At 44.7% G+C, this 72,089-nt stretch overlaps 1 protein-coding gene and 1 pseudogene across 2 annotated transcripts; both read right to left on the reverse strand.

Annotated features, from left to right (window-relative positions):
• Positions 1-9,744: 9,744 nt before the first annotated feature.
• On the reverse strand, positions 9,745-46,072 carry B3GNT7 (UDP-GlcNAc:betaGal beta-1,3-N-acetylglucosaminyltransferase 7). 2 transcript variants are annotated; one of them, XM_088460928.1, is made up of 3 exons: positions 46,001-46,072; positions 41,718-41,796; positions 9,745-12,285 (listed from the first exon to the last, which is right to left on the reverse strand). In XM_088460928.1, coding segments are annotated over exons 2-3 (1,179 nt in total). In that variant the 5' UTR covers positions 41,720-41,796; positions 46,001-46,072; the 3' UTR covers positions 9,745-11,108. The 2 variants fall into 2 exon arrangements, with proteins under 2 accessions (XP_088317054.1, XP_088317053.1); XM_088460927.1 differs by lacking the exon at positions 41,718-41,796 and having other exon boundaries at positions 46,001-46,071.
• A 10,633-nt stretch (positions 46,073-56,705) lies between these two features.
• Positions 56,706-56,860, reverse strand: LOC148454391 (5.8S ribosomal RNA; annotated as a pseudogene).
• Between the last annotated feature and the right edge of the window lie 15,229 nt (positions 56,861-72,089).

A 72,089-nucleotide genomic window follows, 5' to 3' on the forward strand; every position in this document is an offset into this window, starting at 1 on the left:
GCCTAAAGATATTCTTTAAGGAATAAATGTGCTGTCTGTGGAGCAGTGGGCAATTTAGTCAGTGGTACAAAATGGGTCATTTTAGAGAATATATCCATGAACACTAAAATAATGGTAAATCCTTCAGAACATGGAAGATCTGTAATGAAATATTTGTATGAGATGAGAACCAGAACTGGAAAGGGGTGGAGCAGACCACAGGACTTTATGAGAAACTGTATTTTGTGCACAAACTGATCAATTCTTAGCGAACTGTGGCCACCAATTTCTTAGTCTTGTTACTGCCATAATGCCTGAAGGGCACTTTTTTGCAGTTGAGCAATAGGAACATATAAATTATAAACAAGAATGAATTCCCGGATAACTATGTTCCAAGATCCGATATCCTTTTAATATAAAATTCTATTTGGCAGACAATTTTCTAACAAATTGTGGAACATGAACAGCCACTAACTTAATTTTTGGCAAAAAGGGTAACAAACTCTGGAAGCGGTTGCAACCTCTTTCATATTGTCTGGACAATGCATCTCCATTTACATTTTTAGAATCTGGTCTGTAACTTACTACAAATTTAAACAAGTAAATAAAATGTACCATTTACCGTGTTTAGCATTTAGCTGACTTAATATACTCCAAGTTACAGTGATCAGTAAAGATGGTCACAGACTGAATTGTCCCCTCGAGTAAATGTCTCCATTCATTAAGGACAAATGGTAATTGAGAGGCAGGAAAAACCTTATAAATTGTAGCAATTTGAAAATCCAAAAAATCTTTAAACTGCCTTTATTGTACATCTTGAATGTCGGTTCAACTTTGTATTGCCTGCATCTTTGCATTATCCACCTTTATTCCTCTAGAACAGTGGTTCCCAAACTATCTTGAATCACAATGCCCTAGTGTATCAGCATTTATTTCACAGCACCCATAGGCCAAAAGTTTCTTATTGAAAAATTCTGAGCAAATTATTAAATTAATTACATTTGCTTATCTGTTATCCTGAAGTTCAGTTATGTGGTGATGGATAGGGTGGCACTTCTGTTTGTCCACAAATTTTATAATTGGTTGCAACCAGCACTGGTTTTGCCTGTCACATGGACAATTTGATGTAGTCCTGGACCACAAACCCGTGGCACCCATGCAAGTGCCACGGGTTTGTGGCACTTGCGGGTTTGTGGCACTATAATCCATGGGCTCTAAATAGTTTAAGGACTCTACAAACATGCACTTGACATTGTTCTGGATTCTGGATAATAAATGAGAATGTCATCTAAATAGATTACAATAAATTGATCTAAAATGTCTCTAAATACATCATGCTGAAAAGTCACTGGTACATTAACCAATCCAAAAGGCATTGTTAAATATTAAAAGTGGCCTTATCTTATAATTTGGCTCCATGTAGACATTCAAAATCTGCAGGGATATGTGACACTGGATATTTATTACTAATGGTTACTCATTGAGAGCTCTATAACCTAAGCAAAGCCTTAAACCACCATCTATTTTACACACAAAAAAATATTGGAGCTCTAGCAGAAGAAGTGGATGAACAAATGAAGCACCAGCCAAATTATCTTCAATGTAACTTTCAGGGTTTTATCATTTAGGTTCTGCCAAGGAGTAAATTTGCCTGAAAAGAATTTAAGTACCAGGAAGGCTATCAATAGGGCATTCGTAAATTTTATGTAAGGTGGAAGTGCAGGGCCGGTGCATGGTTTCCGGGCGCCCTAGGCAACATTTCACCTACCGCCTCTGCTCCCTCCAATTCATAATATCCCATGCATCAGTCTCCCCAGTTAAATAACATGCCATACAGCAGTGTCCCAAATTCACAATATACTATATAGATTATTACACACAGCAGAGCGCCAAAATCATAATGTACCTCATAACACTGGCGCAAATTCATTATATGCCACTCAGCCATGAATTATGCTATTCATTTTTAATTTTTTTGTGGACTCAGCGACGCCCTCCAGTGACCGGCGCCCTTAGGCGGCTGCCTAAGGTTGCCTAATGGTAGCACCGGCCCTGTGGAAGTGCCTCAGCTGATTTTTTTTTTTTAAAAATATTTTTTTTGAAGCATCATATGAAATGCGCAATCAGAACATAACATAATAAAACAAGCCTTGTACAGGAAAATGAAATGAAATATCCATCCAACTGATTTACAGACATCATAACGTAAGACGGTAACATAGCCAAACACTGAGCGGTGTAACTAACAACCAGAATCATGCACTATATATTTTTTTTTTATTTATCAAAGACATCTTTTTAACATTGAGACCAAAGAGCTTGAACAGCACATCTTGAAACCTCAGTCTACTTTGAAATCTTTGCCTGGAAGAGACCTTGCTGAATGCAGTATAACTACCTTGTGTCTTGTTGCTGTGCTCAGTCTTCCCATGGTGTATGACCTGTTACATGAAACTGTCTTCCACAACCTCACTTTTGTAGCAGAGTTTGGCTGTTCCTCACCCAGTTTAAAGCCTTCTACACAGCCTCCTAAACATCTGTTTCAGTTAAAGACTGTGGACCTCATTCAAAGCCACTCGCAAAAAGCGAGCGCTCGCTCTGAATGAGGGCGGACGCTTTTCTTTTGAAAGGCGGCCTCCTGGCCGCTCGCTAAGCTGTGGGTTACCACCCACAGCTTTAGCGAGTGACTAGGTGATGGTCGAGACCATCGCGACCATCGGGGCTTGCAACGAGACCCTTGCGGTAGGGTCTCATCTACCGCAAGCCCCAGGTAGCTCCCTGCTCTAACAGAGCAGGAAGCTCCCTACTGACATCACTGGTGATGTCAGTAGGGCCGCCTGCACATGGCAGGCATTCCTTCAGGAACGCCTTTCGTTTGTCCGGCAACCCCCCCACCCCGCCTACAAAACGGGGCGAGCTGTCGATCAATATCGACAGCCGCCCCTTTTGTAGCGAGCCACGGAGCGAGTGCATTTGTCACTCGCTCCGGGGCTTACGCATGCGCAGTGCGAGCGCTGCACATGCGCAGGCCCCCACCATCGACCCGCTTGCAAGCGCATAGCGCTTGCGAGCGGGTCTGAATGAGGACCTGTGTTTCAACCTACATATGAGAATGATGATCATTATCGCCTGTTTGGTATGATTGGTTAATCATACACCTGACTATAATTCCCTGACTTTGTGCAATTGTACCTAGAAGAATTGATGCTGTTTTGAAGGCATAGGGTGGTCACACCAAATATTTATTTGATTTAGATGTCTCTTCTGTTCATTCACTTTGCATTTTGTTAATTGATAAAAAATAAACTATTAACAGTTTTATTTTTTAAAGCAATCTTACTTTGCAGCATTTTTTCCACACCTGCCTAAAACTTTTGCACAGTACTGTACTGTATATCTCACAAAACATGAATCTGGACAGTGCCACAAAGATTCCTATCATAGGGCCTGATTCAGAGATGTACACTGTTCTGATTTTTACGCAGTTGGCGATCACTGGTGAACTGTGCATGCATAGCAATGCGCATGCGCCAAGCCCCCTCTGCGATCCCACGTGCATATCTTCAGGGATCGCAGAGTAATTGACAGGAAGGCACCATTTGGGGGAGGAACTGGAGGAGTAGTTTGCAAAACACAAGTGCTTCAGTACCATCTTGGGGGGGGGGGTCGCAGCAGGCGTCTGCGATCCCCTATGCACATAAATGGCACCAGCATCTCAGGTGTCCATGCTGCATGACCATAGGGTTACTCACATGGTTGATTATTGGAGAACCTGCATATGGTCTGTGAATATGATCGTGTAACTCTGTTGGGTATCTCAGTAGTTAGGGATAGGTGCAATTTTACAAACAATTGTACCTCCGCAGCTGTGATTGTAACACCATACATCTCTGAATCAGTCCCAAATTCCATTATGCAATTTACAGTACTAACAATAAATTCTATCTGTTATGATATCCAATGCTTACTCCATGCAAAAAATCTAGAACCAGGCTAGCGAGATCTTCTGCCAATAACAACCGCCTGTTGTTCCCTTAGAACTGGGATACGTTCACCGATACTTAGGCGGCCGCCTGGACTTATAGCTTGAGGTAGCAGCAATTCACATGGAGTAGCAAAAGGATTCGATGGTGAGAGCAACAGTAAGAATGTAGTACGGTTATAAAAGTAGAAAAGGTGGCCTGAGGCCCGTGCTGAAGAGTTAGATAATTGATTTGGCCTTGGAGCCTGTACTGAGGAGAAGTAAATATTTGAGTTGGTGTGGTTTGGAGCCGATGCTGAAGAGTTTGACAATTGATTTGGCTTTGACAGCCGATGTTGTGGCTTGAGCAGTGAACCAGATACAATGTCCTGATAATTATTATACAGATTTGAGTACTGGTTTGTGTACAAGTTGTGTACAATTTTAGCATCCAAAATCCTGACAGTCAGTACATAAATTTGAGTGCAAGTTTGTGTACAAGTTGTGCAAGTTTGTGTACAGGTTAGTGTACAAAGTAGCATCCACAGTTCTGATGGAATTTCCATAGATTGGAGTACAAGTTTGTGTACAGGTTGGTACAACTTAGCATCCAAAGTCGTGATGGACAATGCATAAGTTAGAGTACCGGTTTGTGTACAAGTTGAGCAAGTTTGTGTACAAATTAGCGTCTACGGAACTGCCGAGACTGCTGATTTGGCTTGGAGATCCGTTACTGCAGCTAGGAAGCCACAGGTGGTATTAGAAATCCGGAGCACAGTACGGGAGTTGATGGTGTGGCTAGGAAGCCGTAGGAGAGGCCACAGGAGCCGGAGGCAGCTGGGAGATAGAACCGGAGAGACGGAGATTCTTCCAGCAGAGTCGACAGGATACTGCTCGTGCCGCTGAGCCAAGTGAACCCACAGGAACACTATAGTCAGCGAGGTGGCAAAAGTCCAGTGTGTACAAATAGGAGGACTGACCAACCATGCTGCACTGAGGATGATACATCACTTCCTGAGGCGCGCCGATCGCCTAGCAACAGAAGAAACCGGAGTAACCCCGTCCTGACTGGGTAATGTTGAATTGTTTGATTTTTACCAAATGTTAAGATTTACTTTACTTTACTATGTTAAATAAGAAAGCGGCATTGAGTGTCCAGGTCAGGACATGTGACATAACTTACATATCATGTCCCCAACTTAATGGTTTGGGTATTGTTTGACTTACCCCACCCATATGCATTGAGAGCTGTTATGCTGGCCATATACTAGTGAGATTTCGGGACGATTGCCCGATTTTCGACATGTTGTACGATGAATCGTTTGGAAATCGTGTATTTTTTAGGTAGGATACGATCCGATGTGCGCACCCGCTGCTCTTAAAATGTATCGTCTGACCGGCATTATGTCAGTGACATTCAGAAGAAGTGTGTGTTCTTTCAATGACCTTCCCTCCTAAACTGCAGATCGATCGTATGTACATCGTGTGTCAATCATGTGGCCGGGACTACCAGGGAGCTGCCAGGGAGTTCAAAGAAAATCGTAAGATGAATATTATCTTACGTTGGTCATACTAGTGTATGGCAAGTATAAGATTTTACCCTAGAAGATGGATACACCCAATCCAAACTAAGAACCTTGGGGTCGATTCAGACCCGGACGCTAAACTGTGCGCTCTCGCAGCTAAAAGGGGCCGGGTATGCAAATTCCGCGATCGCACTGTCTGGTGTAAGGACACTCTCTATGTCTTAGAGAGCAACGGCAGAGTGAACGCACGCCGCTCTAAAGACGCCCACTTTTCTTTCTTAACACACGTCATCTCCAGGAGGTGTATGATTAATCAGAACCATCGAGAGCCATCGGAACAGCGCTTGAGGTAGACCCTACCCCGCCGCAAGCACTGCGATCAATGCAGACTAAAATACAACCAAGTGACATGTTCAATGACGCATCATTGCTAATTATGCACACCCATAAAATGCCGTTTAGACGCCCAGACATGCCAGCAGCACCACTCCCCCGTTCACAAGCACCTTCCCGTTACCACCCACAAACGGCACATTCTGTCACTCAAAGTAGAGTCCAGTCTGTGTACTAAGAGTGCACAATTCCCGAGCGCAGTGACTGACTCGCACATGCGCATATTGATGCAAACGCATACGCAAACTGGCGATTATTGGCCATAGCGTGCGTCCGCCGCTTAGCGTCCGGGTCTGAATCGGGCCCCTAGAGTCTAGGATCAGGAGTAATGTGAAATAAGGCTACACATGTAGGTGGCCAAATGAGAAAAGATCCAGCTGATCAACTTCTCCAGTTGCATTGCATGTTTCATAGTATTTAACACTTTCAGGGACTTGTATTAGTATCTGCAATCCTTTGATTCTGGATTTTTCATAAAAATTTACATTGATTATGTTCCATATGTTATACCGGTCTGTTTATATACCAGTCAACCTAAAGGATCTTGTGGACCTGATGGTACAGTCCTTAGTTTTCTCAATGGATCCCATGCTACTTCTGGGTGAATTAATAAAACATCACTGCATGAATTACTGCTATGCAGATGATACTCAATTGTACTTATTGATTGCTCCAGGTACTAGGAACTCTGTATAAGTCCTCAATGGTTTTCTAACTGAGCTCTACGATTGTCACTTAACTGTGGTTGAATCCTGATAAAAAGGAGGATCTTATTATGGGAGCTCATCATCAAATGACAAGAATAAGTCAACCAAGTGAGATTAAGCTGTCGACAAAATCTTATTATGCATGGAATCTTGGTGTTATCCTTAAGTATTGTGCATGGAATATTGGTGTTATCCTTAATTATTGTGCATGGAATATTGGTGTTATCCTTTATTATTGTGCATGGAATCTTGGTGTTATCCTTAATTATTGTGCATGGAATATTGGTGTTATCCTTTATTATTGTGTATGGAGTCTTGGTGTTATCCTTAATTATTGTGCATGGAATATTGGTGTTATCCTTAATTATTGTGCATTGAATATTGGTGTTATCCTTTATTATTGTGCATTGAATATTGGTGTTATCCTTTATTATTGTGTATGGAGTCTTGGTGTTATCCTTAATTATTGTGCATGGAATATTGGTGTTATCCTTAATTATTGTGCATGGAATATTGGTGTTATTCTTTATTATTGTGCATGGAATATTGGTGTTATCTTTTATTATTGTGCATGGAATCTTGGTGTTATCCTTAAGTATTGTGCATGGAATACTGGTGTTATCCTTAATTATTGTGCATGGAATATTGGTGTTATCCTTTATTATTGTGTATTGAATCTTGGTGTTATCCTTTATTATTGTGCATGGAATATTGGTGTTATCCTTTATTATTGTGTATGGAATCTTGGTGTTATCCTTTATTATTGTGCATGGAATATTGGTGTTATCCTTAATTATTGTGCATGGAATATTGGTGTTATCCTTTATTATTGTGCATGGAATCTTGGTGTTATCCTTAGTTATTGTGCATTGAATATTGGTGTTATCCTTTATTATTGTGTATGGAGTCTTGGTGTTATCCTTAATTATTGTGCATGGAATATTGGTGTTATCCTTAATTACTGTGCATGGAATATTGGTGTTATTCTTTATTATTGTGCATGGAATATTGGTGTTATCCTTTATTATTGTGTATGGAATCTTGGTGTTATCCTTAAGTATTGTGCATGGAATATTGGTGTTATCCTTAATTATTGTGCAAGGAATATTGGTGTTATCCTTTATTATTGTGTATTGAATATTGGTGTTATCCTTTATTATTGTGTATTGAATCTTGGTGTTATCCTTAATTATTGTGCATTGAATATTGGTGTTATCCTTTATTATTGTGTATGGAATCTTGGTGTTATCCTTAATTATTGTGCATGGAATATTGGTGTTATCCTTTTTTATTGTGTATGGAATCGTGGTGTTATTCTTAATTATTGTGCATTGAATATTGGTGTTATCCTTTATTATTGTGTATGGAATCTTGGTGTTATCCTTAATTATTGTGCATGGAATATTGGTGTTATCCTTTATTATTGTATATGGAATCTTGGTGTTATCCTTTATTATTGTGCATTGAATATTGGTGTTATCCTTTATTATTGTGTATGGAATCTTGGTGTTATCCTTTATTATTGTGCATGGAATATTGGTGTTATCCTTTATTGTTGTGTATGGAATCTTGGTGTTATCCTTAATTATTGTGCATGGAATATTGGTGTTATCCTTTTTTATTGTGTATGGAATCTTGGTGTTATTCTTAATTATTGTGCATTGAATATTGGTGTTATCCTTTATTATTGTGTATGGAATCTTGGTGTTATCCTTAATTATTGTGCATGGAATATTGGTGTTATCCTTAATTATTGTGCATGGAATCTTGGTGTTATCCTTAATTATTGTGCATGGAATATTGGTGTTATCCTTAATTATTGTGCATGGAATCTTGGTGTTATCCTTAATTATTGTGCATGGAATATTGGTGTTATCCTTAATTATTGTGCATGGAATCTTGGGTGTTATCTTAAGTGTTGTGCATGGAATATTGGTGTTATCCTTTATTATTGTGCATGGAATCTTGGTGTTATCCTTAATTATTGTGCATGGAATATTGGTGTTATCCTTTACTAATGTGCAAGGAATCTTGGTGTTATCCTTAATTATTGACACTTAAACATCAGATGTCAGCCATAATAAAGGGGTTTATGTATCAAGCAATGAAAAGCGTGGAGAAGTGAACCAGTGAAGTTGCCCATAGCAGCCAATCAGCTTTGAAGTAGGGATGTGCAGGCTCGGATAGGTTCGAGTTTGCACGTGGAGTTCGGATTTTTCCCTCCAAAAAAATGGAACTCAGAAAGAGGCATCTTGCATGGACGAACATCATCATTCCTGGACAAAAGGCCACCAGACTAGAAGTTTCAAGACTTACCTGTTTACTCAAGCTTTCATGATACCAAATGCTTCCTTCCTTTTTCAGTATTATGTTAATCTTTAATAAGAGGGTAATTCAGTAAGTAAGGTAACAAGTCCTCTCACGTGTGTAATGTTCTCTATGTCATTCTAATTTTCCTCCAGGCCAGAGCATGTAGACCACTGCTTCCCTCACGGCTATTAAACTGCGCCTCATATCAGTCATACTGAACCAACATCAGCTGTAAGATGACGGGGCTGGCGGAAAAATGGTCAAACTTTGAGGTGCGTAGTGTGATCAGATTGCTGCACCTTAAGGGCACATCAGCAGCTGATATTCATCTCCAGTTTGTTGATGTTTACAGTGATAACATCATGTCACGGAAACAGGTTTGATGCACTGCCTTTGATGAGTTGTTACGGCGTTACCATTGAGAGGTACTGGACCATCCTCCCTATAGCCTTGGCTTGGCACCGAGTGATTTCCATGTCTTTGGACCATCGAAGAAGCACCTAGGTGGAAAACAACTCCCAACTGATGGTGAAGTTCAGCAAGCTGTCATATCCTGGCTTCAGGCGCTTGACACTGATTTTGTCTATGCCGAGATAGATGCCTTGGTGTACCATTGGAAAAAATGCTTAGAAAAGTGTCGGGGGCAAATAATATGTACCAAGGCCATACTATTGATTATACATATATGTACAAGTTGAATATATTTATGCAGTGAGAGGTCTTGTTACCTTACTTATTGAACCACCCTCATATGTTTATTTTGTATCATGTTTTTTCTGCAAATGTAAAGTACTTTCAGTCTTATTGGGAGAAACGCTATAGATACATAAATTTATTGTTATTTTTTTATTATTCTTATTTTATGCATATAATGGGAGGACAAATGTGTGTACAATTTTATCCCCAGATGCAAAACAGTGAGAACAAAATTATATATCACCCTCTCCTTTTGGCCACAAATATATTCTAAATGTGGCACTACTTATTTTTCCTTGATTTTTGCAAAGATGCATACCGGTGCAACATAACAGTGTCATATTACTGCATGTTTGCTCTGGGAACATTCTCATTCATTCACATTGCAACGGTCATTCTGTAGGTGTACATAATGACTGTTATTTCTAATGTGACTCAGTGCTAACACTGCATTTATGTTCAGCAGATAAAGCACACAAAAAGCACACAAAAGAAAAGCAGGCAGACAAAAGTCTGAAGAGAAAAAAACAACCAATAGAGAACTATATTTTCTATATAGAATATAATTAAAAATGAAAACAATTTCTGGCACATACAGTACAACAACATCGGAATGCAGGGCACAAGTAGATACTCTCATTCACAAAGTAGCTTTTAGCACAGGTGTAGCCACCCTGCTATTCTCAAAGTAAATGTTCTCTATTTTTGATTTAGAGTGAAAAAATGTGTGTTTGTGACTGTGTATGCGTGTTTATGCCACTCGCACATGTTTTAAGAATCCATGTGTTACACCATTATTTCAAAATAAAGTACTGTTTCAGATTCATTTGTTTTCAATAAATTTCTAATTTTAAAAGCTTTATGTTGCTGTTCATTAATTTAATTTTTACTTTTATAAATTATAGAAATTTTCAAAAACATCTCAAAACAATCAATCATCAACAAAACAGCTCCACTTGCTTGAATATAAATAGTAAAAAAACAAACTGGTTCCACGATTTAGGAAGTTCTGGAGCTCACAGTTATAAAACATATCTGCACGCAATGTAGAGGGCCACATCCAGCCTCTGGGCCGCCAGCTGGACTGCACCATTGTAGATCACTGTGATCAGGAAAGCTGCATGGCTTGACTCCATGTTACAGATATACCCAGTGTTGAGTTTGTGTTCAAGTTGAAAGCTATAAGAAATGTCCTTTGGGCTGGCAATCTGTTTGTCCCATATAAGGCTCAATTGTAAAAAAAAAAGTCCTTGTCCACATCAGATACAGCACAGCTGAAAGACCCAAATGCTGAACACAAGCTTTCCTTCATGGTCACATAATTTAACATATCGTACCCGGATAGGGTTCCTTAAAACCCTTTCACAAAAAGACACAAGATTATTTTACCCATATATACATAACTTTAAAAAACCAAAATTGTTAGAACATATGTTTTCTCCTGAAACCTGCCAGGGAAACAACCTTAATAAAATACAATATAATAAGTCTGTAATATTTTTATCATAACATTTTACAAGTTCTTAAGTCCAGGCACTAAAGGATTTCAATTTTTCTGGAACAGGTTAAGTTACTATGTACAAGTTCCCACATTTGCTGCAGCTCAGCAGGTAGCAGTTTGTGCACAACAATCACACTCCGAAAAAAGCATGGATCTTTGTTCATCTTGCTTTTCTTGTTCTTTACAATTCCAAAGGTTTTAAACCCATCATGCATTATAGGATTGACATTGATAACTTCGAGGCACATGCCTAGGAAAACATCATCGATAGGATACAGATCTAAGGTCTCTGAAGCTTTGTATAATGCTTTGATCATAGAACCAGCCATAATGAACCCACCACCACCTGCATATGGAGGATACAAAGTTTTGTTATATAAGGAGATTGGGATATAGTACTTATTGTCTTTCTTACGAATGGGTCGAGCTTTGTAGAGCACATCTCCTACAAAGAGGTCAGGTGACTGGTTGCCATCTAAAAAGTCCAAGACATTTTCAGGGTTGACATATACATCATCATCCCCTTTAAAAATGTATTCTACCTTATGGCAATAGATGGTTATCCACTTCAGAAAATTAACTTCCTTAAGAGTCAAGTTAAAAAAGGAATCAAGAAAATCCCACTGAAGAATATCTCCATATATCTGGTTTTCAAAATCCAGTAGTTTTTGATAATTGGCTCGTTCCTCTTCTTTCATAGCTGTTCCCAGAAGAAACAGTGTTTTTACTTTCTTACCATTCAACTTTTTTTCTTTTCCCCATGTTTTACGAATGACATCCCTGCGGTCATACTGAGTGATCATTGACTTCACCACTATCAGTAGATCAATATCTCCGCTGCACTTCTGCGGGTTGTTAATAATCATGGGGAAGTAGCGACAGTGCCGGTACAGCATAAATTGCTGAAAGTTGGGTTCCAGCAACTTGAACCAGTCCAAGTTGGTGAGGTTCCAGTTGGCAGTACAATTGATGGAGTTTACATCCCATTCAGTAGTATTAGGAAAATAATCTATGGTGATCTGTGCCTTTTTGTTGGGTAACCAAAAGCTTTCTGGCGCAGGAAAGGTGTCTTTTTTCACAGTACTCAATAGCTCCTCAGAATCTGTATTTTTTGGAGTGAAAGGAAGAGTGGGGTATGTTCCCCTATGGAAGATGGTTAGTGTGACCACCAGGAAGAAGGAGATGCACACGCTTTTGTAAATTGTCTTCTTCCTGGAAACAGAAGATATAACACCATTAACTTTTTTGTTTAAAAACTGTAGCAAATTAAGAAGTTGTGCATAAAGGAAAGCAGCAGTATATGATGGTGCTTTTATTACTTTAGCAAACAAATTCCCATAAACTTTAATATGCTATAATAAAATTTCTGCATCTGGACAAATATCATTGAGCTCTCTGTGTGCTATATAAGCAAAGCACTAGTATTGTTTACATATAAAACTCTGTATTAAATTGTAACAGTTCCCGTCACGTTATGTGAGGAACTGTAGTGTCCCAAAGTCGCCATAACAGTATCATATTTAACCTGCATAGATGCACAGGCTCAACTATTCCCATGTTCTAAAGAAAGTATAAAATATTTTTAAATACTTCCATATGTCTTTGTAAATGCTATATTTTAATTTAAAAGTAACTCATAACCATAACCATATTTTTGTTTTGTGAATCTCTACAAATCACTAGCTTTAAATAAGGCTAAAAGCAGAAAAAAATAACGCTTCCATTCACGGTTACAGGACTTTTTCGGGACTGCTCCCACTCTGTAGAATGCCCTCCCACTCACAATAAGACTTTCCTCTAGTCTCCAAACCTTCAAGGTTTCCCTGAAATTTCACTATTTCAGCTAAGCTTTTCAAATTCCAGAACATTACCTCCCCTCTACACAGTCCACACATAACTTTACATATGTTCTTTTTCTACACTCACAGATCCCACTCCCCTAGACCACCATTGTTGTGTGACTAGATCAGTGGTGTCAAACTCGGGCCATCCAGCTGTAGTGGAACTACACATCCCAGCATGCACTGCCACAGTTTTGCTCTTAGGGCATACTAAAACTGTGGCAGGGTATGCTGGAATATGTAGTCCGACAGCAGCTAAAGGGCCCAGAGTTTGACACCCCTGGACTAGATCAAACATCCCACCAAACAAAATGTGTAGAATTTACAAAAAAACATGGAAAGCTAGCGTATATCTCTAGATGTATTGTCCTCCTTACCGGCAACATAGGCGCCTGGTTTATGACAGTCATCATCATTAGTGTGGATTTGACCTGTAGCAGGTGTAAAGATGTGCCTGCCAACTGGCATATCTGCGTGTTATTTTTGCATAAACACGACAAAAAGACAGCCCTTCCATTCAGTGTTCTGCCTTTCCAGTTGGAGTTACAAGTGTCAGATGTTTGTAGGTCTGCATTCTCACATACTGTATATACTGTATGCTTTCTGAGCAAAATCATGCAAAATGCACTACGCAAATGGAGTAGTAATGCAGGAAAGCATTCATGTTTTCTTTCTGCGCATTTCCTTACATTTCTAGAAGCAAAACTGGGGGATGGGAGAGTATGTATGATGTTTACTTTTAGGACTGAATAGCACACTTATCAACCAACTCTCCTGCTCCTGTGTGGATAGAGAGGTTAACACGATTCAGATCACCTTCAGGACGCCTTTCACACACCCTGCCCGGCACGTTTACATTACAGAGAAGCCTCTTCAGTTTCCAGGCAATTAAATGGGACTTTGGAATGAAAGGAGTCTTTCTCCTCTGCGAGCAGTTACATTCTGTTTAACGGGAAGGGAATAGGACATAGGAATCAAACTGTGCTTTGTGAGGACTGTCGGGCAAGCAGGGTACATAAGAAACAGTACTGATGACATATGTATATATTTCTATTAAGCAGGATTACATATTTATGAATTCTATATCTAAAAAATGTGTCTGTAAAACTGTTCTGCTCTGTACCGTTTTCTAAACAGGATCATTGACATATGTAATAATAAAGTCATTCATTTTGTACTATTTTTAATAACCAAACCTTGATAATAAGGACCAAATCCAATTTTGATCAAGAATTAATTGCAACTTCTTTTACAGAATAAGGTGGATAAAATGCCATGGGTCTGATTCAGAACTAGGAGCAAATCAAAAGATGTAGTATACAAGGAGTCATTTGTTCTGGAACAAATCATGTGGCAATGCAAGAGCTGCAATTACATGTTTTTCTTTACTTTGCATGTAGCAAGCAAATACTGGGCAGCCTAGTTCTTACACTGAAATGTAGAACTGAGCTGGGACACACCTCAACTCCAAATTGAAATTCCTGTGCACATTTTAAATCGGCCCCACCTGCAGTGCAACATGGTTTTGCCTAGGTGCAAATTGCTCAATTTTTCTTATTTTATTTGCTCTTACGGAATGTTTTCAGAGATGGACGATCTGCGGCTGTTTACGCAGTTAAGTGATTATCTCTGGTCTGCGCATGCGTCTGAGTCGCAGTGCGCATGCACCAACCTTCCTTACCGTCAGTGGTTGCAGCGAGTATTTGCCCGCAGTGTGAATGACATTCAGGGAGCGTTTGAGGGAGGTAAAAGGAAGTGGCAGCTCAAACGCAGGCATGTCGCAACCATTTTCAGGGCATGTCTCTGTCTGTGATCCTGTACTGATTCAGAGATGGACGCACTTAGCATCCCTGCTGCGACTTTGGACACAGCAGCGATGCTAAGTTATGGTAATGCAGTAGGAGGCGTCTGCAGGAAAAAGATGCCTCCTGCCAGCATCTGTGATCCGTGTGCTACATCCAAAGACGCAGCATCGGATCACCGTTGCGGCAGCTGTAGTAATCTCCCATCTGAGTAAGCTTAAGCTTACTCAGAATGGGAGGAACTGCTCAGCCTGGCCACGGCACTCCCAGAAAATGGGGACGGCCCCCCCGTTTCTGGGAACGCAAGAGGGCTCCACCCACTCCCAGCCACCAAACGGCCACAGCCTGTCAATTAAGCTGTGGCTTTGGGTAACTGCGAGAGGTCTCGCAGTACAGATCCTGCGCATATGCAGATCTTCTAACATCGGCGATATACGCAAACCATCGGGTCAAAATGTCAACAACCAAAAGGTCAACATGGACATAAGCTCAACATGGTTCATAAGGTCGACAGTTAAAATGTAGACACAGCCAAAATGTCAACATTAAAAAAAAAATGTCAAAGTGTAGACAGTTATGATGTCAACAACCAAAATCTAGACATTTAAAATGTCAACTGTCATAATGTAGACAACTAGATGGGCAGTGGGTGCTAAAGATATAGTTAAAATGTTTCTTTATATGTGATCTACAAGCATGCCGTAACATTAATGGCCTGCTGGCACCTGTAGTCACCCATAAAAAATGTAAATAAAGACAAGACAGGGACACTGAATGATGTATCATTTTATTTACAAAAAACACTCCCCCACACGGCCCTCGTTCTCCACTTTAATACTCACAAAATACAGGAATAAGGCACTCTTAGTTCAATATAGAATAGATCTTGGCAAAATATCAAAAGGACAGACTGTCCCTGTGAAGGGCTGTAAAGTAACAGGCTACTCCTGGTCACTCTCCATAGAAATGATTGGGGAAGCGCTGATTGGCTGAGAGGGTGGGAGCATTACCCATTCATTTCTATAGAGTGACCGTAAGTGACCCAGTGATTCGCTATGGGGCTCTACAAAGAAACCGTCTGTTGTTGTTTTATTTTGCCAAGACCTTTGGATGCCTACTGTACATGGACCAAAGAGATCCTTATTCCTGTATTTTGTGAGTATTAAATTGCCGAATGAGGGCTGTGTGGAGGAGGTGTTTTTTTTTAATACAATATTCAGTGTGTGTGTTTTGTCTTTATTTTGATATTTTCTTTACAGACTACAGCCCTGAATGTCTGGGCATGCTGGCGCTTGTAGTTCTACCAGTGCCATCATGCCGGTCCTGGTTTTCTGGTACTTGTAGGCTGCCTGCAAAGAACAATATTATTTAACTATTTATTCATTACCCCCGTCCCCAAAGCCCAGGAGGTTTGGGGAAGAGGGGGACCCCTCTTTTCTGTTTTTGGGTCCCAACTGTCCGAGGGATTCCAAGCCTGGGCTGACCAGTAAACCTTATGGCAGGGGGAGCCCATGCTATGTGTCTCTCTGTTATAGCGTCATCCTCCTGTCTGACTAAGCCCGGTGCTGGTTATAGGAGAATAGGGGGAACCCCACTCTGTTTTTTCCAATACCAGCACAAGCAGAGAGGTCCATGGCTGTTTATGGTTTTAGGGGGAAGGGGGGGGGACTTTTTTTTTAAATGTAACTATTTATGGTCATAGGCACGTATATATTGTTAATGTCGACATTTTTACCCTATCAAAATATAGACAATCAAAATGCCAACATTGATAATATAAGCATGTCTATATTTTGCATTTCAAAATTTTTAAGCAATGCTAACCACTGTGCCCTGTGCTGAATAAAGCTCATTACCAACCACAGAACATAGGAACATTGGGCCTAAGTCGGATGCAGTGGCGATGTCGTACACAGTTGCCGGATGTTGCACCATGCATGTGTCGTTCCGATTTTGTACGTACAGAGACGCATTACAGATTTGGACACATAAATGTGAGAGGCGTTCCTGGACGGTGACTGGGAAGTAACAGGAGTGGCTAAAAAGAGGCACAGAGATGAAGTGTCTTATAGGAGTTTCGCAGGCGTGTTGCCGAAACCAGAGATACTGAACCTTACAAACAAGCTCATATTCAGACAGAGAAACTGCACCTGCCATAAGGCACGCGCAAGTTTCAATGGTGCGACCGATGATCTAAAGATGCACCAAGAGTTAGTACAGCATCTGGAGGATAAATGAAAAGGGGCAGGCTAGATGGGCCAAGTGGTTCTTATCTGCCGTCAAATTCTATGTTTCTATGAACACTTGGCGTCTCACTCCATGCACATTTGGACACACGGATATACACCAGAGAAGGCATTTGTCGCGGCATTAGCCTAAAGACGCAGACGCGACTGCATCAAAATACACAGCCACATCTGCGTCCTACTCAGAATCAGCCCTATTATGTTTTTTTCCCTAAAGACTGCAACATTTCTGTATATGCAGCTTAAATGTAGCCCTTTTCTGCAGGCCTATGACATCAATGTTCCAGGGAACTGTAAAAGGGCACAGAAAAAGTAACATGATAGTTAGCAAATATGGTGCAAAGAAGCAAAAACTAAATAGAACGCTTCCTTGCCAAATATATGTTTATAAATCTGCCATATAGTTTTTGACTAACATATTCAATTATCCTGAAACTGGGAACAGGAAGTGTTCCCTGACTCTCCAGCATCATAATACCTAGGACATCTGTACTCATTTCCTGTGCTCCCTCAGCACATTCCTGCCACATTCCCCATATGTAAATGAAAAAAAGTTTTAGTCGGTTTTTTTGAGGCAGTAATAGGATTAAATCATGTTTTCACACGGACTCATAACTTGAAATCTCATAAAATAATGCATTCTGTATTTCACATTACTCTTTTTCAAGATCCTAATACAATGGGACAAGGGAGCAAGTAGCTCTTAAGCTGATCTTTCATCAATGTCAAAATTTACCGCACAGGTTGTAACATAAGCAGTAAATCTAGTTAGACCATAATCATATGTCATACAAAATTCAGCTGCTCTATTCTTTAGTAAATACGCAATAAAACAAAAAAAAGAGCTTGTGAATAGAATATTATGTGTGTTTACTTAAACACATTTTATTTAACTCTATATGCATGTACTTTACGTACTCAGTATTACAGTACATCACAATCTAATACAAATTTAAAGCTGAATATTATATATTACCATAAATAGACTAGTTCAGTAAACTAAATATATCTAGAAATAAAAATGCTGAAGGTTGTACTGAGGTAATTTATATATATGCTCACCAATGAAAGACCATATCCCTAGCACCTCTTACCTACATCCTTTTCTAATTTGTTTTTATTAATACAAAAATACTTCATTTTTATTAATGTGGCATGGATACAACTAATTACAATGGCTGCCGGTAATACAATGTAGTTAGTCTTTTCACAAATGCTATCAATGTTTATCATCAGCGTATATATTATTAGGCAGATGTCACTGGGCATTTTATTAAAGAACATAATGAACGGTTTCGTACTAGTTACAATCAATTCCAGTATGTGCTTGTTACATTATGTTAAATATTGTAATGTGAAGGACATTGTGTAAGAAATCTTAAGCATTAATGAAGCAATTTCATACGACTACTGCCATTGGTATAATAATGTATGTGAGGGTATGTGAGCGAGTGCACCTGTTTGACACAACAATGCATCTTTATGAGACAAGTATTATATCTCGAATTTCTCTTTACCATGGAATGTTATTACTGTTCTATTTTCTATTCTTCAGTCAACTCATTTTCTGTATGCACATGATTACAGAACATGAAAACAATTTAATATGCAACCGAACTAAAGATAATTGTCAAGGTATTGACAGTCGAGGAAGTGTTACTGACTAATTTCAGAGTGATGAAGAGGCAGTAATATAAGCGGATTGAGTAATGTCATCACGTCAAGCTTGTCCTGATAGCTTTATATTGTCCCTGGAGATCTTTTTTGTAATTCTTAAACAGTACTGTAATTCCTGCCTAAAGATATAAATTACCATTATAACTAATATCACCATCATTGCTTACCCACACCAACATTTGTATTCTTGCATGCATGGTATCAGAGATCTGATGCTGCTTCACTAAAATCATCTTCAACAGTCTGCTCAAGAGCAGGCCTGGATTAAGGCTTGTGGGGGCCCCAGGGCAACTAAATTGCGGGGGCTCCCTTCAAGCCACACAGAGCCGAGCCCAGCCGTGCCCCCAGTACCAGTCCCTCCCTCAACAGTAGTCCCCCCAAGAGTACCCCTAGTAGTGATCCCCCCTCTATGCTGTGTCCACCAGTAGTGGTCCCAGCAGTGTGCAATGCCCCCAGTAGTATCCCCAGCCTTGCCCCTAGTAGTCCGTTCCTTCCCCAGCAGTGCCCTTAGGAGTAGTCCGTCCCCCCCCCAGCAGTGCCCTTAGGAGTAGTCCGTTCCCCCCCTCCCCAGCAGTGCCCTTAGGAGTAGTCCTTTCCCTCCCCAGCAGTGCCCCAAGTAGTAGTCCGTTCCCTCCCCAGCAGTGCCCTTAGGAGTAATCCGTTCCCCCCCAGCAGTGCCCTTAGGAGTAGTCCGTTCCCCCCAAGCAGTGCCGCTGACGGCGGCTGTGTGTTTGTGCTGTGTAGTGCGGACGGCACTTATGTGCCATCCGCACTACCGCCCTGCCCCAAGCTGATGCAGCAGCACTGAATGTGCTGCTGCATGTGGTAGTGTGGGGGCCCTCTGTGTGTGGGGGCCCAGGGACGACCGCCCCTGTCGCCCCCCCTTAATCCGGCCCTGCTCAAGAGGCAAGTACAAGTGCCAGGTCGCTGCCCCACGGCCCCTGCATCTGGCTAGCAGGGTGCCAGGAACGGCACCCTACAGCCAGTATCGCTGCTGCAATGCACATCGGGGGGCGGGGCTGGCACAGGGCATACTGCCGTCCTGTTACAGCACTGCAACAGCAATATTTTGTTCACCGCAAACCCTCCTTTCAGATTTATATCACAATAACTTCCACATTTCACTGGTGGGTTTGACTAACAGACATACACATAATTTCACTATGCAGATGAATTTGTTTTGCAGCATATCCTTGGGGGAGATGAGTGGGAGGGTGAAATAACTAGTTACATTTGGGGGTAAAATAAAAGGGGCTGCACTTATTGCAAGCAAAGGATTAATCACGAAATAGTATTTTTATACAGTTAAACCTATTGTTCCCTATATAATACACATAATTTAAAAAAAACCACTTGATCCAGTATATATAATTCAGCAAGCAAATTCTGACCACTATATGCAGAGACTTCATCTCAAGTGTATTTGATTTATAATATTTTGTATTCTATGCATGCTGGTGGATTAACATTAACTCAATGATTGTGCTTTTCTGATATACACTAAGGGACTGGTTCAGAGTTGGGAGCAAAGCAAGGTGTAACTTTGCACCTGGACAAATCATGCTGTAATGCAAGAGGTGTAAATAAATTTATTTTTTCTTTTGAATGCAGGGTAAATACTGTCTGCTCCTCTATATAGCCTGCAAATGCTGGCAGCTTCACTTTTTTGCAGTTTAGAGTTCTGCTAAGATACGCCCCTCCCAACTCAATACTGAATCTGTGCAGCAAAATGGTTCTGCCAAGGTGCAAATTTGCTCCCAATTCAGTAATTGACCATTGGACACTGCAGGGAATCAGCTTCTAAGTATTTGGCCAGCTCCTATACTATACAGCTCCTAAGTATTTACTGTAGACACTGCATAACAAATACACCCAAACTCTGATGTTATCTTCTCCTTTTTCCTACCTCTTTGACCCTTCTTCCTGTACCAGCATACTCTCTTGTTTCTCCTCATTATGTCCCACACTGGCATCTTCCTGTACCAGCATACCCTCCTGTCTCTCCTCATTATGTCCCACATTGGCATCTTCCTGTACCAGCATACCCTCCTGTCTCTCCTCATAATGTCCCACACTGGCATCTTCCTGTAGCAGCATACCTTCCTGTCTCTCCTCATTATGTCCCACACTGGTATCTTCCTGTACCAGCATACCCTCCCCTCTCTCCTCATTATGTCCAACATTGGCATCTTCCTGTACCAGCATACCGTCCAGTCTCTCCTCATTATGTCCCACATTGGAATCTTCCTGTACCAGCATACCCGCTTGTTTCTCCTCATTATGTCCCACACTGGCATCGTCCTGTAGCAGCATACCCTCCTGTCTCTCCTCATTATGTCCCACACTGGCATCTTCCTGTAGCAGCATACCCTCCTGTCTCTCCTCATTATGTCCCACACTGGCATCTTCCGTTAGCAGCATACCCTCCTGTCTCTCCTCATTATGTCCCACACTGGCATCTTCCTGTAGCAGCATACCCTCCTGTCTCTCCTCATAATGTCCCACACTGGCATCTTCCTGTAGCAGCATACCCTCCTGTCTCTCCTCATTATGTCCCACACTGGAATCTTCCTGTACCAGCATACCCTCCTGTCTCTCCTCATTATGTCCCACATTGGAATCTTCCTGTACCAGCATACCCGCTTGTTTCTCCTCATTATGTCCCACACTGGCATTGTCCTGAAGCAGCACACCCTCCTGTCTCTCCTCATTATGTCCCACACTGGCATCTTCCTGTAGCAGCATACCCTCCTGTCTCTCCTCATAATGTCCCACACTGGAATCTTCCTGTACCAGCACACCCTCCTGTCTCTCCTCATTATGTCCCACACTGGCATCTTCCTGTACCAGCATACCCTCCTGTCTCTCCTCATTATGTCCCACACTGGCATCTTCCTGTAGCAACATACCCTCCTGTCTCTCCTCATTATGTCCCACACTGGCATCTTCCTGTACCAGCATACCCTCCTGTCTCTCCTCATTATGTCCCACACTGGTATCTTCCTGTAGCAGCATACCCTCCTGTCTCTCCTCATTATGTCCCACACTGGCATCTTCCTGTACCAGCATACCCTCCTGTCTCTCCTCATAATGTCCCACACTGGCATCTTCCTGTAGCAGCATACCCTCCTGTCTCTCCTCATAATGTCCCACACTGGCATCTTCCTGTAGCAGCATACCCTCCTGTCTCTCCTCATTATGTCCCACACTGGAATCTTCCTGTACCAGCATACCCTCCTGTCTCTCCTCATTATGTCCCACATTGGAATCTTCCTGTACCAGCATACCCGCTTGTTTCTCCTCATTATGTCCCCCACTGGCATCGTCCTGTAGCAGCACACCCTCCTGTCTCTCCTCATTATGTCCCACACTGGCATCTTCCTGTAGCAGCATACCCTCCTGTCTCTCCTCATAATGTCCCACACTGGAATCTAACTGTACCAGCATACCCTCCTGTCTCTCCTCATTATGTCCCACACTGGCATCTTCCTGTACCAGCATACCCTCCTGTCTCTCCTCATTATGTCCCACACTGGCATCTTCCTGTAGCAACATACCCTCCTGTCTCTCCTCATTATGTCCCACACTGGCATCTTCCTGTACCAGCATACCCTCCTGTCTCTCCTCATTATGTCCCACACTGGCATCTTCCTGTAGCAGCATACCCTCCTGTCTCTCCTCATTATGTCCCATACTGGCATCTTCCTGTACCAGCATACCCTCCTGTCTCTCCTCATAATGCCCCACACTGGCATCTTCCTGTAGCAGCATACCCTCCTGTCTCTCCTCATTATGTCCCACACTGGAATTTTCCTGTACCAGCATACCCTCCTGTCTCTCCTCATTATGTCCCACACTGGCATCTTCCTGTACCAGCATACCCTCCTGTCTCTCCTCATTATGTCCCACACTGGCATCTTCCTGTAGCAGCATACCCTCCTGTCTCTCCTCATTATGTCCCACACTGGCATCTTCCTGTACCAGCATACCCTCCTGTCTCTCCTCATAATGCCCCACACTGGCATCTTCCTGTAGCAGCATACCCTCCTGTCTCTCCTCATTATGTCCCACACTGGAATCTTCCTGTACCAGCATACCCTCCTGTCTCTCCTCATTATGTCCCACACTGGCATCTTCCTGTACCAGCATACCCTCCTGTCTCTCCTCATTATGTCCCACACTGGCATCGTCCTGTAGCAGAATACCCTCCTGTCTCTCCTCATTATGTCCCACACTGGCATCTTCCTGTACCAGCATATCCTCCTGTCTCTCCTCATTATGTCCCACACTGGCATCTTCCTGTACCAGCATACCCGCTTGTTTCTCCTCATTATGTCCCACACTGGCATCGTCCTGTAGCAGCATACCCTCCTGTCTCTCCTCATTATTTCCCACACTGGCATCTTCCTGTACCAGCATACCCTCCTGTCTCTCTCCTCATTATGTCCCACACTGGCATCTTCCTGTAGCAGCATACCCTCCTGTCTCTCCTCATTATGTCCCACACTGGCATCTTCCTCTACCAGCATACCCTCCTGTCTCTCCTCATTATGTCCCACACTGGCATCTTCCTGTAGCAGCATACCCTCCTGTCTCTCCTCATTATGTCCCACACTGGCATCTTCCTGTACCAGCATACCCTCCTGTCTCTCCTCATTATGTCCCACACTGGCATCTTCCTGTAGCAGCATACCCTCCTGTCTCTCCTCATTATGTCCCACACTGGCATCTTCCTGTACCAGCATACCCTCCAGTCTCTCCTCATTATGTCCCACACTGGCATCGTCCTGCAGCAGCATACCCTCCTGTCTCTCCTCATTATGTCCCACACTGGCATCTTCCTGTACCAGCATACCCTCCTGTCTCTCCTCATTATGTCCCACACTGGCATCTTCCTGTACCAGCATACCCTCCTGTCTCTCCTCATTATGCCCCTCACTGGCATTTCCTGTAGCAGCATACCCTCCTGTCTCTCCTCATTATGTCCCACATTGGCATCTTCCTGTACCAGCATACCCTCCTGTCTCTCCTCATTATGTCCCACATTGGCATCTTCTATGTCCCACATTGGCATCTTCCTGTACCAGCATACCCTCCTGTCTCTCCTCATTATGTCCCACATTGGCATCCAGTTTTAATATAATTGCCTTTACATCAGTAGCGGCTCCAGGCATGTGCAAGCCGGTCCGTCGCCCGGAGCGCTGTTTCCAGAGGACGCAGGAAACGCCCACCTCCCTCCCAGCACTATAGTACATATTTAAGCTCAGGTGGAGGGAGCGGAGGAGGGAAGGGGCGGCAACACAGGACAGCGCTGGGCGCAGCGCAGCCTAGCGCCTGCCCTGCTTTACATATGTTATATCTACTGATAAGTCATTCATTTGATTTCTAAGCTATGTTTTGATTGTGATTACGTAATGCCTGTAGTAATAATATCAGTTTTTACTTATTGCATCTTTCATCTGTAACTATGGCTGTTTGCTGCATTTTTCTTCTTCTGAATTTGGATCTGCAATTTAGGGCATATGCATCAAAGCTTGATGTGAAATAAAATTGTGAGATTCTGTATATATCACCAACCAATTAGCTTCTAACTTACATTTTGCAGGCTGTGTTTAAGAAATTATAGTTTGGAGTGGATTGGTTGGTGATATATATTTCACAATTTTATCTCACATCAAGCTTTGATACATATGCCCCTTAGTGTGTACATTTATCAACATAATTTATTTGCTTCATTATTACCAAAAGAAAGACTCTGAAGTAAATATTCTAAAATTCACTTGCCTACACTACAAAATAAAGAATGTATTTGCTGAAAGTGGCATACTGTATGCCCCAATTTTTTAAGGGACCCCCTAGTTGATAATTATAAAGAAAATACTGCGCTGGTGTGTCTCTGTCAGAAAATCTCAATCGATTAGGTCAATATATAATCACACATAAATTTATTGAAAATAAACACAAATACATACATATAACACTATACAATGACAATAGTAAACCTCAAATTGCCTAATCTGTGGAAGGCTAATATATTGACACTAGTAATGTGTACCATATGAATGTCCAATAGAGGTAATAAAGTAGCAGTGTCCCAAGGGTATAAATTGCTACACACAGATTTATAACCGTGATATGAAAAGAAATGCAGCACTTGATGAAATAAGTGAATCATGCAATGAAACAGTCCTGGCCCGCAAATGTTGAGGAAAAAAGGAGATCGGGATAGCACCTGTTTGGATAATTTGGACCCACTTGTAACTTAATGAACGGAGCCCCCAACCAGGGGATTTTACTCACGGAGCGTCTCTGGCTCAAAGCTTCACATAAGCTAGGTGAAGTAGCAGGCTGAGTCTCCTTGAAATGCCTGCAGCGGTCTTGCTCTCTCACTCTCTCCGCCGGCGGAGGGGAAACGAGCGGCCTCCGTGTCAAGCCAAACTGCGCAAGTTGGGAGTCTCCACGTGATCCGCCGCACCAGTAGCTGTGATGGTAATCAGGTAAGTGTAGAAGACAGCGTCCGGTCTCAGTAATGGCTGAGAGGACTTGTAGTGTAGAAAATCCAAATGATCTCCAGTACTTCCAATAGCAGATATCAAGATGCTGGATAAATTATTACAATGAGGTAAGCAGCAACGCATTTCGGCAATGGCCTTTATCAAGCCCTAGTTGATAGGCATGCTACCTTTATGGTTGGACAATGGGTGTTCTGTGAAATTATCAGACTGCTAAGAGTGGGAAGAATTAGTAAGGGTAAGACTTAGGGGGGTATCCAATTAGCCCCGATAACCTGTTTTTCTCTGCATATGCGAAAACTGTTATAGGAATTATCTTGAATTACTTTTCACCACCTCTGAGCTTGTGATAAGTTGTGCAAAACCCCTATTTTTAGCTAAGAATGTTGGGACTTCATACAGAACCACTGGGACACCCGCCTTAATGACTAATTAGGCAAAAAAAAAATTAATTAGCTTAATTTGGCCAATAATGACATGTCAAATTTGGGGTGAAAAAGTTAAAAGTGTTGGAAAATGAGTTTAAAGTAGTGGGACAGGTGTATGGAGGTGTTGTATTGGTGGGACAGGTGTATGGAGGTGCTGTATTGGTGGGACAGGTGTATGGAGGTGCTGTATTGGTGGGACAGGTATATGGAGGTGCTGTATTGGTGGGACAGGTGTATGGAGGTGCTGTATTGGTGGGACAGGTGTATGGAGGTGCTGTATTGGTGGGACAGGTATATGGAGGTGCTGTATTGGTGGGACAGGTATATGGAGGTGCTGTATTTTCTGGAACAGGTGTATGGAGGTGCTGTATTGGTGGGACAGGTATATGGAGGTGCTGTATTGGTGGGACAGGTGTATGGAGGTGCTGTATTGGTGGGACAGGTATATGGAGGTGCTGTATTGGTGGGACAGGTGTATGGAGGTGCTGTATTGGTGGGACAGGTATATGGAGGTGCTGTATTGGTGGGACAGGTGTATGGAGGTGCTGTATTGGTGGGACAGGTATATGGAGGTGCTGTATTGGTGGAACAGGTGTATGGAGGTGCTGTATTGGTTTGACAGGTATATGGAGGTGCTGCATTGGTGGGACAGGTATATGGAGGTGCTGTATTGGTGGGACAGGTGTATGGAGGTGCTGTATTGGTGGGACAGGTATATGGAGGTGCTGTATTGGTGGGACAGGTGTATGGAGGTGCTGTATTGGTGGGACAGGTGTATGGAGGTGCTGTATTGGTGGGACAGGTATATGGAGGTGCTGTATTGGTGGAACAGGTGTATGGAGGTGCTGTATTGGTGGGACAGGTGTATGGAGGTGCTGTATTGGTGGGACAGGTATATGGAGGTGCTGTATAGGTGGGACAGGTGTATGGAGGTGCTGTATTGGTGGGACATGTGTATGGAGGTGCTGTATTGGTGGGACAGGTATATGGAGGTGCTGTATTGGTGGGACAGGTGTATGGAGGTGCTGTATTGGTGGGACAGGTATATGGAGGTGCTGTATTGGTGGGACAGGTATATGGAGGTGCTGTATTGGCGGGACAGGTGTTTTAAACATTGCAGGTGCAAGTGACAGATGTATTTTTAACATTTTAAAAAATGCCCTATAATGACACAAAAATACATTACATCCATTTTAATGTACCCCTAATTTAATGTACCCCTAACTACAGCATTTATTTTGGCCAAAAAATATTGTTTTCTATAATTTTTTTACTGTTAGAGAAAAATGCATATAATAGCCTTTGGACACAATTTAAGAACCCAAAACCTTAGGATTATGGCCACTAACACACTTCTATACCATTATCCTACCTTAATTGGTTATCTCCAGTTTTGCAATAGGATAGCACGATAAACGGGAGCACGCATACATGTGGTAAGCGGCAAAATTTGGCGAATGGTCCGAAAAGTTATCTCCGGAGAAAATTTTACGTTATCGCGGCTAACTGGTTACCCCCCTAAATGGTGCATTCACCCTCTGCACTTTACATACTACATGAATTTGCATTATTTTGTAATTGTGTCCTTTAACTATACTGTAAAAAGAAAAACAATGTGTATGTCACATACAGTAGCGATACAAAATAAATGCACCTTAAATGCAAATAAAGCATGTGATCATGTTGGTGGCCAAATTGGTCACATTCAAAATAAAAATCCTTTTAACTGATAACCACATCAGTCACAGAACCTGTAATTTAAAAGTGTCAGTAATTCAAGGGAATAGCTGCAACCTTGGTAATTTTCAATAGATTACGTATTAATGGAACACTAACACTAGGAAACAATGCAGTCTAATTGTCCCACCACTTACCAGGCCAGGGCAGAGGTGTATTACCAGACCAGTAAGTGCTTGGGGGTCATTTTTCATGTTTTACTTCCTTTCCTGTTTAACCACTTATAAAAATGCCATGTTTTATTTTTATATAGCAGGAAAAAAAATTACTACTCAATGTACGTCTTTATGAGCATGTTTAAGATAATGTATCTATAAGTTCATAGTCCAGAAATTTCAAAATATGTATTATGAGCTACATGCATGTTAAGTTGCAAAGACATTGGAAAAAAATATACCTGTTATTGACATTATTACTTCCTTGAAGTCTATTGAAGAATTTGTTAATACTGGGAATCATGTCACAAGATTGTGAAACTACCTAATTGCATGTTTAGTGATGCAGGAGGTGGTACTGTATATGTCACTGATGACATACTAGGTAAGACAGCTATTAATTACTGTACAGATGATAGAAGGAAAATGACAACTGAAATACAAGACCTTCAGCACAAATGCTGCATATTGTAACACAAACTCTCTTCCAATAGCAATTTAATTGCTCAAAAAGGGAAGGTAGTTAATTTGTCAATGTCATTGTCAGCAGTGTAATATAAACGGGTCAGCATTACAACTTTAAACATTATGCTTTACCATCATGTTTAAAGGGGATTCAGTCAATATAACGGCGGAAGGAATCCTACCGTCTAAATCCCGACACGAGACTAAAGACAGGTGTCTAAATCCAGACGTCTATCTTTAGCCCGACAACGGAATCCCAACAGGATGGCTTCCCGAACAAAGGTAAGCGGGGACACTTAGTTGTTAGCCGCAGGGGAAGGGAGGGTTAGGTATCGGAACCCCCGGGGTGATTTAGGGTTAGGCACCGCCCGGGGAGGGTTAGGGTTAGGCTAGGGGAAGGGGGGTTAGGTGCAACTGGGGGGAGGTTAGGGGTAAGCACCCCCCCGGGAGGGTTGGGTTTAGGGAGCGGGGAGGGCTAGGTTTAGGCACCCCCGGGGGGACTTAGGGTCAGGCACCACCAAGGGAGTTTTAGGGTTAGGCACCCCTAAGGGATGGTTAGGGTTAGGGGGGGAGAAGGGTAGGGATAGGGGACTTACCTGTTCCGTCGGGATTATGCAAGTTCGGACTTCCGGCGTCTGCATTTTACCCGGCAGCTATTCAGCCGCCTGGATTTCATACACAACCCGTTTAAAGTTATCGTGCTGGATTCAGCTTTGGGAATAGAGTAGCAAATTATTGTGTACCTGGACAAACCATGTTGCAATACAAGGGGTGCAAATACATACATTTTCTTTTGCATGTGGGGTAAATACTGGCTGCTTTTACATGTAGCCCACAAATGCTGGACAGCTTTATTTTTACACTGCAAATTAGATTTTAGTTTGGAAACACCCCTCCCAAATCATTTACATCTGCAGCATGGTTTTACCCAGATGCACAGTTACTCGCTCAATCTAACTCTGGATCTGATTCAGAGATGGACGGAATTGCGCAGCAGCAGACAAGCGGCTGTGCAATTCCGTCCATTTCAGCCAGGCTGCTGAAGCTACCGCAGCCTGACCGGGTCCTGGCAGCTTGCGAGGCCAGGAAGTCAGAATGCACCCACGAAGACCCTGGCCTCGTCCCTCCCACAAAACGGGGGTGACACGCCCCCTTTTCCCGAAGCACTGCTTATGGAACGCCCCCGCTCCACCTCCTAAACGCTGCAGCCTGTCAATCAGGCTGCGGCTGTGATGCTCTGCGAGCGAACTCGCAGACAGAGGGCTGCATATGCGAAGTACACCTCCTGTAACCGTTGGGTTAGCGTACATCTCTAAATCAGGTCCTCTATTCCCTAAGCTGAATCTGGCCCGTAGTGCCAACACGTTTACAGTTATAATGCTTTGCCTAACATTAGTACCGTCTTGGCATACTGTGTCCCACATAACGCTGCCAACAATGTAATTGTTGACAGTGTGGTAAGCAAGAAATCATACCGAACCCCTCAAAAATGCGCACATAACAATACCTGTATGAGTTGTATAACATGTACAGAATAATAGAGTGGTGGCAAGAACAGTTCCTACAGAGGAAGTGGTACTAACTACATAAACACGTGTCCCCAAACGTCTAGCCTCCTCGCACATTAAACAGCCCTTCTAGTCGCGCCGTGACTCGGTAGTTCTGCACGACTATTTGTGCGACTTTTACAGTCCACAGCCGCTGACACTGTAACGTAGCATTTCGCATGCAGATACACCTGCAGTATATAGGCATGCCACATATATCAATCAGCAGACGCTGCTTGTACATCCTAAAGACGCACTTGAAGGTAAAAAGCTGCACGAAAGGAAGCTTGCCGCTACCAAGCCACATGAAGCTCCCGCATTATGTGTAACGCGACTTGTAGCGCACAGAGGATAGATGTATGTGGATACATCTGTACATGCTATATGGACATTGAGCACATGTAAAAAAAACATCACAAAAACTATATTTTCACAAACACCTTACATACAGAATGCATATTTGGTATTCCTTTACTCAGAGTACTAGATGACTATGGGCCTGATTCAGAGATAAATGCTAACGCCGACACAGCTGGGAATTTGTATGCAGCGGCTGTGCAGAAATATGCAAATGTCACAGCAGCCGAGATTTGTATTGAGACACCCACCGGCGGTTTTGCAAATCCAAGTGGCTGTGTACAAAGACGCAGCATCTGGTTGAAGATCAGCCGATTATAGGACTCCTGAGTAATCCTATGATCGCACAGAATGGCGGCGGGAAGTAAGATGCCGGAGCCATTTGGACTGCGTATAAGAACACAGTCGCAGGCAGAGATGCCCCAACAAAGGTTGCGACACACTTGCGTTTGAGTCATCACCTTCCCGTTGCCAGCCACGAAAGGTCCCTGCCTGTCAAACACTTTGAAAATAAATACTCACTGCAAGTGACATCGGTAATGGAACCTGACACATGCACAGTGCAAAAACAGGAAATAATATATAACACCCGCGCTCCAATGAATCTGGAGTGCAGCTCAAGAAATTGTGACCTACACACGTCACCAAGTAAGCATGAAAAGACAGAAAAATACACTTGAGCGCTCCTCCTCTGAAGTAAATACTCCCAATTACTAAAAGGCAGTTAAAAAATTTGACATAGGCCAAATTGTCTCTTTAAAAATATTTGTAGATTCTTCAGATGGAGTATTCTTGTTAGTACACTTCCTCCAACGAAAATAATAAACACGACAATGTTCTATTTCAACACACTAGTATACAACCCCTTCAGTGTCAAACAGCACCTCCAAACAAATCAAAACAAGGGATCTCCCATAGCGAAGTATTGTAAATTTATTTCACGTTAAAAATCAAGGTAAATAAAAATGGCAGCGTACCACAATCAACCTTTTCAGAAAGGCACAGTGTAAAAGCAATAGGGATTTTTTGCTTCCCTAAAAGCAGTTCACCTTTCCCTGTTAGGTGACAGGTCCCTTCAAAGGTTCAAGGTGTTGGCAAGCTCCCACAGGTGACCTGAGCATGCACAGTGCGACTCAGAAGCATGCACAGGCCACCGAAAATCGCTTAACTGCGTAAACATCGGCACTGCGTTCATCGCTGAATCAGGCCCTATGTCTGCAGCCCAGCTATGCGTCCCAAAGGAAAATAATAAACATTAAAATAAACTATTCCACTTTCTGTTTTGTAAAATATCTCAAAAAAAGGTTCCTAACAAGCTGGACATGTCCTGAAGCCTTGTCTAGGGGCGGGATGCAGCAAAGGTAGAAATACGGTCAAACCCAAAAAATGCGGGTTTGACCGCATTTATCATATGCACCAAGCCCCGGAAAGTGATGCACTCCAGGGCTTGGTTGCGATGGGTAACGCCATCTCCCATCTTCTATCTGCAGAGTGCTGTAAGAGGGTTCCAATCAGATCCCTCCCAGCACCCTCTACGGCATGTTTCAGAGGGGCTTATGGGTCATAAACCCGGAAGTCCCTCCATTGCAAAGGGACGCTCTTACCGAGAGAGCGGTCCTTTGCAGTGTTCGTCATGCATACCGGCGCTGCTAACGCCAGCATGCATGCGAAGGGTGGCGGGATGCATTGCATCTCAAATGTGACGAGTCATGCATCCCGCCCTAGGACTTCAGTTTTTAAATCACAAATATCCTTCTCCCAGATTAATTAGAGTATTATATACGTTGGGGGAGATATTTTCCCATGTAAAACTGCCCAATAATTGACTATACCCATAGTAATAAAAGGCACAGTAAGTACCATACTATTAATCAACATTTATCAAGAAGATCATTTGTTTGAGGATCTTGGAGTTTTAAATAAATAAATAAAGCATTTTTTTCTCTAAAGGTGGGTACACACCTGACAGATATATCTGCAGATGATGGTCGTTCATACACACTGAACGGCCATCATCTGCTTGTGCCCTCGGGTCCCGGCGGCCGGGAGGCGGGACCCGGCGGCGGGTCGGGGTGTGTCCCGCCCCCCTCCTCGCGGCTGCCGCTGTGTGTGTACGGGCGGTCTGCAGACATATCTGTCCAACGGCTGTGCAGAACAGCCAATGTGATATGTCGGTGAACGCTGACGTTCACCGACATATCGCGGGTACACACTGCCCGACGGGAAGCAGATACAGTGGCCGATTAAGTGATCGGCCGCCTATGTATCTGTCAATGTGTACCCCGCTTTAGTATAGTCAGCTATCGCCATCCAAAGAGTCAGTTAGCAAAAGGAGGGCTATGGTTACCTAGTCTTCCCCGTGCAAACGGAAAAATCAGCTAAATTGTTCTCTGGTGGTAACGCTTTGCATGGGTGGACTGTGTATTCCACAGCATATAACTGGCTAGTCATGTGGGCGCAGCCATCTGTGTCTGATTTATGACTGGACCAGACACGTGATGCTGAGCAGACCCGCTAGATTTATTTCTTTTGCATCCGCTGGTGGTCATCTGGGTCTGTCCACACACACCTACATTAGGGTTGCCACCTCACCCCTTTAAAACTGGAAACATATGAATTACACAGATTAGGTGGCTGGCTGATTTCAAATCTCTATTTCACCTGGTTTTAATTAACCATAGAACCTGTGTAATTCACGTGTTCAGTATTAGAGGTAAGGTGGCAACCCTAACCTACATACTGTATTTTAAATGTTTAATCCATAACTGAAGATGGCGTTAGCCGCTGTAGCCTATGGGTTACACTGCGCATAATTAATTCTCCAGAACCCTCCCCCGGCAACGGCGGGCACGCATGTGCAGTCAGTGGGACTGCGCATGCGCAGTAGCTCTAACAGCACTCCGGGCACATTGCAGGGACGGGCTCCTTCCATAGCCCATGTCCCTGCATATACCAGATGATACATCCAGGCGCTATGACCACATATTACCAGGGCCGGATTATCAATGTATATATAGATAGGTGTGTGTGTGTGTGGAAAAGAGATTGAGGTGGTTGACAGTAGGCAGTAGCTATGCCCTCCATGGTGTTAGCCACACCCCCTGTGCAGACCACACCCCCACATCACTGGTCACACCCCCGCCGAGCTGGTCTCACCTTCTAAGGAAGCACAAATAGGCCCATCAGAAAGGTCAGCTCCAGGCCCACGTGGACCTTAATCTGGCACTGCATATTGCAATGCGATCATGGGCGGTAATGTCATGCCCAGATCGCATTGCAAATGTCCTGATCTAAAAATGAAAACTGCGTGTATGTGAAACCACATTTACAGGGACAGATATGCTGGGCATACATTTATAAGGCCAGATAGTATACACTAGGCACATTTTATAGTGGCACACTAGGCACACAGTAATAGTAATAGACACGTTGGGCACATATTTATAGGGACAGATGCTGGGCGCACATCTATAGGTACAGAAATGTTAGGCACACAGTTCTAGGGGCAGATGCTGGGCGCACATCTATAGGTACAGAAATGTTGGGCACACAGTTATAGGGACAGATGTTGGTCACACAGTTATAGGGACAGATGTTGGTCACACAGTTATAGGGACAGATGCTGGGCGCACATTTATAGGTACAGAAATGTTGGGCACACAGTAATAGTAATAGACACGTTGGGCACATATTTATAGGGACAGATGCTGGGCGCACATCTATAGGTACAGAAATGTTAGGCACACAGTTCTAGGGACAGATGCTGGGCGCACATCTATAGGTACAGAAATGTTGGGCACACAGTTATAGGGACAGATATTGGTCACACAGTTATAGGGACAGATGTTGGTCACACAGTTATAGGGACAGATGCTGGGCGCACATTTATAGGTACAGAAATGTTGGGCACACAGTTATAGGGACAGATGTTGGTCACACAGTTATAGGGACAGATGTTGATCACACAGTTCTAGGGACAGATGCTGGGCGCACATCTATAGGTACAGAAATGTTGGGCACACAGTTATAGGGACAGATGTTGGTCACACAGTTATAGGGACAGATGTTGGTCACACAGTTATAGGGACAGATGCTGGGCGCACATTTATAGGTACAGAAATGTTGGGCACACAGTTATAGGGACAGATGTTGGTCACACAGTTATAGGGACAGATGTTGATCACACAGTTATAGGGACAGATGCTGGGCGCACATCTATAGGTACAGAAATGTTGGTCACACAGTTATAGGGACAGATGCTGGGCGCACATCTATTGGTACAGAAATGTTGGTCACACAGTTATAGGGACAGATGTTGGTCACATATTTATAAGAACAGAAAAGGTGGCCACACATTCATAGAGACAGACACACTAGGCACACATTCATAGGGACAGATACACATTTATATGGACAGATGCTAGGCACACAATTAAAGGACTATAATGCTACACATTTATAGCAAGATAAATATAAGGCACACATATATTTGACTATAAATGCTAGGCATACAGTATATTTGGTCCATTCAGCTCAACAGTTTAAATGGAATTGGTATGAAATACCGCCGGCCGCGTGGCCGGCGGCTCGATTCCCGACAGCGGCAGCCCGACAGGAGCAGAGTTCGAAGCAGCGGAAGCCCGACAGCGCTGGAAATCCCGATCGTGGATAGGTAAGTATTTACCAACCTAACCCCCCTAACCCTAACCCTCCTTAGGGGTGCCTAACCCTAACTTCCCCCCCAAGTGCCTAACCCTAATCCCCCCTCTAAGTGCCTAACCCTAACCACCCCCATCCCCGCTGCCTAAACCTAAGTCCCCCAGGGGGGTGCCAAACCCTAAGTCCCCCCCGGGGGTGCCTAACCCTAACCCTCCCTCCCCCTAGCCTAACCCTAACCCTCCTGGGGGGGTGCCTAACCCTAAGTCCCCCCCGGGAGCCCTAAACCTAACACTCCCCCCCGCGGCTGTCCGCTCGCGGCGCCCGGCATCCCTATGATCGGGATGCCGGGCGCCAGTCTCCCGGCGTCGGGGAAATGTGGGCGTCTACATCTAGACGCCCGGCATTTCACCCTTGCCGGGAAATGACAGTCGGGAAGCTGGCTGCCGGTATTTAGGCAGTCGGCTTCCCAATTGCATCCCGTTTAAATAGCCTGTGTTATTTTTGTAGGAAAATCTATGAGAAAAAGCTATAATTTAACTTGTCAACCTGTTGAAAACTCTAAATATACACAGTCAACTACTAATTGTTTTTACAGTGTCACAAATGGGATATTTCATGGAATGGCCCATTTATAGGAAAAGAAATGCTGAGCATAGATTTGGAACAGATACACTGGGCATATATCTAGCGATAAACCTAGAAGTTACTAAAGCTGTTACCTGCTTTTATCCAAAGCATTAGGATGTAGTACAAACCATATTCAAGTTTTAACAACCTAAGGACTGGGCACCCACACACCTCTGTTCACCTAAGACAGTCTCCTTAAGTCAATGGCTAATAGCAATAAGATCTGCCTGGAATATGCTCTTTTTCTTTGGAGTATGAGTTGTATTGTATACAGTAAAATTGATAAAGAACAGTCAAAGTGCACAAACATCAGTGTTTTTTCTTGTATTGTGTTGTTCTAACTAAGGAAGTTGTTTTATTTTACTTACAGATTGTGTACCTATCCAAATAACACTGCTTCACTTCCATGGACTGCCGTTAAACCCCATAAGTACATGTAGATCTACACATGATCTTCGACAAAAGGTAGAGAAGTGACTTCTTTACCACAAGTACACAAACAAACACACCTGGGCCAATAGAGTCAAAAGCTATTTAATCTACCAGTAATGTCTTTGGTCAGGAACAGTAAAGCTATGTGAATGCAGGGAGTACAAATTCCAAGATAGTAGTCTGGGTTGAAATTAAAACTCAATCTCGACTTCCGGTTCCGGCGCTGATATGAGCGGCAGCTAGACGGAGGAGCTCCGCTACTCACCCGCTAGCACAGCTATTTCACGGCAGACATCCAGCCTCCCATCAGTCGCTTTCAACGCTCACGATCCCCGAACCTCTCAGGCAACACAGTGAGTCCGTCCATATGCCGCCAGCGCCTGGGAAACAGCAACGCCAGCGAGCAGATCGCCGCACCCTAGATCCCAATATGGCGTCGCAAACCATGGAACAAACAATATCAGTCCCAAATTCTCCTCAATCCAGAAAAGGCTTACCCCAAGACGATTGTAATAAGTCAGAGGAATCTCTAGAATCCTCTCCCTCTCCATCCCATATGGAGGAGACGCCTGTTACTTATGACTCACTGGTACAAGCAGTCAGGGAAGCTATGGGACCCCTGCTACAGGCACAGACAGCAGACATCAAAGCCCAACTATCCCAGTTATCGCAAAGAGTTCTCACTACGGAACACAGACTAGAAGAAAAATTCCATGATGTGGCCAATCTCAAAAAATCAGTGGGGGAGACGGAGAAAGCAAGGCATCAAATTTGGTGCAAACTAGACGACCTAGAAAACAGGTTGCGCCGCAATAACTTATGTGTTGTGGGGCTACCTGAAGAAGTCAGAGGCCCGGGGCTTTATGACTTTCTACGTACTACCCTCCCCACTATGCTACACATACAAGACGTTTGCCATGACCTGGTCGTAGAGAGAGCCCACAGAATAGGGCAGCAGATATCCGATAAGGGTGCACGCCCCCGTTTTGTTCTTTTTAAATGTTTAAAATACCTCCACAAAGAGGCTATCTGGAATGCCTCAAGGAAGCGAAGAGATATCACTTGGGAAGCAAGTAAACTATTAATATTCCAAGACTACTCAGCAGAACTTTCAAAAGCGCAAAAGGACTTTTCTCCTATATGCTCTCGCCTGGTTACAGATCAGAAAAAATTTGCTTTACTCTATCCCGCGCGACTTCGCTTATATGATGGCTCTTCCTTCGTCGACTTTACATCCGTAGCAGACGCAGAAGCATTTCTCCGAGAACAAGATGAAGAAATCAGGGGACTTAACCCGGATGCAACAGAATAGCATCACAATCACTGACTCTGCCGGGTATATTCAAAGTTCACACTGGGAACCATAACGTTAGTCCCTCTTGACTAATGCCCTATGATGTTATATCGAGACATTCTCAGGTTGTATGAATCCTTTGATTTGGAAGTGACTTGTACTGAAATGCTATGTGTATTGCTAGTCTTACAGAGAGGAGAGGAGGGGAAAGGGGGAAAAAAAAAACAAGATGAAACTTCAAAGGGAATCTACCATGTTACTCATGTGTTGGTAATGTTCCTTATTGTTTTAGTTATTATTACCAAACTATGGTCTATATATTAGGAATTTACCGACTAAAGCGATATAACAGTAGCTTTAATTATGGTGGCTTTATATATATTCACTAAATGCTGCCGGTTTGGTTAGGAGCTATTATCTCTGCATTTTATTGAAATAAGTATATTATATTTGTTCACCGGATTGTCTAATTACTAAGGCCCTGATTCAGAGCCGGACGCTCTGACCAGAGTGCTCGCTCTGAATCAGGGCCCACCTCCAGTAATATGGAGCGTCCTCCTGGACGCTTCTATAGCTGTGGGTCACCACCCACAGCATATACGAGCGTGCAGGATGATGGTCGCGATGGTCTTGACCATCGCGACCATCGCCACTGCGAGCAGAAGCCAGCGATTGAGTTTCTCAACCGCAAGGCCAGGAGTGATTTTGGCTCTATCAGAGCCAAAATCACTCCCACTGACATCACTAGTGATGTCAGTGGGGCCGGCTTCTGACGGTAGGCGTTCCCTTGGGAGCGCCTCCGTCTGGCAGGCACGCCCCCGGCACACCCACCAAAGGGGGCGTGCTGTCAATCAACATCGACAGCACGCCCCCTTTGATCAGACACTACGAGCGAAGGAAAGTCCTTCGCTCGTCGCGTCTCGCACATGCGCACGACGGAGCTCCCTCCGTCGTGCGCATGCGCAGTGCAGACCATCGACCCACTTGCGAGCGGTCAGCCGCTCGCGAGTGGGTCTGAATCAGGGCCTAAGTACATAATTGTTGCTGAAGCTCTGTGGAGACGATATATCTCCGCTGACTCTAGTAACCACATTTGAATTCTTAAATGTTTGCTTAAAATTTTATGTCCCTGTCTTTGTCTGTGTTTTGTACTTCCCTTTTGTGTCCTCCCTCCCTTTGACCTTTATAGCTGTGTTTGGACATCATGTTTTCCTGGCTACTCCGGCTAAATGGCGGAATATAAGATAGGTTCATGGAATGTGGGGGGATTTAACTCCCCCCAAAAGAGGAAAAAGATCCTCCTTTATCTAAATAAGCTTAAAATTGACATTGCTCTTTTACAAGAGACACATTTAATTCCCTCTGAGATTGACAAATTGAACATTCTTAAATGGAAAGTTTTAGCATCTGCCCCATGCACATCCAAAGCCAGAGGAGTGGTGATAATGATCAAACATCACTTGCAGGTAGAGCTGGTATCTACGAAAGCAGACCCAGAGGGCCGATATTTGATATGTGAGGTGTTATTGGGGGGGAAAAAAATTTACCTTTTGTAACATTTACGCACCAAGGGGCCCATTTATTAATGATCGCATTTTGCAATGCGATCAGGGCATGCAGTACCGCCCATGATCGCATTGCAAAATGCGATCCTATCTGCCGGATGTAGTATCCGGGACATGCAGGGAGACGAGCTCCAAAAAGAGCCCGTCCCTGCGATGTCTCCGGAGGGCAGTCGGGGCTTCTGCGCATGCGCAGTCCCGCGGTCTGCACATGAGCGGCGCCCATTGCCGGCGGAGGGATCTGGCAGATCCCTCCGCCGGCTGATATGCGGTAAGTCCCCATAGGCTACAGCAGCTAACGCTATCTTTAGATAGCGTTAGCTGCTGGGGCCAATATCAGGAATGCTTCGCATTCCCGATATTGATACATTTTGCAGCATCGCATCCCCCATAGAAATCTATGGGGGAGGCGGCTGCCGGAGGCAATGGAGGGATCGCAGCAAGTATCGGAGATTCCTGCTGTGGTCCCTCCTTCATACATCCGGAGGATACTTAGTATTTGAGGTAAACCCCCGAAAACAGGTGTTTTCGGGGAATTTACCTCAAATTCCCTTTGATAAATTGGCCCCCAAATGTTTATTCAAAACCTTTTTTTCAACAACTGATTGCCCTTCTAAATCAATACCCTGCTGACTCCTTGTGTATTTGTGGAGACATGAATCTAATCTCTTTAGTACACCTAGATAGACAAAAAACTCCTAATCGAAGTCGGAAGCCCCCCAAATTGGGAATCCCAGCTTTTGCAGCCAGCTTAAATCTTTTAGATGTCTGGAGAGAGCTACACCCGTTAGAGAAGTCATATTCATGTCTGTCTGCGGCACATGGCACGCTCTCCAGAATTGATTATATGCTCTTTTCCACTGCATTGTTTCCGCTTATCACAGAAGCTGAGATGGAGCCAATTGGCCTCTCTGATCATGCTCTTTTGAGACTGGAGCTTCATGTGAATTGTGACAAAGGCAACTACAGAGTGTGGCGGTTTCCATCATACCTAGCACAATCCTTAAAATTCAGATGCAAGTTAGAAAAAGCTTGGGAGGATTATATGCAAAATAACCTTGCCCATTTAGAACCTGACCCGATATTATTTTGGCAAACGTCCAAAGCGGTTATCAAGGGCGAGATCATTTCTTACTTGTCAGCACATAGAAAAAAGCTAGCGAAACATTACTTGGTTGCACAGCAATCCCTCACATTAGCCTTTCAAGCTTACTCCACATGTAATAGTAATGGAAACAAACTCGCTTATTTAAAAGCCAAGTCCTGTTTTGATGGTCTCTTCATCAAGATGGAAAGTCGACTTACCTTTAAGAAAGTCCATAGATTCCATAAATTTGGAAATATTTCTGGGAAGTTACTTACTAACTTGCTTCGTGGTAGCAATCCCCCCACGGTAGTACATCCTCTACGTTTGCCCGATGGTTCCACTACTACCTCGGGAATTCAGGTTATGGAGGTAATGAGGTCATTTTATGAAACATTATATTCAGAAGAAAAAAATTCTACCCCCAAAGGCATATCAGAAAAGGTTTGGGAATTTTTACCACTGCCATAGGACTCTGCTTCATTTAATGACACTTTGGTTTCCCCGATATCTGAGGATGAGGTGAGCAAAGCAATAAAGAATATGAAAAACTACAAGGCGCCAGGCCCTGATGGCCTATCTGCAGAATATTATCACATACTTTCTAAAAAGATCTGTCCCACTCTCACAAAAGTACTAAACCATATTATCCGATTCAACACTATGCCATTACACTTCAATTCAGCCACCCTCAAAATCTTACCCAAACCAGGTCGAGACCTTAGTAATCCCAGTTCTTATCGCCCCATATCACTTCTCAACTTAGACTATAAAATATTAACGAAAATACTGGCGGAAAGGCTGAAACATCTCCTACCTTCAATAATTCATGAGGACCAAACTGGTTTTATCACTGGTAGGCATTCGGTGGTCAATATAAGACGCGTCTTATCAGCTATTATAGCTACTAATAAACATATTGACTCCAATGAGAAAATTATAATGTCACTTGATGCTGAAAAAGCATTTGACATGGTTCTCTGGCCACACCTATACTCTGCCTTGGAGAGGTTTGGCTTCCAAAAAGAATTTATACTTTTTCTTAAAACCCTCTACACAAATCCCTCCACACAAGTAGTCTGTGATGGATATATTTCTGCGCCGTTTTTAATTCAAAGAGGCACACGCCAGGGATGCCCACTATCTCCCTTATTATTTGCCATAGCGCTTGAACCCCTGGCAATCGCATTAAGACAATCCCCATTATACCAAGGCATTAAAGTTGGCAATGTAGATCTATGAGTCGCACTTTTCGTTGACGACATGTTGCTATTTATGTCATCCCCTTCAGATTCTGTCCCACAGGTCATAGATATAATAGAAGAATTTGGGAAATTCTCGGGTTACAAAATTAACATCGAGAAATCTGAGATCTTGGTTATTTCTGGTGACATAGCCTCAGTCTCAGTCCCCATCAATGAATAAATTCAAGATTCTAGACTCCCATATTAAGTATTTAGGGGTACAAAACCCTGCTCAAGTATCTAAATTATATTCTTTGAACTTCTCACCTTTGCTTCAGACGTTATACAAGATGATAGATCGCTGGATGTTGCTACCTCTGTCACTGCTTGGGAGACTGGCGGTAATTAAAAATATTCTTTTTCCTAAACTATCATACATGATCCAAATGCTACCCATCTCCTTAACCCGCGCAGATATTGCCCGTATTTCTAGGCTGTTTGTGAAGTTTATTTGGTCTAATAAAAAACCTAGAATAGCTCAAGCCAAATTGAAACTTACGAAGGAAAACGGAGGAGTCAATTTCCCAGACCTTTTAGGCTTTACATATGCAGTACATTTCCGATACATACTAGACTGGCTTCTCTTACGCAACAATTATACCATATATCCTTTAGACTGTGAACTATTGGCACCCTACTCGCCGGGGGCTCTTCTACACACTCCGAAAGCACTAATACCTCCAGAACATTTACATAATTTTATATTTCGCAACACATATTTGGATTGGTGGGCCATCAATAAAATCCTTAAGAGAAGCCCTAAATATTCCAAATTTATCCCACTCTGGGGTAACCCTCAGTTCCTCCCAGGTATGGAAAATCCTATTTTTAAAAGGCTGCAATTCAAGGGTATCCGGTCTACAGCAGACGTATTTGACCCGGGCGGTAGTCTTCTGACCTTTTCAGAGCTCAGGGAAAGATACAATTTTTCCCATTTCTATTTTTATTTATATCTTCAAATAAGACATTACATACATTCATTGCCGCCTCCTATGATGGTAAATCATACACAGGATCCTCTGATGTTACTAGTGTCTCGGGTCTCAAAATCCTCCTATAAGACAAAATTTTTGTACAGGGAACTAATCTCACCGAAAGATAAAGCACTCTGGTCAAAAACTCTACAATCATGGCGGGTGGATGTCCCCTCTATAACTACAGAGAAAGATTTATTCCATAGCTTTGAATCCACTATGCGCACCTTAAGTTCTTCTCTATTACAAGAAACACATCTCAAAACCTTAAACAGAGCGTATATTGCTCCCTCCCAACGTAAACACATGGTGGTCTCTGAAACAGGGTCTTGCGGTAAATGTAAACACTCGAATGCTACCTTTGCTCACTGTATGTGGGAATGTGGTGTGATTAAAAAGTTTTGGAATAAACTTATAATGGAGCTAAACAACAAACTACATCTCAGTCTCACTCTAGATCCCTTGGCCCTACTATTTGCTAACTTTACTGGTTGGGAATCCATTCCTGACATTCAATCACTAACTCCTTTCCTCTCTGTAACCATTACTGTGGCTAAGAAGGTCATCTTAAATCACTGGACTACACACTCTAAACCCACTATCCAAGAAGTAAGAGATTTATTATTAAAGTTAATGTATTTTGACAGGTATTCTACTTTTCCAAACATAGAGTCGGGAGGGTTAAAATTTTATCGTAAATGGGGGAGATTTGTGGAGTCTTTAGATGCTGAGACACAGACACAAATATTCAAAATATTTGAAAAAACTGATTGGTTTCTCCTTAAGAAGATTACATAAAAGAAACAAAGTTTAATCATAATATATATGTTTTATATGTATTTGAATGTATATGTATTTCTATCAGGATCATCTTATCTTACTACTACCTGTAATGTTACAAAATGGTTAGTTTCATTTATGAGCCTCTAACCTCATAGGACCAATAAGCTGAATGTTGCCCACTAAACACAGCCTATATCCTAGAATATCTGTACGTGTATTTCTAATCCTCATCCCCCCTTCCCCCCCTAATGTGTTTCCCTATGTCTAGTGTTTAATGTCTAGTGTCTACTTATATATATATATATATATATATATATATATATATATATATATATATATATATATATATTATGTATTACATGTTTCATTATTCACATTGTGTCAAAACTCTTGTAACCAATTCACTCTTCTCGTTGTTCCTGTCAAGAGTTAATTACTGGAAGAGATGTTTTATGCTTTTGTAACAACTAATGTATATTACTTTTTGAAAAAACTCAATAAAGAGATTTTGAAAAAAAAAAAAAAACTCAATCTCTAGTATTGTTAGGCAGCCATTTTAACCACAGTGCCACTGTTATGCAAAAATGCGATATGACAAGGAAGACAGTTTGCTTTTTTTCTTCAATAAATTCCTTACATTTTGCCACTAAACCCCAACCACTTCCCAGGAAAGAATCTGCAACTCATGGGCGACCATCCTTCAAAGATTACTGTCATTTTCTTTAATTTGCATTCACTATTTTAAATGTTTCAAACCCTGAATTTCAGGTTTATCTGTAGTTACTGATTAAGTTGGGAACTAGACATGTTATTTCCTCAGCATTGATCTGTTGCTATCAATGGGCTATTGAGGGTATAAGATAACTGCTGACCTCTCCCTATTGAACGGTGATTCATATGGCAACATTGGTCACTATCAATTAACTCAACTGTATCCCAGTTACAAGATTTACAATAGGGCTCTATCTATAAAAATATATAAATGATTTTCTTCAGCATTTTAGCTGGAGGACGTAAAATATTCTGTTTCTCCATATGTGAAAAATACAGAGAAATCACTTTCTTTAGGCTATCAGATTCCTATATAGGTAGCAACAGGTACCGTGCAGGTCCAGTGTGGTGTTATGTCTAATCACACTATAGAAAAGCTGGGAAGAGGCAGTTATCTTGCTGCATTCTATCACAATGCTGCGCTTTTGCGATTACGGAAGATGACTGCCCATGTATCAAAATGTATTTGAGGTAAAATCCCCGAAAACACCCATTTTGGGGGGTTTACCTCAAATACTAAGTATCTCCCGTATGTATGATGGAGAGACCACAGCAGGTATCTCTGATACCTGTTGTGATCCCTCCATAAGTTTCTATGGGGGAAGAAATGCTGCAAATGTACCAATATCCGGAATACGATGCATTCCAGATACTGGCCCCGGCAGCGATGACATTAGCCGCTGTAGCCTATGGGCTACACCGCACACTATTAGCCGGCGGAGGGATCCGCTGGAACATTCCCCGGATATGGCGGATTTGCACGTGCAGTTCACAGCATTGCGCATGCGCACCACCGCTTACAGTGGTCGGCTGCTCTCCGGAGACTTCGTATGTCTCCGTGTCCCTGCATGTCCCGGATGATACATCCAGCCGATAGGATCGTTTTTTGCAATGCGATCAGGGGCGTTACTGGCATACCCTGATCGCATTGCAAAAGCGATAATTGATAAATGGGCCCCAAAAAGAGTACATGGCAGGGCAGTTTTCTCTTTGCAGGTCTTTACAGTTTGGTTTGTCCTGGCAGGTATTTTAATATACATAGGAGCCTTTTTATCAATTAATGTTTGCGATATATCTTCCGAAAACACCCATTTTTTTGAGGGAACCCGCAAATATTAAGTATCCTCCAAATGTATATCTACAGGGGACCGCTGGAGACATCTGCTACAGTCCCCAGTTTTCACTCACAAAAACAGTACCCGTAGGCTTCTATTGGGGCTAATTGTTTGCTAATTATTTTAATTTACCTAGATTGGCTCTGGTAGCTAATGCCATCTCCAGATGGCGTTAGCCATTGTAACCTATGGGCAACTTTCTGCAAAATGAATCCGTAGGATCTCTCCCTGTCACTCACCACTCGCGCACACATGGTCGGCAGACCGTGCAAGCACAGAATGGCACCCAAAGGAGAGGTGAAGGGATTGCATTAGTGATCTCGGTGCCCCTGTCCCTGTGGGTGTTTCTTAATACATCCGGTGAGGATTAATTACTTATTGTTGCGATAAGAAATTATAATTATTGGGTCGATAATTAATATATATGCCCTATATTGTGGTTAGACTACTGCAAGACATGGCAAAAAATCATGTACATTTTTAACAGGATATTGCTGTTTATACTAAATAGATCCCTTGAAAACACAGTTTAGTCTTTGCTGGACCTATCTAGCTACTACTGCTACCTTTGGTGATGTCGGTTACTGCTGCCCATGTGTGATTTCACAACCCACTATACTGGAAAACTAGTTGGGCTAATTGGTAGAGATAAGTAATTATAAATTCGTTAATTTTATTGGGCTAATTGGTAAAACGTTGGGCTAATTGGTAGTGATAAGTAATAATAAATTCGTTAATTTCCTGTCCATCTAATTACATATACAATTGTCAATAATTAATATGTAGAAGGCTGGTGATATATATGCAGATATGCGTGTGGCATTAACACCAGTAATACCCACACTCCGTCATCCTATAGCTCATTCATATCTTGTTCACCACAAAGACAAGAAAAAAGCGCATGCTGTGCGGTGACCAGTCGTGACATGGCCGGGCTGTAGATTTGCACTGAGACAGTCGCGACATAACACTGCAGCAGCACATAGAGGGGCACCGCGGCGCACAGAAGCCGCTGCCATGCTCCGTGCCAGTGCGTTCACCTCCGCCACATCCCGCCGCTAGTCAGGCTTGGCGGAAAATGAGGAAACAGGTGGGACAGTAACAGAAACCGGCGGGGCTCCGGGGACGGGTCTCAGGTCTGCGGTGCCCAAAAGAAAATCGTCCATGTCCCCGACTCATGACATCGCTTCGTGACACATGCGGCATCTCCGCCGCTGCGGAACCTCTAACTCCAACCCCAAGTCTCCGATGTCCTTCTCCAGCCAGGGACACTACCAAACCCATACTGTACCCACACTGCCCCCCGCATGCTGCCATCACTATGCTGTAAGAGCGGACACCACTGAACCCCAACCACCCCCGACTCCTCCTCCCCCGGGGGCTCAGTGGTCTCCGATCATGGGGAATAAGACCACTGATAGCACTGATCACCGTACTACAGGTCTCGCAGCAATAATGAGAGACAAACACAAATAGGTTAATTATAGTCAGATACAGTTATCTAACGTAGAGTAACAGCTGACGACAGAGAACTAGAACAGAATTGGATTAAGTAAAGTTTTAGGAACCATCCCTCGCTATATACCTAACTAGCTATGTGGGAGAGCGCACTCACCATTGATGCATCCTGGCGGGGTCGGGACTGCAGTGAGAAGCAGTGAGGAGAGTAGCAGCCTTCAGCGTGTGACAGACTGAGAGACAGTGAACGTGAGAGGCACTGAGACTGCTGGAAGGAGGGGCGAGAGAGGGATGGGTTGGGGACAGCTTATATTCCTATGGAAAGTATTGAGGTGGAATTCCTGGTTCCTCTCAGCTATTTAACCTGCTTAGGTGTCTGTTCATTTAAGTAGCCTGCATGCTTTTTGGAGTAATTACATGTTCACATTATATGGGGTCAATTAAGTGCAAGTTAGGACCTGTAATGCCGGTCTTCTGGCGTACTTGTACTGAGAATTAGCAGTTCAATTCCAAACTCACATTGCTTTTTTTGAGGAAATTTGGGAATGTACTAAGAGGAATAACAGTCTGGTCTGCATAAACGGAATGCCAATTGACTATAATAGGAGCAGACTGAATTTTGATGTATATTTTAAAATATCTTAAACCTATGCACTATGGCCCTGATTCAGACCCACTCGCGAGCGGCTGTCCGCTCGCAAGTGGGTCGATGTTCTGCACTGAGCATGCACACGACGGAGGGAGCTCCGTCGTGCGCATGCGCCAGACGCGACGAGTGAAGGACTTTCCTTTGCTCGTTGTGTCTGATCAAAGGGGGCGTGCTGTCGATGTTGATTGACAGCACGCCCCCTTTGGTGGGCGTGCCGGGGGCGTGCCTCCCTGACGGGGGCGTTCCTAAGGGAACGCCTCCCGTCAGAAGCCGGCCCACTGACATCACTAGTGATGTCAGTGGGAGTGATTTTGGCTCTGATAGAGCCAAAATCACTCCGGAGCTTGCGGTTGAAAACCTCAACCGCAGGCTCCGGCTCGCAGTTTCGATGGTCGCGATGGTCACGACCATCGCGGCCATCAAACTGCACGCTCGTATAGGCTGTGGGTGGTGACCCACAGCTATACGAGCGTCCAGGAGGACGCTCCATTTTTATGGAGGGCGGCCCTCATTCAGAGCGTGCGCTCTGCTCAGAGCGTACGGTTCTGAATGAGGGCCTATATCTTCAGCACACTTCTTGCTATGATGATTTCCTATATTTTACATGCGGAATGACATGGAATATTTTAACATTTTTTACAGGTGAACTAGAGATACCAGCGGGCCCTTAATGCACCGCATGATGGTACTTGTGGTTCTCCAAATACCAGTATGCAGGGGAGGCTTGCCGGGACCTGCAGTTCTACTGTTAAAGGCAATGTTTTCACTTATATTTTTACACACATTTTACACAATCAACTCGGCACCCACCACCCAGGGGTGCCAAGGATAGCCCCGGCCTAGGTCTGGGGTGCCCTGGAGAGGAGGACCCCTTTATTGGGGGGTCCCCAACTCCCCAGGGATCCACGGCCTGGGATGACTAGCGGTCGGGGGTAAGGCTTTGGCCGTGATAGGATTTCCCTGGCTGTGGCATTAACCCCCCCCCCTCGCTAGAAACAGCCAGGTGCAGATTATGGAAATTGCAGGGGAACACTATGCATTTTTTCCCCTGTATTTCCAGAGCCAGGACCGGGTCATAGCCTGGTGCTGGTTGTGCTAAGTACAGGGGAACCCTATGCATTTCCCCCCCCTGTATTTACACAACCAGGACTGGCTATGAAAGGTCCGGGGCTGGTTGTGCTTTTAGGAGGGACCCCACATCAATTTTTTTTCAAATGAACACTTAACAAGCTTTGCACTCTAAGACCCTGATTCAGAGCCGGACGCTCTGAAAGAGTGCTCGCTCTAAATCTGGGCGTTATTTTTTTTTTTTTTGTGCGGCCACAGCTATAGCGAGCGGCCAGGATGATGGTCGCGATGGTCAAGATCATCGCGACCATCGGGCTTTGTGACGAGACCCTTGTGGTAGGGTCTCGTGGCCGCAAGCCCCAGAGAGCTTCTGGCTCTAATAGAGCCGGAAGCTCTCCCACTGACATCACTGGTGATGTCAGTGGGGCCGCACACAAACGGTAGGCGTTCGCTTGGAAACGTCTCAGTTTGTGAAGCCACCACCCCTACCAAACGGGGCGAGCTGTCAATCACCACCTACCCCTTTGGTGCGAGACCCAGAGTGACGGAGCGCCCGTCGCTAGCCGGCTCTCGGGCATGCGCACAACGGAGCCAGCTCCGTCGTGCACATGCCCAGTGGGAAAACATCGACCCAGTTGCGAGCGCTCAGCACTTGCGACTGGGTCTGAATCAGGCCCTAAGGTACATGCATGCATCTCACTGATGTATGCATGCATCTGTGTCAAATAGAACTGCTCATGCTAAAATCGAAAGCATGAAGCACTTCTATTCATTTGGGGATTTGAAGTTCGACTTTGAGTTCGTTTTACTTTTGATTTGCAATCGAATATTAGTAAATGGGAAAACATCGATGTTTTGCAGAAATTCGATATTAAATGAAATAAGTTTTTCTGTTTGATTTGACATTCAATTTGGGCTTTAGTAAATCTCCTCTAAGAAAATCTAACCAAAATCGAATGGAACATCAAACAGAAAACAAATTGAACCTTTGTAAATATACCCCGTGATCACTGATTAGTTTTGAACCCTACTGGATCTTAGGGTATCAGGGATTCCCTCTCGTTAGTAACCGCTTGTGACTGGCTCTGCCCACTGCGAAGTGGGCATGTAACGTTGCTGCCACTTCTACCATTGGCGCTTGGACCCGCTTACGAAGCGCTTCTGCTGGGTATGCGTCGACGAGCTGCGGCCACACCTCCTGATGGGTGTTGGCTGATGCCCATTGATCCCTCGCAATAACCAGGCTCTGCATGGTAGCTGGCAGAGGGTTTGAGCTTGGAGACACTGGGCTCAATCCAGAACAGCTGGAGAACGGAATAGCATCTGGCACAATTTTGTTGTCGTAGGATTCAGATGTAGTCGTTGTAAAGGCAAGATGTTTATTGTTCAAGTTGTCTTAAAAAATACTCTTCCCCTTGGGGGTATCACAGCATTCAGATGTTACAGCAGTTCATTTCTTCTTGATACACAAATTAGGCCTGCAGGCCTTCTTTTATGTCACTCCAATACCTATTACCACAGGGGGTAAGTCTGCCCTGTGGTTTTTACCCAATCATCTTAAGTGCATGTGCAGGGGCGTAACTAGACCTAGGGGGACCCCATAGCAAAATTTTAAAGGGCCCTCCTAGATCTGTGGCTCCCCCTCGGTCTACTGCCTCCCAAGTCCACGCTATCCCCCTGCACCTTCCTCACTCCCCCTCTTCTCGACCTGCTCTGTGGGCATGCTGTGCAGGACAGGCACACTCTCCCGGCCTGCTCCATCTCTCTCTCCTCACTGACTGATGCTGGGAGGAGGCGGCCACGCATGCAGTTAACTTGCATGCAGTCAACTTCCACCGCACAAGAAGCCGTCTCGCCGGTTCCCCTGCGTTCGGCACTCAGCCCTGCAGCTCGTGACACTTGTCCCGGCTGCAGCAGCTTCTGCCTCCCTTTGCTCCTGGTCCCCGGCAGTCAGCTTACAGCGCTGCAGCCGGGGACCAAGTCCCGGCTGAAGTGGCACCTTCCTCCTGGTCCCCTGGAGCACATTGGGGGTTAAACATACTAGGATCCGGGCCGCGGCAGATCATACATTAAAAAATATATTTTTAGCCACCCGGCGCATAGTGCCGGTAATACATTTACAATGGGCGCCGATACATTCCAAATATGGCACTGCAGAACAGGAGTTAAACCCTTCAGTGCCGCAGCCACCAGTAAACATGTAGTGGGGGGTTGGGAGCCGGCCACGGGACTGGGGACCCGGACACACATGGGTTTCTTGAAGATCCAGGCTTAAACCCACCCTGGTCCCCCTGACCATTAAGCCTAGGTAGCAGAGGCTGCTGGTGCCCTCCCTTCGTCCCTACCTCCCCTTGACAACCTCCCCGATTATTAAGCCCGAGAAGTGATCTACCCCAGGGTCTACTGGCGAACCAAGGGAAACCACCTATCACCCGTCCCTGTGATGGCAGCACTGGTCCATCTGCCATCCATCGGGTTTCCATTTAAGTTTGGCTGCTGGGATTTTCGCTTGCATGCAAGGCCCTCTCTGGGGTGCAGAATGCCTTTGGGGGGGTGAGCTGCCCCTGCTGTTGACAAAAGCTAAGCTTGATGGATGACTGTCAATCGATCGTAGCGAGTTATCTGCTCTGCTACGCATGAAACCCTGACCAAGAATTAGGTCATCTACGAATGATTTAGCACAGGGGGGTCAGCGGACATGCGCTGCGGGAAAGACGTGGGCCAACCATGGCTTAATGGTGCTGCAGTAACATTGTGCTTTGGAGGGGATTCTGACTTAGAGGCGTTCAGTCATAAACCCACAGATGGTAGCTTTGCCCCATCGTCTCCTCAGCAAAGCACATCCACCAATTGCCTGAACCTGTGGTTCCTCTCATATTGGGCGGGATGCAGCAACCTGAGAAATGCGGTCAAACCCCAAAAATGCGATGCATTCCGGGGCTTGGATGCGTATTTATCTTGCAGTCCTTTGTTTTAAGTAAACATTCTCCTGCCTCGCACCAGTTATAAGTCTACTGTTAGGCCCCTGCCTAGGCGAGTCGTCTACTTTTCCTGGCCACAGATACTGTAGCAGACAGACCAGAAGGGGGGGCATCCGCAGCAACTGGGGCAATCCATGGTAAGGGCCCAGCACATGTCCAAAGTTACCACCTGCCCGGTAGCTTCCACAGCCGCCCAAGGGAAGGGTGCATGGAGAGAGCGGTCAATGCCATGGTGCATGGCCAGCCCAAATTGGCATCCCGCCTGACCATCCCAGCCTTTAAAGCCAATCCTTATCCTGAAGTTACGGATCTGACTTGCCGACTTCTCTTATCTAAATTGTACTTACTTGACAGAGGCCCTGATTCAGAGCCGGACGCTCTGACAGAGCGCTCGCTCTGAATCAGGGCCGGGCTATTTTTTTTTTTAAAGGAAGATGGTCTTGACCATCGCGACCATCAGGCTTGCGACGAGACCCTTGTGGTAGGGTCTCGTTGCCGCAAGCCCCAGAGAGATTTCGGCTCTAACAGAGCCGAAATCTCTCCCACTGACATCACTCGTGATGTCAATGGGGCCGCCCCCAAACGGAGGCGTTCACAAGGGAACGCCTCCGTTTGGGCAGCCACTCCCCTGGCCTGCCCACCAAAGGGGGCGTGCTGTCACTCAACATCGACAGCATGCCCCCTTTGGTACGAGACCCGGAGCGACGGATTGCCCGTCGCTATCCGGGTCTCACGCATGCGCTCTGGGCCACCATCAACCCGGTTGCGAGCGCTCAGCGCTTACGACCGGGTCTGAAACAGGCCCAGAGGCTGTTTGCATTAGAGACCTGCTTTGGATATGGCCCAGCCCAAGATTTACACGCACTCCCCGTCCGTGGCTTCCTGGCCACCTTCCCCTGTAGGACTTCCCAGCCAGCCCGAAGCCTCAGAAGAAATGTACCCTGTGGGGTCCGGGAAGGCCCAGGCTGTGTACCCCTGGCCACCCTCTCGCGAGGGGGGAATAGATTGGGCAAGGGGGTACGACGACCCTGAATCATCAGAGTGTCCTCATGGACCCCACCCATGTACTTCTCAATTGTTTCATGTTCTCTTGAAATCTCTTTTCAATATTGTTTTCAACTTTTCCTTATGGTCTTATGCAGCTATTTAGCCTTAGAAGGAGTTTCCACTCACTTTGGGCTTTATTTACAAAACAACATGACTTCAGTGAGACCAAGGGATATATTTACTAAAGTACGATTTTGTTCAATTTTGTAGTGTATTGAATTTGATTTTCATAAAATTTTTCATATCAGAGATTTACTAAAAGTAAAATCATATGTAAATTCGAATATAAAACCAAATCCTTTGCATAGCGGAACATAGGATCCCTGATTTACTAACCTTCGAATAGAAAATCAAACATAAATCGAACATAAAGTCCCCACAATAACAGCCTAATAGCAGACAGGCAAATTTAGCTTCTAAGCAACATTCTCTTTCCTAAACCTTCATTATGATCAGTGGCGTAACTAGGGCACGGCGAGCGGGGTGCGTGCCCTGGGCGCCGTTGGACCGGCGGCGCGGGGGGGCGCCGCTGGCCACGGTACCAGCCCGCCCGCCCTAGTTAGCCAGTGTAGCACTGACCGCAATGAGTGCGGTCAGCGCTACACATTTACACAGGACCTGCGCTAGGCTTCCAGCGCCGGTCCTCTACTGCACACCTGAGCCCATTCCCTCCCCCTGAGCGCTTGCCCAATAGCGCTAGGAGGCGGGCTCAGGCTGTGCATAACACACGCATCGCCGCCAGCGCTGGCGGCGTTGCGTGTGTTAAACAGCAGCCAATGAGAGTCAGATAGACTCTCATTGACTGCTGCAGCACCCACTGCAAAAGCCGGACTTCCGTCCGGCTCCTGCAGTGGGTAATGGGACTGGCGTCATGACGTCTGTCCCATAATGCTGAGCGTGCCAGCCCGGGCAGACTGGCGGGCGGGAGCGGCATCACGGACAGGAGCAGGAGCAGCGTGGATTCAGGTAAGTATATTTTTATATATATATATATATATTTTATTTATTTTTTTAACCTATCTGCACAACGGGGGAGGGGGGTGGTTACTACTGGGGGGGACCTCTACTGGGGCAGGGGTGGCTACTACTGGGGGTGCCATTATTGGGAGGACCTCTACTGGGGGGGGGCTACTACTGGGGGCACTTACTCGGGAGGGGGAACCTCTACTGGGAACTACTACTTGGAGGGGAACTACCACTGGGGGCATTATAAAAGGGGCCTACTACTAGAGGCACTGCACTCGGGGGACCACTACTGGGGGCAATAATAGGAAGGGCCACTACAGGGGGCACTGGATAGGGGGGATCACTACAGGGTGCCTGCATAAGGGGACCACTACTGGGAAAACTGCATGGGGGGGACTACTGCTGGGGGCACTATATAAAGGGCACTGCATAAGGGGGAACACTACATGGGGCACTGCATTTGGGGGGGCCACTACTGGGGGTACTGAGTAAGGGGAACTAATTGGTGGTTGTATAAGGGGGACCACTACTGGGGATACTGTATAAGGGGCACTACTATGGGCCTGCATAAGAGGGACCACAACTGCATACTGGGGGTACTGTATAAGGGGTACTACTGGGATTAAGGTGCATATGGATAGGAATGTTCAGTTTGAAAATAAAGGGGTGTGTCATGTTGACACGCCCCATTTTTAAGTGACCACGCCCTTTTTTTGCGCACATCGGAGGGGGCTCCCTTTTCAAATTTGCCCTGGGCTCCAAATACCCTAGTTACACCACTGATTATGATGCTTATAAAAGAAGAGATGACAGGTTATGCTGATGTTTTTGCAATTGAGCAATTATTAGTAAATTGCGCATGTGCCAAAGTCTAATAGCGATGCCGCTCCCAGCGTATCCCTTTACACAGAGTGATTGACAGTCATGCACAGTTTCTGGCCATTGATGGGTGAGTGGTGGCAAAAATGCAGATGTGTCATTGCTGTTTTTGGAGCATGCAGCTGGGTGTGCCTGCGAAGCTGTACTCAAGCGGTGTGTCTCCGGCGTCTCTGTTCAGGCTCCCATGTGGCATGTCCATTCATTCAGGGGTTAAAGTGGGCCGGAACGTGGCGGAACTGCGTTCCGTCACTTCAAATGGGCGGCGGAACCTGCGGCTGTCAGTCTGAATGTGGGGTGACTCAAGTACGTTCTCACTGGATAAGCCTGCCCGGCTGGCCCGCCCCCTTTGCCTGTCCGGCCCACCCCCTTTGCCCACTCTCCTTGCTCGGGATAACGCCGGGATCTGATTAAGAGAGAAGAAGACTGAGGCAGCCAGTGAGACTGACAGAAATTAGGACACAGACAGTGACAGCACAAAGGTCAGCAATATCTGCATTACATGGTGCGCTTAAAAGAGCTGCGTTGCCTGCGTAGCACCAAAATGTAAGGGTGTTTTTTACTGTAGTGTGTAGTGTATGATCGTCTTCGCGTCATGCTTGTCCCGGCCGGCTCTGTGCTGCACACCAGCGCTGCCCAGCCCACCCATATAATAATCAATTATAAATCAGTTATGGCGGCGGGCAGGGCTACTAGAGTCAGTCAATCATCTCCTGATTGACATTTGGCCCACTGCCCGCCCTGCCTCCTCTCCTCTGGCGCCGGCGGGAATGAGACAGACAGCGCGATTACATCACCGCGCGCCTGTCTATCCCCGTGTGCAGGTAAGTTTTTTTTTTATTATTTTTTTGTGTGTATGGGGGTCTGCTAATGCTAATGGGGGGGCAACTACTTCCGGGGGGGCCTGCTAATATGGGGCATACTAATGGGGGCCTGCTACTGAGGGGCATACTACTGGGGGCCTGCTAATGGGGGGCATACTACTGGGGTCCTGCTTATGGAGGCATACTACTGGGGGCCTGCTAATAGGGGGCATACTCCTGGGAGCATACTACTGGGGGCCTGCTAATGGGGGGGCATACTACTGGGGGCCTGCTAATGGGGGGCATACTACTGGGGGCACTGCATAGGGGACCCTACTAAGGGGACTGCATAGGGGGCACCACTACTGGGGGCATTATGTAAGGGACACTTGCTGTGGGCATTGTATAAGTGGCACTACTACTGTGGGCATCGTATAAAGGGCATTACTACTGTGGGCTTTGTATAAGGGGCATTACTACTGTGGGCACTGTATAAGGGGCATTACTACTGTGGGCATTGTGTAAAAGGGTCACTACTGTGGTTATTGCGTAAAAGGATCACTACTGTGGGCTTTGTGTAAAAGGGTCACTTCTGAGGGCATTGTGTAAAAAGGGCACTGCTGTGTGTCATACATGAATAAGGGCCACTACTATGTGGTGTAATGTGAATCAGGTGAATCAAGATTGTGCTACTGAGTGGTGTAATTTGAATTGGGAATACAATTGTGTGACCACGCCCATTTATTTTGTGGTCACGCCCCTTTCTTTTTGGAGCACACCCCTTTTTCGCGGCGCGCATTGTCATTTTTTAGGAGACAAGGAGGGTGAGTTCCCCCACTTCTCTAGGACCACTTTAAGCACTGCATTCATTTAATTGAGCTGACAATTTTCGAAGGATGTGCGTGGGCGCTGGCATGGGCGTAACCACCATAGGTGCAAGGGGTGCAGCTGTTATGGGGCCCAGAGCTGAGGGGGGCCCATCTTCCTTGTCAAAGTTACATGTGTTATATACATTTTTCACCATTGGGTGGTACAAACTTTTGCTAGGGGGCCTTCAAATACCTAGTTACTCCCCTGTCTCTGTATTTTTTATGGCTGCAGGATTTTATGAATAATTTAGCAAATCCTCAACGTGCACAATCGCAGCTGCAATCACCATAGCGTCTGTCAATGAATCAGGTCAGATATTAATAATACTGTAAAGGCTCTATGTGACAGGTGCAAATTACATGATTTTAGATGTTTTAATCAATTGCACATGAAATCAAGAAAAACTTGAGAATTGCGCACATCTCTAATAAAAAGGGACACAAACATGTGGTTCACTGTGGCTTTACTAATTATGGGCCTCATTCAGAGATGGATGCAGTGCACATCGCTCCTGCATCTTTGGGTTCTCCGCCCCCAAACGGTAACTGGCTGCGGCTTAGGGGGCACTTTGGGCGATGATGCAGGACCCGTTCTGTACATGCATAGAATGGGTCCTGTGTATGCACAGGTGCCCCACTATCAGAAATGTTCGCAAACCAGAATTAGAGGAACCACAGCAGCTTTTTGCATGTGATATGTTTTGTCCAATAGGAATACATAAGGAAGTGTTTGTCTTTTTTTTTATTCGATTTAATTTTATATTCAATTTTATATGTGAATTTATGTTCTATTTTGAAATGGACATTCAAAACTGAATAAGAAACCACAAGTCAAAAGCGCCTAACATTAAATTTGATTTTGTTATCGATTTCAAAATCGAATTTTAGTACATGTGGAATTTGACGGTGAAAATGAAGGGCGATTTGATTTGATTTCACATGAGTTAAATCGAATATAAAATCGAACCTTCATAAATATACCCCCAAATCTTGCCGCGCTAGGGGCAACCACCATCTTAACACCACTTGCAGGCTGTGCCTCGGTCAGAAGGGACTGGGTGGGTCCAGTCTTCCATACGTCGTGTCTCCCGTGCCCGCTGGATGGGCAGGGATTTGTCGTTGGGCTTTATGCTCTTCACTCGCTGTTACTAGGGGAATTCTGGTTAGTTTATTTTTCTTTGCTTAGTAATATGCTTAAGTTCAGCAGGTTGTTACAGCTGACCTGAGGTCTCAGGGTCTGACTACAAGATGTTTGGCTTACAAGCATGTGCATTGACAAACATTTGCTAAATCTGCATAAATTTCGGCATTGTGTCCATCTCTGAAACAGGCCCTCGGTCAGGAGAGGGGTGGCGAGAAGGTGCCAAGAGAGGAAGGAGCTGGGGGAAATGCCCCTTCACTGCCACCTCTGATGCCTCTTCCACCCTGTTTTGTCCACTTTCTCCCCTCGCCCGGTATGCCTCCAGATGCCGGCTTCCTGCATCAACCACAGGTAATCACGCAGTTCTAGCAGAGAACGCACGCGGAAGAGAAAGGAGTAGGGGGCTGGTCTTGAGGGGACAAAGGTAGTCAGTCCCCTCCATGGGGGGCATGGACGAATGCCTGTCATGTCTCCAGTCATGCGCCTTTTAAAAAAAACAATAGTGCAACGTTCGTTCAACACGTCAACGATCATTGTGTCCTGCAATTCACACTAATGCTCACAGCTAGCTGTGTTTTTTATCAATGTGTGAGCTGAGTGATCCACCGCTGAGAGTCATGGATTTTCTTTTTCACTCTGTGACTCGCATCATGGTTTGCAGGGGCACTCTGCATTTCAAATAGGGAATAAAACACCAAGGGACTATGGTGTCCAGGCACCCATCCACCATGTCCTGCTGTGCTCCGTGGAACCTTGTTGCAGGGTGGAGGGGAGGGCTTTGGAACCCATCCCTTGCCTACGTTGGGCCTCCACAGTGCTCCTGGTGGGTGGTGTGACATTCCGGTCTTCTGGATCTACCATGCCTCACCACTCTCTGTGGTGGGAAGGACATGAGCAGTACCTGGATCATCCTGAAGGGGACCACACTTGTGTGGTGCTCTGCCTGTGGAGGCAGAGTGGCCAACTAGGAGGCCAGCCTCCTCTGTCTCTGGTGCATCCCGACACTGGCCGCTGGGTTCGAGGTGGGGTGCAGAGGTCCCCGTCCATCAGGAGCATCCGGGACACAAGCCTGCTTTGGAGCATCCATCCCGTATCCCCATCATCCCGGCTGTCCCCTTTGTGCTTTGGATGCCACACCAGGGTGCTAGATCCATTCCTTATGCTCAATTCCGTCTCTCTATTTTGCCTCCTTCCATCCATCCATCCCTCCCGTGCCTCTGGGCCTCTCTGTGTGTCTCTTCAGCTGAGCCATTAATGATCCTTCTGCAGGTTCACCTACGAATACCTCTTCATAGGGCCTGATTCTGAATTGGATGCAGTTGTGGCCTTTCTTGCATCTTTTGCAACGGTTGCATCCAGGGCTGCCATCAGAAATGGTGGGGCCCAGGACTGACAAAATAGACATAGCCCCCCGCCTCCCCCATTTTTTTTGAACAGCAGCAATTATGTGTGGGTATTAGCATTTTGAATGGGGTATTAATAATTATATATGCCCTTGACAATTGAGATAATCTTTGTACCACTGAAGTGACACCTGGCAGTACAGTTTTTTGGCTTCCTCTTCAATTTTGACACATCTAGCCCCCTTTTGTCTCTCCAGCCCAGCCCTGCTGTCCGACAATTGTATCCAATCCAGCCCCATAGCAAGTCCCAGCCCCAGACAGCCAGCCTTTGCCCCAGATAGCCAGCCCCAGATAGCCAGCCAGCCTCAGCCCCAGATAGCCAGCCAGCCTCAGCCCCAGATAGCCAGCCAGCCTCAGCTAGTCAGCTCCAAACTTACCTGCTACTTGTGTTAGAGTCTGTGTTTGTTGTGGACCCGGGGTGGTAACAGGAGTAAACACCTGAACAGGTTTAAACTGAAAAGTAAGCTGTTTAATGTGGATGTTAGTAGAAATAAACAATAAGATAACTAAAGTCCAGTAATAACAAACTAATAACTGTAGCAGGAGGAAACTGTAGTGAGTGGGAATAAACAAATGTCCAGCACGGTGACAGAGATGAATAAGCTGAATCCAGATAGACTGTAAAAGTGAAATGGATATCCGGGTATGCAGAGTAATGGCTGAGAGGGATATCCAGAAATGCTGTGATGATGGCTGAAGGGAGCATCCGGAAATGCTGTGATGATGGCTGAAGGGAAAATCCTGTAATGCTGTGATGATGACTGAGAGGAGAATCAAGTAATGCTGTGATGATGGCTGTACAGGAATGGGTTAACTGCGGAGACAGGTCAGGCAGGAGTGGGTCTGGTGGAAGGTGCAGGGCAATCTCCAGCAGAGTGCAAGGCAAGGCAGAGCGGTGCAAGCTGCAGGGAGCAGAAGGCAGACAAGGAGCTAGGGCAAGCACCGGAGCACAGGTCTCAGGTTCAGGAGCGCATGAACTCTCTCGCTGTGAAACACGTTGCACTAGAAACTACAGGGCATTCCAAACACCCTTAAGTACCCAGAAACAGAACGTGATAGGCCAGAGAGAGCTGGGACCCACAGACGATTGGCCTGCTATGTCACATGGCCAAAGACAACATGGTGGTGCCCAGACAGCCGTGACGTGGAGACGCCACTAGTCTTACCCCTGTCAGTACAGCCCAACGCTGGTAGACCTCTGTGTACACGCAATGCAAATCTCCACACGCCAGCTCTCCTGCCAGAAGGGCCGCGCCACAGCGCCCTCATCGGTAAGGACCGCAAACCTCCACGCTGCGAAACCTGGGTCGTGACAACTTGTTCTTGTTGCTCCTCTGACCTGTCTATCAGCCGCCGGGGTCTCACTCTCCAAAAGAAAATAAAAAATGTTGCAGGCTTTGAAGCATAGCAGGCAAGCGGGCGGGCTCCCCTTTGTGTCCGGGACTCCAGTCCCGGCTGCCCCCCTGATGGCGGCCCTCGTTGCATCTGCAAATGTAAGGTAATGCCACTACAATGCCTTTCCCTGATGCACATCAAAATATGCAAGGACTGAAATACCCACTTTCAGTGTCTGCAGACGCTGCAATCATGCTCTCTGCCCAACACTTCTTGGTGTATGCATCTGAATCTGTACTACAGCTCTGTACGAACGCCATCGGGAAGCGTGCATGAAGCAACTCAGATGCATGTGCAGACGAAAAACATTGCACAAAAGAAAAATAATCACATGGGCCCGCACAAAAAAATAAACACATTACAGAAAATAAAACAGATTGGCTCCCACGGGAAAAAAACAAACATTGGCCTCAATAGGAAACAAAAAAAAAACCTAATAGGCCCTCTCAGGAATAAAATAAAACACACTGGCCCCCCACAGAAAAAAACAAACACTGTGGCCAGGTCTCAGTCCCGCAACCGGCACCCCCCCAGTGGGTAATGGTTGCTACGGCACTGAAGGAGTTAACCCCTGTGCTGTGGCACCATATTTTAAATGTATGGGCACTAGGCGCCCATTGCACATGGGATGCCAGCTTTAGGCGCCAGGTGTGTAAAAATATATTTTTAATATGTTTGACCTGCCATGGCCCATACCCCTCCGCCGGCTGCAGCAATGGTACTGCACCGGGGGGGAAGGGCTAGATGTAAGGAGCCACTGAGTGCTCCCAGCTGGGGACCGGGAGCTTAGCAGGTGGTTATAAAAACTAACCTGTGATCAGGTGGAGGCCGAGGGCATCCGGTCACAAACACATTAGCCCTTAAAGAAAACATTAAAACACATTGTCCCCTACAGGGAAAAAACAAACACATTGGCCCCCATAGGAAAAAAATTAAAAACACATTGACTCCCGACAGGAAAAACAAAACCACAGGAAAAAAATAGGGTGGATAGAGTATGTCCCTGGGTTTGAGGGGCTCTGTGGCTAAGAGACCAGTGGTAGGGTGGGGAGTGTGTGTCCCTGGACATGGGGGGGCATTATGGTATGGTGAATAGTGTATGTCCCTGGGTTGGAGGGTACTGTGTCTAGGGAGCCAGGGGGTAGGGTGGGGGTTGTATGTCTCTGGGGCCAGGGAGGGGATGACAGGATGGGGAGCGTATGTCCCTGTGGGGGATGTAGGTCAGTGTACGTCCCTGGGGCTGAAGGAAGGGAAGGTGGTAGGATGGGTAGTATATGTCCCTGGGCTGGAGGGTACTGTATATCTATAGAGCAGGATAGGAGTAGTAGCAGTGTGAAACAGGGTACAGGATAGAAGTAATATTGGGAATCAGGGGGCAGAATTGGAGTAGTAATGGAAGTAGGTGTCAGAATGGGAGTAGTAGTGAAAAGCAAGGGTCAGAATGGGAGTAGAAGTGGGAAGCAGGAGTCAGGATGAGAGTAGTAGTGGGAAGCAGGGATCAGGAAGGGAGTAGTAGAGGGAAGCAGGGGTAGGATGGGAGTAGTAGTGGGAAGCAGGGGTCAGGATGGGAGTAGTGATAGAAAGAAACAGACAGGATAGGGGTGGAAGGAACGCATCGGGAAGAAGTCCTCTCCACAGCTCCCGGGTCCTAGCTACCATCCCTACCTCCATGTGCAGCACTGACAGCCGGCTCCTACTCCCATCTACACAGCTGCAGCAGCACACACCCCTCCCTGCGTGGTTCAGCTCACCTCCATCAGCCCCAGGGGACAGCCTGACCCATCCCACAGGGATTTTGGCGTTATTTGCATTATTTAGCCTGCACCAGTCTTTTCATATCCTATGCTTTTTCAATACCTTGATTAACCATGTATGTTTTTCTATATTAAATTAGACACGATTTCAGTAGTTTGTTCAATATTTTTTTTTTTTTTTTTCAAGAATATATATAATAATTTTTTTGGCAGCATGCAAACAATAAAGAAATAAAAAAAAACAACAACACTTTAGAACAGTAATTAGGCAGTGGTGGCTGAAGGAAGGGACACATGAACTTATGGTTTGAGTTCCACAGTGGAATGCAAATCCCGGAAGCATGCCAGCTGGCCCTGGCAGATATATGTATCGGGCTGGACCGGCAAGCAGTGGGGTCAACCGGCCTGGCAGAGAGTAGGATGGCACCTGCCCAGCGGGAACCTTCTCACTTTCCCGGTGGCCCAATCCGCCCCCTGAACAGATCTATTATTGTTCAATCTCATGTGGCTGAATGACATTTGTCCATCTAAGAAGCTGGATGTGGACTGCCTGGGGTCGTGTAGGTGCACCACCACCTACAGAATTGAGGAAGAGTTATCGACCTGTTAATCCTTTCTGTGTATGGACTCTATAATGGGTGCAGGCTGCACTCATAGTTTTATACTTACATGTCCGTAGTGCTGCTCTGCAGCACTACGGACAGAGCAGCAAAAATCACAGGGAAAATGGCAACAGCGATTTTCCTTGTGACTTGCACATGCGCAGTACTGCTATCCCTGGCCATCCTGCTCAATCATGTCCCAAGTTCCAACTAGGTTTACTTTCAACAATTACATTTTTTAATCGCTTTGGTACTGTTTCTTTAAATGTATTGCATAGAGATGGCAAATTAAACAGCTGTCATTCCATAGTAAAAGGCCGTTATTCCACATTATGTGGCATGTATTGTATGGTACAGGTATAGGCGGACGCATATGGAAAGGGATTAGTGTGTGCACTTATGGGATCATAGAAAAATTGAGGTCTTTATATGGGACATATGCACTGTTTTAATGACATTTTTGCATGAGGGTGGCGAATAAAACAGCTGTCATTCTGTAGTAAACTGTCGTCATTCCATATTATTCTGCATGCAATATATGTGACATCATCTTAGCAAGAATTGTGCTGAAGATATAGGACCTCATTCAGAGTCGGTCGTAAGCGGCCGCTCGGTCGTACGCATCCGATGTTTCCAAACCACGCATGCGTACGGTTAGTTGTGCGCATGTGCGTACGAGACCTTGCGATCCAAAATGCTGTAGATCGTACGGCTTCCGAGCAGGAAGTGGCTTCCGAGAGTTAATTGACATGAATGGCCATTTGTGGGTGTTGACGGGGGTGGTGGTCTGAAAACGCAGGCGTGCCTCAGCGTTTTGAGGGCGTTTTAGGGGCGTACATAAATTACCTGCTACGACCGACATAGAAGGCCGGAAGTAGTAAAGCGTCACTCTGCGAGCAGGTTCGAGGCCTGGCTGATCGTACAGCTTGAGGTTGGGTACATGCTCTCGCAAGCCCTAGAGTACAATCGATACTATCGAATGTTATTGATGTTAGGATTGATGTTTCTATTTTGAGCCACACAATGCAAGCAGCTAATAATCGATTGATGAAGCTAATAACACTGCTAATTGGCTTGTAATTGATTCAGCTGCGTTTGCATTAGCGAATAATAAAAATAAATACATTTCATGGGGATGGCTTTTTCTATGCGTTTTTTTTTTTAATTTTTGGCGTTATTTGCATTATTTAGCCTGCACCAGTCTTTTCATATCCTATGCTTTTTCAATACCTTGATTAACCATGTATATTTTTCTATATTAAATTAGACATGATTTCAGTAGTTCAATATATTTTTTTTTTTTTTCAAGAATATATATAATAATTTTTTTGGCAGCATGCAAACAATAAAGAAATAAAAAAAAACAACAACACTTTAGAACAGTAATTAAATAATTGTCAACAAGCTAGTAACAAGCTGATCGATAGAGCATGGAAACATGACATGTGGGCAAGAAGATAATTAGCATACAGCGACTGACAACGATTGACTCGATCGGTAGCTGCTATCACTCGCTAGCTAGAGGAGGTGCATTGTTCACGTATGGGCGTCACTTTGGTTGCCACCGACCGGCCATGCGATTGCTTCCTTTTTCAGTTTCTCGGTCGTTAGGCATACTGCCGAGCAGCCGCTTACGACTGACTCTGAATGAGGTCAATAGTGCATAGGTTTAAGATATTTTAAAATATACATAAAAGTTTTGTCTGTTCCCATTATAGTCTATTCTGTTTATGCAGACCAGACTGTCATTTCTTTTAGTACGTCCTGGAAATTTGTATTTTTGTGCACATCCCCCTGAAGAGGTGGAAAGGTAGGGAAAAGCTTTCTTTTATGGTAATAATGTCAGGATACAATGCAGAACCTCTGGTACACCCCTCCCAATAAATAATCATGCACTTGGAGTGGTTTTTATAGCATAATTTGGGCAATAAAGACGTCAGATTTCAGGTGAATTTCTCTAAAAAGCTTAATAATGGTGTAAATGATGAGGGACAGGTATGTGGAGGTGTAAATGATGTGGGACAGGTATGTGGAGGTGTAAATGATGTGGGGACAGGTGTGTGGAGGTGTAAATGATGTGGGGACAGGTGTGTGGAGGTGTAAATGATATGGGACAGGTGTATGTAGGTGTAAATTATGAGGGACATGTATGTGGAGGTGTAAATGATGTGGGACAGGTATGTGGAGATGTAAATAATGTGGGACAGGTATGTGGAGGTGTAAATGATGTGGGACATGTGGAGGTGTAAATGATGTGGGACAGGTACGTGGAGGTGTAAATGATGTGGGACAGCTATGCGGAGGTGTAAATGATGTGGGACATGTATGTGGAGGTGTAAATAATGTAGTACAGGTATGTGGTTGTGTAAATGATGTGGGACAGGTATGTGGAGGTGTAAATGATGTGGGACAGGTATGTGGAGGTGTAAATGATGTGGGACAGGTATGTGGAGGTGTAAATAATGTGGGACAGGTATGTGGAGGTGTAAATTATGTGGGCAAGGTATGAGGAGGTGTAAATGATGTGGGACAGGTATGTGGAGGTGTAAATGATGTGGGGACATGTATGTGGAGGTGCAAATAATGTGGGACAGGTATGTGGAGGTGTAAATGATGTGGGACATGTATGTGGAGGTGTAAATTATGTGGGACATGTAAGTGGAGGTGTAAATGATGTGGAACAGGTATGTGTTGGTGTAAATGATGTGGGACAGGTATGTGGTTGTGTAAATGATGTGGAAAAGTATATGGAGGTGTAAATGATGTGGGACAGGTATATGGAGTTGTATCGACAGGAGAGAAGTTTTAGAACTTGGAGATAAGAGCTTTAAAAAACATTTTTTCCAACGTTTTACAAAATGATATTAAAACGCTTTAGAAATTACTTCTCCCAGGTTGATTTTTGTAGAAAATTTGCGTAACCTTGCTGCAATTACCACAAATTGGCATTTCTGATTGAATCTCACATTTCTCTGGGGCACGCATTTCTGAAAAGTATGTGCGTTTCATGATACAAACTTGCTTTCGCAAACATGCTCCTAATTGAAATGACCCCTATGTGTCCAAGCCTTCCTTTACCCGATGTCACCTTCCCCCATACCAGAGACATACTCATATTAAGCTGCAATTAGCCAACTAGCATACTCAAACTATTGGTTCTTGTTACTCAAACTTTTTTTCTATGTTGGCTTAAATATATCAAGCACTGAGAGTGTATTTATATAATAATTACATTATAATCCAAAATTCTGGGTACTAATACAACTATGCATACAATCTTTACTTTCTATAAACATTTCATAAAACATTTCATTCTTATTGAGAGAACTGTATTTTTCCTTATTCTGCATTTTGGAATGTAAATCTTGCATAACTTGAAGTTCAGGTTTGTGCTGTGTTATCTGTAGTTACTGACTGAAAATGACTAGTACTCTGCATTGGACTATTGTCACTAATGGGCCATTGAGTGTATAAGACAAGTGCTGACCTCTCATAATGAACAGTGACTCACATGGCAACAGGGGTCATTAAACTGACATAACTGTAGCCAGGTTACAAGATACACACACAGATTAGCTTTTGTCAGACCTACCTCCAGTGTCTTATTACTACCGCCCTGGGTGTTATCAATTACAGTGTATTGGTGCGTAGTACACACGTAGCAATATAAATGAGCGATTTGAACGATATCGTTATCGTTCAAATTGTTCATTTTTTGGTCCCTACCAACCAGGGGTGGATTGGGATGGAAAACCAGCCCGGGAAATTTCTGGAAGCAGCCCTAATGAGGATGGGGTCTGTGGAGGGGGTTTGGGATACTCCCTCCACATAGGGCTTGATTCTGAGTTAGAGGCTGCCGTGGCCTTCCTTGCATTTTTTGCTGCAGTTGCGTATGTGACTTTGCTAATGCAGCTATAAAACTGGCAGCTTTGAACTTTTCTGATATTTGTGTGATGTATTCTAAGTGAGAGTCTTCCTTACCTATATGGTGATTCAATAGCTAATACATAGCAACTGAAGATTTGGTGCAGGGCAAAATGTGAACTTCCCCAATCAAACAATTTTATATTATTAAAACTGTATTTGCTAATTTGGTAAACCATTTGTATCAGTTATATGGTTTCTTTAGAACTGGTGCCTAAATGAAGATTAAGGCACGTATTCAATTTGAGCCGAACCGCGATAATTTAACGCGGCCCGGACTTAAAGCTGCCTTCGCCTGTTTTGTAGGCGTTAAAGTATCGCGCGCGTGCCCGCGCATCCCTGTATTCAATTTGAAAGTAGGCTGAAACGGGACCCGGCGATACTTGGATCGGCGTTAAAAAAACGGGAATTTTCAGGAAATAATCCTAGGACCCCCCTAAAGATGTCCAGACATGGGGGATCACTATGGGTACTCCCCGTTTTTGGCTGCAAAAGAAAGTCGGATTTTTAAATAGCCGCGGCAGGTGTTTTTTTTCCCGACTTTGAAGAAGTGATGCAAAAGAGCATTTAGCTTATTTTTTTCATTTTTAAAAATGGTCCCATCAAATTTGGGGTACATGTAAATGGGTACTAGCATATTTTTAAGTCTCAAAACGCATTTTTTTTTAATTCTGCAAAAATACACCTGCCACGGCTATTTGAAACCCCGACTTCCTTCAGGAGTTAAAAATGGGGGTACCCATAGTCATCCCCTATGTCTACACTTCTTTAGGGGGGTCCCTAGAATATTTCCCGAAAATTCCCGTTTTGTTTAACCTGTAAAAAAACGGAGTAAAATTTAAAAAAAAAAAATGACATAAGGTCCCCCCCCAAAAGCCAAACCAGCCCCAGGCTTGCAAGCCAGTGGTGGTTTCTAAAAATATGGGGAACAAAAAGTGTAGGGTTCCACCGTATTTTAGAAACCAACCCAAGGCTGCAGGGACCAGTTCTGGTTTTAAATATAGGGTAAAAAAAACGTGGGGATCCCCCTATATTTAAGACCAGGAGGTAATGGGAGGGCCAAATAATGTAAACTATTGTGTTTTACAGTGGAACTACAAGTGTCAGCATGCCTGCCATTTTGCACTTGTGGAACAACAAGTGCCAGCAGACATGTGGCACCTGTAACTTCACTGTAAAATAAATAGTTAAAAAAGACAATTCACACACACCGTGACAGTATAACTTTATTACACACACCTACCCATTCACACATACTTACCTATACCAGATGTATCTGTCCCCTTATCCAGTAGAATATCCTTAATGAATGGCACTGCAAAGAAGAATTCATACTCACCTATATCCTGGCGCTGGTCTCCGCAGTAATCCAGGTACTTGGCAAAACAAAAAAATTAGTTTACATGACCAACGCAACAGCTATCAGTATGTGCACGGAGCTGGCAGTCCCGAGAGCCAATCAGCAGCCACGCTGACTGTAGAGCGGCCGCTGATTGGCTCTTGTTACTGACAGTTCCCACGTGGTGTGACTCGCCCACGTGGGAACTGTCAGTAGTCAAGTTCACTAGTTTTTAAATTTGTACCCCAATTTTTTATTTTTTTTTGCCCCCTTTTTCAAAGTAAATTTTTGGAGTGTCCTTAAGTATTTTTTTTTTACACAAATTACCTTTGGGGGATTGTCTGAAGGCTGCACGGGGGTTCCCGAAATGTTGCACCCCAAAACTCCAATTCTGCACTTTTTAACGCCTGCCATTCATAGGCGGAAAGTCTTTCAAACTGAATACGGGGTAAAACTAAAACAGGCGATAATGACGTCATCGGCGATAAATTACCGCAAATCCGGACTTAACTCCTCGAATTGAATACGGCCCTAAGCCTTTTCCTTCTACTCCGGCAACTTGCAGATAATCTCCAGCCACTTCCCCCAGTTCTCTTCAGCCTCATCCTTCCGTGTCTCTCCAGCCTCATTCCCCATGTCCCTATGCCTCTCCAGCCTTCTTGTGTCTCTCCAACACGCCGTTGTATACCCAGCTCCATCCTCATTGCGTCTCTCCAGCCCCTGTCTCCCTAGCTCAAACCTTTGTGTGTCTCTCCTTCTCACTTGTTTTCTCAGCCCTTCATTGTTTCCCCAGCCCTCTTCTGAATATGTGAACCAAGAAACTTCTCACACCTGCTTTGCAAAAAGGGAACTGATCAGGATAATGCTAGTAAACAAAGCAGCATAACCTCTGAAGTTACCATATGCAGAATCCCCTGGCAGAGTGGCATTAGAGTGGTGACACACACACACTCTCTACAGAGACCTGGCACTTTTAAATTCGGGTGCCCGAGACAATAAAACAGGTAGATGAACAAATGCAGAAACGTCACTCCGGGTACTTTCAATCACCGCTGTTCTCTAGATACTGCATGACTTTCCAACCCACAGTACAGAGGTGATAGGTACAGGACAGGGACAGGGACATGAAAAAAGTAATAGGGTCATTACAGAGGTGACAGGACAGTGGGGCAGGTCAGAGGTTACAGGTTGAGGACAGCATGCACAGTCCTGAATTTAGCACTGGTTGAAGAAGGAAGTTGGCAGCCTGATCCTGTAATCCCTCGTTCCAGCCCCACTCACAACTTGTTCCTGATCTGGCTGAAATATAACAATAATAGATTACTCAGTCATGCTTACCAGCCAGCCTGGCTAGTGTAAGTCAGTGGGAGTGCCAGAGCCTTTGAGGGTCCCCAGGCAGGCACACACACTTCCATGGCAGCCCAGCAGCACCTTATGCAGCAGCCTCACTTACTGTACTCAGCATCTTCTTGCTGCAGTGCTCTCCTGGTCGCGGCTCCTCTCCGGCAGTCTACACTTCTGAGTACTGTAGTGCTGTGCGCATAAGGTAATGACGTCACGCGTGCTGCGCCCGTATACAGGAGAAAACTTTATTGCAAATGCAGCCACTATTGGAGATTATAGACAGGGCTCCTACGAACCGCAAACGCTGCCTGATCGGAGCTAAGCTCCAATCAAGGCAGCCGGCCCCCCAAAAGTGTGGTGCAGCCCTGAGGAGAGTCACAGAGGTCCAGCCCAGCGAGAACTCTCCCGAATTCCCGGTGGCCCAATCTGCCCATGTCTGCATCCTTTTGCTAATGTCGCTTCAAACCCCTTGCATGGTGCACAGCTGTGCATTTGAATGTGCAAGGACTAACACTCCCACTTTTAGCATCTACAGGTGCTGCAAAACATCTTGGTGCGTCTTCAGATGCTATCATCAGGCCCACCATCGGCTAGGTACAGATCATCCGTCTAGGTATGGCCTCCTGTGTGGGCAAATCAGCATCTCTGCAAGCATGGCAGCAACACGCCTGTGTTACTCCAATAACACGCACATTTCTGCATCTGATTAGCTAATCCCCTGTAACCACCCAGGAATGCGCAACACATTTTTCATGCACTTCTTTGTGCTTGTGTCTGAATCTGTACTGCCCTCTGTACAAACACCATCATGTACTGAAAATATGTCACATATAATTTATCTATGTACACAATAGCCAAAGCTTATAATGTAATAATATGATAAGAATAATAATAAGAATAATATATTTAAACTCACTGAAATGATTGGATACCATAGATCACATGACTTTTATTGCCCAATGACCGATGTTTCCAGCATAACAGCACGCCTGCACTACTGACAACCCTCACAGCACCATCGTAAACAAATCCAACTGTAAATATGTGATATGAAAGAGTATATACAGATATTAACATTATTACATATGCACTTCAAACGTGACAAACACCTCTGATTAAGAACACATTGGGCTGTATTCAATTGATTATGCGCACTCGATCTCCCCTCTAAAGTGACGGGAGATCGGGGGGCGCTATTCAATTGTTTCAGTTTTTTGCGCTGATTGCGCCTAAAGTGGTCAGGTGTAGCCCCGTAAAATGGCTACCCCCGATCAAACTGTAGGGTGCGATCGCGAAAAGTGCTGTTTGGGCACCCAAACAGTCACTTTTCGCCCATTTCAGCTCACACCTCCCCTGGGGCTGCGAGCTGAAATGGAGCACCGGCAGCTGATCACGCCTGACAGGAGCAACAATTGAATACCGCCAATACTGATTCACTATAAGCGGCACTCTCCACTATAGATTTTGTGGGCACCAGCACTAGAATGCATCATTTACACACACACACACATACATATCAATTATTTAATAGTTATCTACAGAAAAGACACTTATAGGACTTCATAAAACATGAACACAAGCAATCCGGCGTCTCAGATTAATTTTATTCCATCCACACACACACACACACACACACACACACACACACACACAAACACACACACACTGCTGGTCCTGTAACCCAAATGATTAATAGCAGCTGTGTGTATTGCCGCCACAGAGACCAATGCAAATGCAGTGGTGCGACATTCTGGACTATACAAATAACCTTAAATACATTTTACTTACTTTTTTTATGATGCTGATGACAGCAAACACACTGATACGAATCATTTGATGATCTTATATTCTGCGTTTAGAATCATATGTAAAGTCCAGAGTATTGGTGCATACACACGGTCAGATTTTTCCTTCAGATCTGAACGATTTAAAAATCGTTCAGTCGTTCATATCTGAAGGAAAATCTGACATATCTGACATGCCTGAGCGATGGACGATGAACGATGCGCGTTCCCGTTTGTCAGATAATGATATCTGACATCTGATGTATTTGCAGTCAGACTTGGATGATTCCATTCATTTTAATGCAGTCAAAAATTGTTCAAATCGTTCAATCGTTCATCTGACAAATCTGACCGTGTGTATGCTCTATATGGTGTGTATAGAATTTCATAAATCTAGGTAAATCCGAGTCGTGGTTCTTATCTTTCCCTGGTTAGGAACTCAGATTTAAAAACCAAACTAGGATTTTGGATTGCATGTAAACAGGTCAAAATTATATCTTTTTAGCCGTTTTCCTGCTTTTTAAGGAATCCAAAACCAAACTAAGGGCCTGATTCAGAGCTGAACACTCTGACCAGAGTGCTCGCTCTGAATCAGGGCCCTCCTACCTGAAAATGGAGCGGCCTCCTGGCTGCTTGCATAGCTGTGGGTGACCACCCACAGCATATGCGAGCGGCCAAAAAGATGGTCGCGATGGTCTTCGAGCATCGCGACCATCGGGCTTGCGACGAGACTCTGCGGTAGGGTCTCGCTGCCGCAAGCCCAGGAGTGATTTTGGCTCTATCAGAGCCAAAATCACTCCCACTGACATCATTACTGATGTCAGTGGGGCCGGCTTCAGACGGTAGGCGTTCCCATGGGAACGCCTCCGTCTGGCAGCCACGCCCCCGGCATGCCCACCAAAGGGGGCGTGCTGTCACTCACCATCGACAGCACGCCCCCTTTGGTGCGAGACCCCGAGCGACGTATTTCTCGTCACTCGCCGGGTCACGACGGAGCTCCCTCCGTCGTGCGCATGTGCATTCGGCAAACATCGACCCGCTTGCCAGCGTCATTTGCTCGCGAGCGGGTCTGAATGACCCCTTAAAACCGAATCCAAGCCAAAACACTGGAGGGTGGTTTTGCATAATCACAACACGAAGATGAATCTGGATCCCAATCCACCTTTTATGCCAGCGATTTTCAGTTGTTAAGATGTGTTGTACGATTGCCCTTAAAATTCTTCCCTTGAAATTCTTTGTACGATGTGGTCAAATGGTGTATGATTGATCTGTATGATCATACATACACCATCATACATCCTACCTGATAGATTGTAATCTTACGGTTTTTCCATAAGATGTACGAACCAACTATACGACGGCGGGGAAACGCATCGGCATCGTAAACTTTCCAAAACAACACACGATGTGCACGATTGATCCTTATGATCGATCGAAATCGTGCAAAAAAAATCGCACCTTGTATGGGCCGCTTTACTGGTGGTATGTAGACCAAGTAATAACGGACAGCACTCAGGGACTCACAAAATTCATATCAGACTCAATGTATCATAAGTCAACATTTCAGGGCTGTGTGCCCTTTTATCAAGACATCATGTGAGTCTAGACATTTTGTGAGTCCGAGTGCTGTACGTTATTACTTATGCCGGCCATACACAGTAAAATAAAGCAGCCAATCCAACTGATTTGTACGATTTGGTTGCTATATCGCACCGTGTATGGGCCTGATGTCGGACTGAGTGCGCTCCTGTGGGATCGTACATTGCACCGCCTGATCGCACTGCAGGATTAGTTGATCAGGGGATGAGATGTGTGATCCCATGCAGTGAAATGCAGGTGAGGGAGGGGGGAGCCGGCATATCGGGTGGTCGGCCACCCGATCGCACCGTGTATGGGGGCTGCTCAATATGTCGGACCCCCCGTCGCATCACAAGGTACCATCGCACCGTGTATGGTCCGCATTAGACTATTATATATATCTATATATATTTATTATGTTAAATGCGTCCTGGTGCCCTCCTAACTACCGCTTCGGTCTAAGCAGGAACATATAATAAGTGGATGTACGATTGTACAGCACTTTAGATGGTTACAATTATATACAAAGCCCTATTATTTTGGGATAGTGCTGCACATCCACTTGCTGTAAATATATATATTTATGTGTGTATTATATATTTCTAAAATATCTAAAACACTGCGATACTGTGCTATATGTATATATATATATATATATATATATTTATATATATGGAATTGAGAGCAAGAAAGAAGGGGCGCCACATAGTGCATGAAACTGTA

This window comes from Taudactylus pleione, unplaced genomic scaffold (assembly GCF_031769625.1).
Source record: "Taudactylus pleione unplaced genomic scaffold, aTauple2 ptg000995l, whole genome shotgun sequence".
Lineage (NCBI taxonomy): Eukaryota > Metazoa > Chordata > Amphibia > Anura > Myobatrachidae > Taudactylus > Taudactylus pleione.